At 37.8% G+C, this 60,948-nt stretch overlaps 1 long non-coding RNA gene across 1 annotated transcript; it reads right to left on the bottom strand.

The window, feature by feature from the left end:
• Positions 1 to 313: 313 nt before the first annotated feature.
• LOC144382773 (uncharacterized) lies at positions 314 to 47,818 on the bottom strand. The gene is made up of 3 exons (XR_013450168.1): positions 47,489 to 47,818; positions 45,916 to 46,023; positions 314 to 482 (listed from the first exon to the last, which is right to left on the bottom strand). It is a non-coding gene; the product is annotated as an uncharacterized LOC144382773 (long non-coding RNA).
• Positions 47,819 to 60,948: the final 13,130 nt, after the last annotated feature.

The raw sequence follows: 60,948 nt of genomic DNA, 5'->3' as shown, positions 1-60,948 counted from the left end.
CATACAATGAATCATTCAACAATGATTATTGAGTGCCAGGTACTGTTCTAAACCCTGAAGACAGAAGAGTAAATAAAATCTTTATTCTCATGGAGCTCATAGTCTAGTGGAAAAAGACATAAAATAAACAAGTAAACTATATATATATATATGTAATATGTCAGATGATGGTAAGTACTGTGAAGAAAAATATAATAGAGCATAGTAATAGAAAGGATGGAGGTTTTAAAGTGAGAGATCATTGAAGTTCTTTCTGATGAAATGACATTGAATAGCTATGAATAAGATCAGAGAATGAGGGGCACCTGTGTGGCTCAGTCATTAAGCGTCTGCCTTCGGCTCAGGTCATGATCCCAGGGTCCTGGGATTGAGCCCCTGCATCGGGCTCTCTTCTCTGCAGGAAGCTTGCTTCTTCCTCTCCCACTCCCCTTGCTTGTGTTCCCTCTCTTGCAGTGTGTCTCTCTCAGTCAAATAAATAAAATCTTAAAAAAAAAAAAGATCAGAGAATGAGACCCTGAGACAGAAATGTGCTTGACATGTACTAGGAATAGGAAGGGTGTCAACTGGTTGAAAAGAGTGAATGAGACAGAATTGGAGGAGATGAGGTAATTGGGGAGACCAGATTATGTACACTTTTGGGCTATAATAATGACTCACATTTTACTCTGTGTGAGATGGAAAGCTACTGAAGGGTTTGTGGCAGGAAAGGGACACTATATGACTAGTGTTTTAAATGTGTAACTTCGGCCATTCTGTTGAGAATAGAGTGAAGGCACGTTGAGAGAAGAAGCAGGAAGATGTGTTACAAAGATAAATAACATGACATAGAAAAGCTTTAGATCAACTCTATGCACCTTGTGCTCTGATGATAATACAGTCCAAGTGTCAATTTAAGGAGCAACTGAACCAGTGCTACTTTGGAGCTTTCTAGGTTTGCAGCTCTGTAAAATGGCCTTTGTGTCCATTTGGCAGCTACTCTGAGGAACTGTTCTAAGCATTTGGGTTGCAGTTCATTTTGGTGGTGTTCCAGTTATCTATTGCTACCTAATAAATATCCTTAAAACTTAGAGGCTTAAAATAATGACATTTGTTTTGTTCACAAATCTGTCATTTTGGCAGGACTTGTCAATTCAGATCTCTGTTCCACTTGGCAACAGCTGAAAGGGCTGGAATCATCTGAAGGCTGGGTCACTCACATCTGGCATTCGATGCTGTCAGCTGGGTCCTTGGCTGTGGTTGTGGTCAGAATACTTACATATAATCCTCCCATGTAGCTCCATGGCGTCCTCACAGCATGGTGGCTTTGTTTTAAGAGCCAGTATCCCAATGGTGGCTGGGTTCCAAAGTGAGCCACATGGAAGCAATATCACCTTTTCTAACCCTGCCTTGAAAGTCATGCAACAATCCTTCTGCTGCCTTCTAGTCATTAGAAGCAAGTTTGTAAGGCCAGCCCATATTCAGGAGGCAGGGAATTAGTTGCCACCTTTATGATAAGAACATCAAACCCCACTCTGAGGCAAGTTGAGTTGACAGAATGGATGGCCTTAGTAATATCTCTAGGCCTTGATAAAAAAAACTTTCTTTGCCTAGCTTTAAGAGGACACAGAGTTTTGGAAGAAAAACATGTGAAATACAAGGTTAAAAAGAGAGAACGCATCAGAACCAAACTTGATAATTTATTTTCCCAACAAACAGCTGAATCCTTGTCACATTTTAGGAACCCCAAAATGCAAATGCAAGTCTTTGAAGAGCTCATGATCTAATGAAGAGAAAACACACAAACAGATCATGAGGTCGTCAATAGAAGGGCCCATTTCTCACTTATGTATCCTCAGTGCCTAGCACTGTTGCTGCAACATATTAGACACTTAACAAATGTTGGGTAGTTGAATATTCTATTGTAACAAGTGTATATACAATTATTTAAGAGAGTACAGAGGAGGGGGGAATATACCATAAGGGGATCATAGATTTTGCAGAGGATGTGGCATCTAAATTAGGTCCTGGGGCTGCCTGGGTGGTTCAGTCAATTAAGCTCTGACTCTTGGTTTCTGCTCATGATCTCAGGGTTGTAGGATCAAGCCCAGAATTGGGCTCTGCACTCAGTGTTGAGTTTGATTGAGACTCTTCCTTTCCCTCTCCTTCCCCCCCCCCCACCGCCCCTCTGCCCTTCTCCTGGCTCACACATATACTCTCTCTCTCTCAAAAAGATACATAAAAAATCTTTTTAAAAAATTAGATCCCAAATAATAAAGAGGCATCAGAAATATGTGCAAAGACTTAGAAGCATGAAAGACCATGACTGATTAAGAGAACAGCAAGTTCAGATGACTATGTGGCTAAAATATGTCCTTGATACAGAGTAGGCACTCAGAAAATAAATTGTTGAATAAATGAATGGATGAAGAGCGTTGGATGGTCAGCCTAGAAAAGTGAGGTTTATGTTGGGATGTGAATCTTTATGTCATGTAAAGAATGTTGGAATATATCCTACATGCAATATGGAGCTATATAATGTTTTTACACAGGAAAATGATGTAATTAGAGATGTGTTTAAGAGAAAGAACTCTTGTAACAACAAGAATGGTTTGAGAGGAGGGAAGATTGAACCTTGGTAGACCAGACTAGTTTGGAAGCTACTGCAAGAGTAAGACAGTAAAGTAAGAGGAAGAGAGAATAGACAAAAGAGATAGTTTTGATGGTGGAATTGATAGGATTCAATAAGTTGATTAAATCTTGGGGAGTAAAAGTGAAGGAGAGGATACTTCTTAGTTTTCTAGTTGGGTGACTAGATGATGATTATGCCATCAAATGAGATAGAAAATATGGGGATCAGGATATGCTTTGTATGTTTTGTTTTGTGTGGATGTGTGATATAATCTGTTCAGTTCTATGTATTGTATACTAGATCCTCAAGTGGGACATACAGAGGGAATGACTGGTTTACATTTAGAATGATGTACGTAGTCTTGGTTTTTCTAGGGCCCACAGGCTGGGAAATAAAATAATATTCGAACAAGAGACTTAAAATTGCATCTCATCTAACTAACTGGAAATCTAGCTTCATATTGTTTCTTCCTGATTCAACGATATTTCTGAGCTGTTTAATGTGTCCTAGCAGGTGGTGGTAATAACCTACTTCTTACTTCCCTGAAACATTTTCTCAGTTTTCCCCAGTTACTATCAGTATCAGGAAACTAGTACTGTGGTTGAGCACAGATTCTTTTAAAATTTTTTTAAGGATTTTACTTATTTACTTTTAGAGAAAGAGGGAGGGAGAGAGAGAGAGAGAAAAGGAGTAAGAGAGAAGAAGGGTAGAGGGAGAGAGAAAAATCTCAAACAAACTGCACACTGAGCAGGGAGCCCGACATGGGGCTTGATCTCATGACCTGAACTGAAATCAAGAGTCAGACGCTCATTCGACTGAGCCATTCCAGCGCCCCTTTAAGATTTTATTTTTAAGCAGTCTCTGCACCCAACATGGGGCTCGAACCCACGACCCCGAGATCAAGAGTCACATGCTCCACTGACTGAGCCAGCCAGGTGCCCGTCACTGATTCTTCAAGACAGTTCTTATTTCTGTTTCATTCCTTGCTTTTTCACATCCATTGTCGGGACCTCATGGAACTGAGATGACAATTCGGAAATTTCTGAAGGTGGCATGGCTGTTCTTCCATTCTAAATCAGGAGACACCATCATGATGAAATAAGAAAAAAGACTCTCCCCAGCAATTGTGTGCTGGCCATGGAGGTGTGCCTTCTACATGTCCCTTCAAGATAATCTCTTGTTACTTGCTTATTGACTGATAGCCTCCAGCTGCTGCACCTTGGGATCCGCTGTGGTACTTATGCCAAAGTTATGTTTCTTAAGGGCTGCTCCCAGTCAATGACTGAGCATGGCTGGGGTACTAGAACTGAGCTACCTCAGCCCAACATGGGACGCCTCTAAGGGCAACCTTTGCTCTGAGACACCCCACTGGTTTGGCCAAGGCTTTCTCAAAATGACACTGTCATTTGAAAATCTTCCTGCCTTGTGATCCGAAGGCTCTTCTCATCTATTCCTGTTCTTTCCCCCTTTATCTTTCACAGGTGTTTTCTTCCCAGGAAGTTTCTTATATGTCTAGTCCTGTTTGGGCATTTGATTTTTGGAAGACCTGAACTGACAAGAGTGGTCCCGAGAGTGGGGTTGTGAAGCAGGAATTCCTACTATCTATGTGTTCCCTTCCCCCAGATCAAAGGTGAGATTTTTTTTTTTTTAAGTGGTTCCAAGTTGGTAGTTCCAATGGGCACTTTTTAGATGCAAACCCAAATCTTTCTGAAGAAACTCACTTTAAATTCGGTCCTCAAATAAATTTCATATACGAAGTTCCAATAAGTGTGAGTTCACAATAAAAAAATCACAAAACACATGAAATATATGCCTTTCAAGAATTAAGCTCATACCTGTAAATGGGAACAAATGGAGCAATAATGTCCTATACAAAGATTCATCACAACTGAAAGATTGATAATGCATAGAAATGGAATAAAAGCAAGAATTACAGACAATTTTATCATAAAATAAGGTAAAATTTCTTGGATATTTTAGTTTATAACAACTGAACACAAAGATAGGATTCTTGAATTCTGGTTTTGTCAAGAGAAAGAACATGGGCTGATAATGAGAAGCAATAAATAATAAAATTAGTAAATTCTTCAATGCCTAGAATTGTTCAGAAAATATACCCCCTATGAGTACTTATGCTCTCCAAATGGTATTTTTTAAATCGCTCAATAAAACTTCTCTTCTTTTAAAAATGAGCTATCATTTTATATTTGCAGAAGTTTTGACACTGCTGTCTTTAAAAAAATCCAATACCCTTGAGACTGGTGTATCTAATTAATAAAATGCTCTTTGCAAACAAAATAAATTCGGCAAAATTCATGCCACAATTATAACATTGAGATAAACATTTGCATCAAAGCAATTTGATTTCAGATGTTGCATCAAATAACAAGCTGAACACTTCACACTGTATTTATAGACATTCCAAGAGACTGAATTATGCATAATTTATTGTAACTTTGAGCTTGCCACTCACTATGTAGTGTTAACAGCAAATACTGTGGGATACATATAAGTATCAAAATAAATTATGGAAGGTGGGAGAATATGTATTTAAAGCTAAAAGCCTCATCAGCTCTTTTTGCATTTTCTACAAAACAAGAATTAAAGCCCTGTCCGTTAAGTTACCGAGTAATGGTAAATATACTTGCGATCAATTCCTTCTAGAGTTTCTCACCACAAAGATGCTTATTTTTCCAGGTTAATTTGACAAATACTTTGGTAAGCTTGAAAGTATGCGTCTTTTCTTATGTTTCTCTCTTCCATGTTTTGGATCTATCTGCTTTCTCCAGATGATTTCTGCTATGGACTATCAGCTGAAAACAGGCCTAGATTGTATGATAAGCACATGGAGATTATACATCATTAGACCCTTACGCTGCATTACCACCAGCAAGTCCAGTTCAGGAAACTGTTGAGTCATTCTTTCCAGCTGCGGCAAATGTGGGACCAGGGGCTTCTTTTGCTATGAAGAGGGAAGGACTGGCCTGAGGAATTTCAGAGAAGGCGGGGGCAGCAGCCTCTTGCAGCCCGACGCCATCAACATGGTGGGATCTCTTTGGGGATGAAGAAACACAGGAGGAAGTGCAGGAGATTAGGAGTGTGTGAACTGCCTGATATAAATGTGGTGTTCTTTGCTCACAAGAAGGCACGGAACCTGTTTTCAAGAGAGACTGCTGTCAATTCAGACTCTGGTGCCAGGAATGCAGGGACCAGAGAGAGATGGAAAGAGAACACTTGGGGTTTTAAATATATGCAATATATGGTAGGTGGAGAATGTGGCTTCGGAAAAAACTGTATGAGTAGACAGACCTAGGGACAAATCCTGGCTTTAACAACTGCTAGCTGTATCACCTTGGGCAAAGTGTTATAAACTCTTTGAACCATAGTTTCTTTGTGGCAAGAGGATTAAATGAGCTAATGTGTATGAATATATATAAAGGACTCAATGGAGTGTCTAGCATGATAAATGCTCAATAAATACTAGTTTTCTCTCTCTAAAAAGATTATTATTTACAAAAGAACTGTAAATACAATTATATGTCATTTTATAATTAGTCCCACTTGAAAGCGTCTAAGCTTTAACTGTTTATATACATATATATATATACAGATATATATAATATTATAATAACAACAATAGCTAGCTTTCGTTAAATTATTTAATTTATGCCCAACATTGTGCTGAGCACTATATATGCATGATATCATTTAGTCCTCCCATCTGCCATATGAGATACATGTTTTCTTTTTTTAATTATTATGTTATGTTAATCACCATACATTACACCATTAGTTTTTGATGTAGTGTTCCATGATTCATTGTTTGCATATAACACCCAGTGCTCCATTCAGTACGTGCCCTCTTTAATACCCATCACCAGGCTAACCCATCCCCCCACCCCCCTCCCCTCTAAAACCCTCAGTTTGTTTCTCAGTGTCCATAGTCTCTCATGGTTCGTCTCCCTCTCTGATTTCCCTGCCTTCATTTTTCCCTTCCTGCTATCTTCTTCTTCTTCTTTTTTTTTTTAACATATAATGTATTATTTGTTTCAGAGGTACAGGTCTGTGATTCAACAGTCTTACACAATTCACAGCGCTCACCATAGCACATACCCTTCCCAATGTCTATCACCCAGCCACCCCATCCCTCCCACCCCCCACCACTCCAGCAACCCTCAGTTTGTTCCTGAGATTAAGAATTCCTCATATCAGTGAGATCATATGATACATGTCTTTCTCTGATTGACTTATTTCGCTCAGCATAATACCCTCCAGTTCCATCCACGTCATTGCAAATGGCAAGATTTCATTCCTTTTGATGGCTGCATAATATTCCATTGTATATATATCTCCCCACGATTTCCTTGCCCTAATCCATTCTTATCTCCAGCTGCAAGAAAAAACTTTCTGAAGTTCAGCTTCATGCATTCCTCCTCTTCCCACTACTGACTGAATTAAGTCCAAATATCTCTGACTTTCTTTCAATATTCTCAATAACCAAGTGTAAATCCTTCTTTTCACCCTAATTCTCAGTTTAGTGCTGCATTTTGGATGCCCCAGTTAACCTGGATTACCCATGGTATCTTGGATAATGCCCAGCTACCCTGGACAACCTTAACTACCTTGCTTTGCTGCCTTTAACAGCTCCCTGTTCACCTCAGTCCCTAAAGCCTCCCCTCCCCTAGCCCCATCAGAATTTTACTCATATTCTGGAGTTTAGAGCCAATATTCCTTCATTAATCAAGACTTTGCTAATCTTTTACCTCTCTTTGTGATCAATCCCTCATTTCAATATACACAGCTCTTTATTTTTGCCTCCATTATGGTAGCTTTCTTTTTCTGCCATATTACTATTTTAGGTTAACATATTCTTAAAAGTAGAAACTGAGTCTTATTTATTAAACATCCCAGTTATTTGAATATAGTAAGTCATAGTCAACACATATATCTCTTAATTCTGTTCCAGGCATTGTTCTAAGATCTTCTACATATATTAACTCAACCCATGCAATGAACCTGCTAGGTAGGTGTGGTAGGTAGCCTTTAACATGGCCTGTGATATCCTGGACTCCTAATGTTCATACCCATCTGTAATCAACTCTTTTTGAATATGAGCTGGACATAGCAACTTGTTTCTAATGAATACATATGGCCAAAGTGATGGGATGTCACTTCTGAGGTTAGGTTACAGAAAAATCTCTGGCTTCCATCTTGGGCTTCCTCTTTGTTCATTTGCTTGAGGGAAGCCAGTTGCCATACCAGGAGCTGTGTCACAAAAAGGCTCACATAGCAGGGAAATTCAAGAAGCTGCTGGCCAACAGCCAGAGTGAACCTGAGGACCTCAGTCTGATAGTCCATGAAGAACTGAATCCTGCTAAGAATCAAGTGAGCATGGAAGTAGATCATCACCCAGTCAAGCCTTCAAGTGAGACCACAGCCCTTGCTGACATTCTAAATACAGCCTTTAAGAGAGACCTTGAAGCAAAGGTACCCAGCTAAGCCATACCTGGATTCCTGACTCACTTTTGTGGTAATTTGTTATACAGCAAAGGATGATGAATACAGTATTATTATTATTATTATTCCTTCTTTCCAGATGAGAATGCTGAGGCTCATGTACTTAGTAAGTGACAGGGACAGGATTCAAACCAGGGCAGTATAGCTCCAGAGTTCACATTCTTAATCACAAAGTTAACTTGTCTCATAAATGATGAATAAAAGTTCTTTCCTTAAACTGGACCATTGACTATAACATAGCAAAGTGATTAGCTCAAACAAACAATTAAGAGTTGACTGCAAAAGAGTTTATAGTATCCTAATTCACAATTATACCAATGGATCTCTGATTATATCAAACAGGCTTATATTAAATATGCTTATTTAAAAAAAAAACAAAAAAACCCCAAAACTTTATGAGTAGAGGTGCCCAAAATGCAATTTCTAAAATGTGAAAGAAAACAGGAGTGTTTCAAGTATGTATTCTCTGAGAGAGGGAGTGCTGCAGTATGCATAAATGATGGATTTCCCATTGGCTCCCCCCATCCCTTCCAAATATGGAATTATAGGGTCACACCTCCTCATGGGCTCTTTCTCCTAAGTGAAATTTAAGTTCACAGATGGGAACTGGCATGGATTGACTAGCATCCCAGTGAAACTGAAGCCATTAAGTTTTTTTTTCTTCTTTTCTCTTCTCTTCTCTTCTCTTCTCTTCTCTTCTCTTCTCTTCTCTTCTCTTCTCTTCTTCTCTTCTCTTCTCTTCTCTTCTCTTCTCTTCTCTTCTCTTCTCTTCTCTTCCCTTGTGTGTGTGTGTGTGTTTTGTTTGCTATAGTTTTGGCTGGTAAAAATCATGTGGGTTCTGATTTTAGTATTTCCTGATTTGGCTGCATTGGTTTTGTTGGGGAAATGATATTTAACAAATAATTTATGCTTGTGTTGTAAATTGCTGAAGCAGTGGTCATATTTGTTCTGGAAGTTAATTGTGTTTTGTAATTTTTTTGTTGAGTGTGAGGTTAGCAAACATATTGTTCATTCCACCATGCTGTACCTCCAGCATTTAAAAAAAGGAGACATGATATGTTTGTGGTCAGAGAAACTCAATTTTGTAGACACTGATGGAGCTACATTAATTTCAGTGGAAGAGTGGAGGGGGTCTATTTTTAGTATTGTAGCTTGCTTAAGCCTATCATTGTGATAACCAATTTTTCCCAAACTTGGGAAACTATTCTGCAGTGTCTTTAGTAGGAGTGTTATGGTAAGAGAGTTCGTGGCCAAACAAGTTTGAGAAAAACTTTCTCGAGCAGACTTATCTCATTTTTTTTTCCTGCAGAACTTCTCAGTTTTTAATTCATTAGTATGCATTTTTATTTTTAAAGATTTATTTATTTATTTTAGAAGGAGTGGGGGAGGGGCAGAATCTTTAAGCAGACTTCCCGCTGAACAGGGCCCTGGACACAGGGCTTGACATGGGGTTCCATCTCAGGACGCATGAGATCATGACCTGAGCTGAAATCATGAATTGGGCGCTTAGCCAACTGAGCCACCCAGGCACCCCTAATATGCACTTTTAAGTGCCAAGAGGGAAATACACAATGCAGTATTTCCATGATATTTTTGGTCATAGAATACTTTAATATGCATACTAATTAACATCTTTTAAATAGTTTCTTAGGAAAAGAGTTGAAGAAACATCAAGCTATGGAAAAGGACTTAGCTACTTGTTCCTGCTTAGTTCATACTCTGGGGCTTTGGACAAAAGTTTCATAGTAATAAGGAAGGGATATTTACCTGGCTTTAGGCTCTGCCTAAATTCCTTAGGCATCTTGCAAAGGGCCTAGGGAGGTAAGAGTAGTTTGGACAGAGGCAAGGGAAGGGAAAGAAGAGGTATGGTTATGGCAGGACAAAATACAGGCATTCAGAAATCTTGCATCCTGGCCAAATAACTGTTTCACTTCCACCTTTGACCACTTCTTATTAAATCAGAGAGATCTGGGTTGAAATCAAAGCTATACTAGCTATCAACAAGGTGACCAAGGGAATGTTACTTAACCCCTTTAAACTTTAGTTTCCTCATCTATAAAATTGAGGGACTATAACTAGCTCATTGAATTAGCGTAAGAATTACTAACAACCTACCTGGCACACAATAAGCATTCAGTAAGTATTCATTGAACAAGTGTACCTAGTCTAGTGTCTGGCATATAATCCTCAATGAATAGAAGTTTTTGTGCTTACTGCTATCATTATGATGTCTGAATCCCAAATATAAATGCAGTCATAATGGACATCAGTGTTGAGAAAGATGTATTCACCAAACCTAATTTTAGACATGCTTATGGATACTTTTTGAAGGGATCATATATGGGTCTATAAATAATCATAGAGCTAATTCTAGACTTACAACATATCATAAGGAAGTATTAAGTGCCCAGATCAGGGAGGAACAATATACCATGTAACCAGGGCAGCAGACATCTCATCATTGCTTGTGCTAGGGAAAAAATGGGCCCAAATGTGAATAATAAGTTCTCTGCTCGTATCAAACTATCCTACACACCAGAGCCAGAAGAATCCTCCCAAATCTCAATATGTCAGTTTGCAGCTCAAAATCTTTAATATTTGTCTATTAACAGAGCAATGAGCCCCAGTTAGAATCTGATGACACTTATGGATATCCTTCCTAGAGAAATGCATGTATGCTTATGCACAGAATAACTTCCCTATTCCAAGAAATTCTTGGACACACCCAAAACCCATATGAACCATGTATGGTCCATGGATGCCACCATCATAATTCCTAGGATTGAATCTAACAAGATGTAGTCCAGCATTTTAATCTTGACAGTAAGACCCCATACAACAGATCTACAATAATTTTATTTTCTATCCTTCCCACCCCTGTTGACCACACACATAAACTCATTTTTGCAGGGAAAGGATTTATCTACTGTCTTTCAAAAATGCCAGAGCCAGAAAATTCTTGTCTCCCAATCCTGTTTGTAACTATTCCTCCAGCCTGAAATACTGTTCTCAGTCTTCTTTGGTTATGTAATTCCCACCCTCTCTTTAAAGACTATTTTATTTTATTTTAATGAATTAATTAATTTTTAGAGGGGGGGAGGGACAGAGGGAGAGGGAGAGAGAGAATCTTAAGCAGGAGCCTGACATGGGGCTTGATCTCACAATCCTGAGATGAAATCAAGAGTCGGATGCTTAATTGACTGAGCCACCCAGGCACCCCTAAGACCATTTTAATCCCATGTATTCCTTGAAGACTTTTTCAAGCAAAGGTGACCATCGAAAGCAAAGGTGACCACACCTTCCTCAGAGTTCTTATAGTATCTGCCTTTATCATTTGATAATACATGTTCTCTTTTATCACCTTTTCGTACACATATGTCAAGTCTCTCTGATTTGTAACCAGGGACTGTGTTTTATTTCTGGGCTCAAGGGTGAAATACTACAGATAGTAGTGCCATGTTTCTACAAACTGTAATAAATTCTTTCAGAAAACATACAAAATTTAGCCTAATTCTTCATAAATACAATTATCTGATACAAGCATGGATATAAAAATAAAATGACATTTAAAAAAAGGTGAAATGTATTTTAGAATTTGGGAGAATTACAATCATTTACCACTAGATGGAGGAAGTGATTTTCTTAGTCTCTGAAATTGAAGTTTTTCCTTTGAAGAATTACAAATGCTTGCTTAGGCCTCAGATTGTTATGGATAGGAATTTATCAGATTATCAATATCTTTAAGAAACTTAGTTTTCTTCATAGTTTTATAAAGAGTATTTTCTATCTTCCTTTCTCAAACCCCCACCGCTAACAAAGGCAAAACAAAAAAAGCAAACAGGTAAAATTTGTATGAAATGAAATCCACTAAATAAGTGGTTTAAAATATACCTTTAGACTCAGGAAGAAATTTTATTATGATTTCATCACATGTTAGCATAATTAATGTCTTTTTATAATAAGATAAAATAAATGTGCCGATGTTTATAGACATTCATAGACTTCAGTGTCTTTCAGGGTAACATGCTGTTTGACTGTATTTATTGCTAGTGTTGTATTTTAGACATCAAACATGCCAACTTTTGCTTCAATTTACTTTTATTTGAAAAGCCCTTTGTGTTCCTTCAAAAAGGTAAACTTGCAACTTGGAAAAAAATGAAATCTGTATAATGGTGAAAATCACTTTTCACTAAGAGCAAAATTGGTATCATTGCAATTGGTTAGAAAGTGAAACCCTTCACCTTTCTTTCTTTCTTTCTTTTTTTTTTGTAAATGTTGTTACTTTTCTATAACTCTAGCAGAAATGTTAGAATTATCATAAATGAGCTTTTGCGCATGCTGTTATTTCATCTTCTGTAAAAAATTTCAATCATATTCTTAATGTTTCTGTTTCCAAGCCAACTGTTTAATGCTCAAGGCTTTATTTCGGATTGCAGCTCAGACTATTCATTTATGCTAACAGTAGAGCTTGAACAATACTCTAAATTAAAGAAAATGTAATTTTGGGATTTGTCTTATAATTTACCATTTTCAAAAAGCACTCTCTGGAGAAATTAATAGCTTAAATATTACTGGAATAATGAGGATCAAGTTTGAGGAAAATATAGCTTGAAAGTCTATTACTGAAAATGATGGAAATAGGCATTTTTGTATTGCTATCTGAGCAAATATAATACCATACCATTTATCTCTAATTATCCCTAAGAAAAAGAACAAGAAGCACTGAAAAAACAAAGAATAAAGATTTAAATGGATCTGTTATTCTCCTGCTTTCCCTCACCTACTATTTCTGTTATTATAAATATTAACAAAAATCAGCAAATAGAGCTAGAGAGTAAAAACAGAAGGCCGATATAGTCTCTGGGCCAACAAAGAGCTTCTACCTAGCACATTGAAAAATCTTGAGCCTATTATTCTGGGAAAATATCCTCACATATAATCCAAATGTTCATTTTCAAATCCATTCATGTTCAATGAAGTGTGTGATTTTTCTATTCAAGTTAAAGAAAGCCAGATTGAGAATTTATCTAAATTCAGCTAATTACATTTGGTCAAGCATTGTCCTTGGCACGATTAATCTCCAGATCTAAATTTTTGTACTTTCAATCAGCTATGGCTGAAGGGGCCATTGGCTGCAAAAATAGGAATTTTAATTACCTCAGGATACAGTGCTACCACTAGACCTCTATATTTTTGTGTTGCTTCTTCCTGTCCAAATAAATGGTTAGGTTTATGCAACAAATGTGTCCTAAAGAGGTAAAAGAGGGACAGACAGCATGGAACAGTTCAGAGAGATTAATTTGTATCTTAGTTCAGCTTTGTCAAGTTTAGAACTTAATTTCTGAATGGTAGGTAGCTTCTGACAGCCATTTACGTTGTTGTATCTCTTATAGCAGAGTCATCATATGGGCCGGGCAGTTTCACCACCACCCAATTAATTTTTAAATTATACCACAAGGAGTTGACACATTGTCCTGATGCATTTGTACCTGTGATCTTGAAGCTTTGATGCTTCACTTACTGCTGCCCTCCCCAAGCTGTGAGAAAGACTTCTCTCCTTTGTAAAGGCGGGGATGTGAAACAGAAAAGAAGCAGGCAGCGTTTTTGCCCCTCCTGTCAGTCTGGATGATTCACTAAGCTTGGTAGGCTCATGCCCTGTATCAATACAATTACATAATCATTACCTGTAAGTTAAATCACTTCACACACCCACTGGCAAAAATATAACAATAAAGCTATTCTTACGATTTTTCCCTTTCAAAGTAATTATATATAGTTGAAAAACGAAACTGCCTTCAAACTAATGTAACTTCAAACATTACCTTTTCCCTTATAAAACTTTTTGCTCTTCTTATCTTGTACTATACTGAATTAAAAACCCAACTAGTTAGTGTGAAGAGATAAAATGAATTTCTCAGCTATTCAGCAGATATATTCAGAAAAAAAAAAAAAAAGAAACTGGTAGCATTTTCACATTGCCTAACAGGTAATAGGTGCTCAAAAAGCCTTCATCAAAGCAATGTTAAATACATAAATTTCTTTCAAAATGACTTGAGAAAATGCCAAGATTTCCAAGAATAAAAATGTGTTTCGGGGATTATTTTTCTGTAATAAATGTGAGCATTAATACCATTTCCATGAATTAAGGGAAATAAGGATGACTTTCTGATTTTATAATTAGTTAGCTTTGAAAATTAGTGTGCCTAAGTTCTGAGTATTTAAAGGATTTAGTGATAGGAGAGGAAGCCATGTAATTTCCAGGGGCATGCTTTTGAATCCAACGAAGGTTGTCACAGAAAGTTGATACCATTTGACAACTATTTTGTGAAATGAGCTGGTCTCAGTCCAGTGGACAGATGTCCATACCACAAAATGCTCTAATTGGCAGTCTTAGTGGCTGAGCCAAGAATGGAACGGGCCTGGAATCTGAACCCTCTTCTCAATCTCTAGAGGGGCAGCCAGAGGTTCATTCATAAAGGGAGCTTAGAATTGCTGATGGCAATCATATATATGTTTTATGGATAAACAGAAGACATTGTGTTAAAAACCTGTCAGTCTAATTTTTCAATATACTGAAGTACTTTTAATAAGGCTCCCCCAAGTTGAAGCAAGTGTTCATTACTTTCTGCTGCAAAGTAATATTGCAAGCTTGCATTTTGTTAAAGAAAAACCAGAGCCGGACAGTATTTAAAGCAGTAGAAACAGATTTTTTATTCAGGAACTGTTGCAGTTTGGGAAAAGGACCTCGACAGAGAACTGGGCTCAATTCTAAATACAGCATGGGTAAGTGAGGATCTATAGCCAAGGAACAGGGTAGGGGGCAGCAAATGGAAAATTACTAAGAGGAAACATCAGCCGTAAGGAAAGATTCTGGCTAAAACGACTTGATAGGATTCTTGCTGAAGGCAGGCCTGGGTCATCAAATATCACCTGGAGGATGAGGAATTTGATCAGATATCAAGGGTGATCAGACATTGAGGGTGGGAATTCTTGCTAAACTGACTTACCAGGGTGTTTGCGAAAATTGGGTGATATAAAGTTCGACAGGGAAGTCTGAAGGTTGAGGCTTAGTTGAGAAGGTAGTTCAGAGAAGCCTGACTAAAGTTTGGTCAAGGAGAGAGTCTTTGTCAAAACACTAGTGCGTTTCTCATATAACATGTGCACTATTGTTGGGTTTAATGACTATCAGTAGTCAGCTAAAAATATCACACATGCCATGAAAACTGGCAAGTAAAATTCAGTAAGTACTTGAACTTAGAATATTTGCCTGTGGCTCAAAATATACCCAATCTGCTGTAGCTTTTCTGTGTGCCACACTGAAGCAGATATCCCCAAGGCCTGGGAAATCAGATGGACTGAATTACTGACCATATCCTTTTAGAATTAATGACAGAGCAGTAGGCTTGATCAGGGTCTTTACACGGAAAAATAACAAATGACTGCCTGTTGATATGATTTTAGCAGCTATGAGAATGCCTATTGTCTCCATATGCCTAAAATTCCAACCTGAAGGGTCATTCTTGTAGCTTTGGTTTTGTGCCTTTGGGAGAGGTCATTTTCCACAGTCCACAGAACACTGCTAGCTCTATGGCTGTTCCCCTAACCTCCCCCTCCCCCCCCCAGAAATGGGGGATGTGTCTGTGTTTGTGATTCTGTGGTCATATAAATTTGGGGAAAACTTAGTTAAATAATGTTAAATAGGTTTATTTATGCAACATTTACAAAGCCTTTAACATACAAATATGTCTTTTGATTCTCAAAGAAGAGAGACATATCTAACTCAACTGAAGCCCAAGGTGGCCCCAGACTGGCCCATTAACAAAACAGGGACCAAACTCTGCCTACAACAGGCAGAGAGCACCACTGTGACTGAATGCAAATGCAGCTTAGTTGCAACGGTAGGGAGCATGCAGCCCACACAGGAGACCCCCCTGAAGTGCCAGGTTCTGGTGAACAGGGCACATCACACTGCCAGGCACAACAGGACCTCGCCTTCATAAGGCCACTACTTTTAAGAGCAGGAGGCGTAGCTGACTTCCCTAACACATAGAAACAGATGCAGAGAACTAGGCGACATGAGGAGACAGAGGAATGGGCTCAAATGAAAGAACAGGACAAAATCCTAACAAGAGAGCTAAATGAAACAGAGATAAGTAATATGCCTGATAGAGAATTTAAAGTAATGGTCGTAAAGACACTCACCGGACTTGAGAAAAGAGTGGAGGACCCCAGTGAGACCCTCAATGAAGAGATGGAAAACATAAACAAGAATCAATCGGAGACTGAGAACTCAGTAACTAAAACATAGAATAGCCATTAACATTGCTGGAGACTAGTGTCCCAAGGACCACAGATGGAGATATGCTCTTCTCAGTCATTTAGAGGATGGTGTGTGCTAATTCCTAATTATTACCTGACAGCAGAATTTCCAAAGGAAAGGCGGAAATAGGCAAAATTTATTACCTGGAATTACTAGGGACTGTTTTTCCGCAATTCTGCTGACATCAAAACATTGTTAAAAGAAATAAAACTTTCCCCAGAATGAAAACCGTTTCCCTCTCTGAGACGTTCAGTCGATTCTCAGTAGTGCGTTGCTGCAGTACTATTCTCAGTAAATCCTCGGGACAGGTCAATTCTCAGTAAATCCTCGGGACAGGTCAATTTCTTGTTATCAATTTTCTTTGAAATGTTAGATGAGTAAAGTACTATTTGGAGTCCTTCAGTGCCCTTTCTCTTTCAGCCTGCAGTCCTCCTCTGCATGGGATTGTCACGGCAGGCTACCACCAGTAACATCTGCGACGTAAAGGAAAAATACACTGGACACGTATTGAGGAGAACCATCTGTGGAAAATTCTTTCATCATCATATGTGGAAAATTATAGGATTTGATTCTCACCGACTCTAATCAATTTTTCTCCTGTCAGAAATGTATTTGATAATGGAGCAGAGACAATTACAATTACAAATGGGCCACTCATTTTTTCTTTATTAATAGAATTGCATAAGGTAGAACTTATTTCATGTTCCTATTTGTAGGGCACAAACTTGTAGCAATACTATTATTCCTTCTATAGAGAGTATTGTAAAATCATTGCCATATGAAGAAGGATTCAAAGAATATGAATCCAAAAGATGTGGGGGAAAAGTGTCATAGAGGTGTGTTAGGTAGTTAATTCGCAAAAATATTATATTATTTTTCTGGCATTTGAGATATACATAGCATTGGTAAACTTTTATTATTTTTTAATTGCTTTGGTTATTCTCATTAAGAACAAATATTTACTTTAATACTTAATTTTGTACTATTTAGCTGTAGGCACCACAAAACCTGGCTCTCTCCCTGATATACTGATCCTAAAATGAATTAAAGTAGTATTCTTTTATATGTTTCCATTATATTGATCAACCATGCTTTAGATTAAAAGAGAAAACAATTCTCTCTCTCTTTCTCTCTCTCTGTCTCTGTCTCTCTCCAACTTTGAAGGAAATCCTTAGTGGATGAAAGTTAATTGTTAAAAAATTGCGATAGCTCCTCAAAAAGATGTGTTTGATTGGGTGAAGAAGTGGAGCTCAAAAGAAGACTAGAAATAAGAAGATGAGGGAAAATGAAAAGAGGGGTAGTGCAATTTGAAAAGGAGAAGAAAGAAAGTTAAGGCGGAAGAGACATAAGAAAAGAAAGGAATTAGTGAGAACAGAAAAAAAAAGAAAAAGGCAAGAGAAGAAGAGAGGATGGATAAAATACTAACTGGCTTTATAAATAGTTACTGACAGCTGACTTCCATAAATTATAATCTCTGAGTGGGATACATAGTGTGATGATCAATTTTCTGTGGCTTTACTTCTTTCTTAGTTTCATCTTCTGTGTTTCATACCATACACACTCCCACCTCACATGATCTAATGCTCATTCATATGAAAGTGCTAGAGATCAATTGTATTACATAAGAACTTAGGAATTACCACATTTGGGTGAGATTTATGGTCTCTCAACTCAGCATTTTGTTTAAACAGGGTCTCCAAGATGTGGGAGAAAGTGTTCTCAAACTGTGTTTATATGGATTTGAAACTGCTGGAAGTACTGTTTATTTCAAGCAGTCCTAAGGAAAAGCTAGACCAAGAGAGTCTGAAGTATTCTGTTTATCAAGAGAACCTAAGTAATACAGGACCAGTGAGTTTGTTCATGTGTAGCTTAAATGAGCAGATTTAATTTCTCATAACAACTCTACAGATTAAATGGAAAAATACAATTTTATATTAAAAATGTTTATTACATACTTTGTGATTAAAAATAGTTAATGTATTTAAACAACTAGAAAAAAACTATAATTCATGACCTGGTGAAATCTTTGCATCGCTGACCTCCTGATCCTCTATTGATGGAAGCATGATCTCTCCGGTCATTTAAACTATAAATTTTGGAGTTCTCCCAAGTTTCTGCCCCCTCAGCCACAATATCCAATTGGTCACCAGGTCCTGCCATTTCTACCTTCTTAATGTTTCTGGAATTGTCTCCTCTGTAATTTCACGTCCACTGCTCTAATTCAAGCTCTCATTATCACTCATATGGATTATTGCAGTCACTTCCTGACTGATCTTGTTGATGTGGGATAAATCATCTAATCCAGGGGTTGGCAAACTATATAGCTCACGGGCCAAATCCAGCCTGTTGCCTGTTTTTTCTTTTCTTGAAAATAAAGTTTTTACTGGAACACAGTCATGTCTATTCATTTACCTATTGTCCATGGTTGTTTTCATGCCACAGCAGCAGAGTAGAGTAGTTGTGACAGAGACTGGCCCATAGGCTCCAAATATTTACTATCTGGCCCTTTATAGACATTTGGCAACCTCTGATACAATCCATTCTCCACTCTGCAGCCAAGGTGATATTTCAAAAACTCAAATCTGGTAATCACTCCCGCTTAATATCTTGTACAACTTCCCATAATCCATAGACGAAAATTCATATACTTGTATACCAAGTATAATTCAAGGCCATTATTTTTTTTGACCCATGCCTACTTCTCTAGTCTCATCTTCTATGATTTTTCCACTTGCTTACTGTATTCTATTATGAAAAAGTACTTGCAGTGCCCTGGAGTGCAATGTTTTTCCTCAAGTTCTTGCTTTTGGTAAACTCAGTCATTTTTCAAGCATATGCACACTGTTGATCCTTAACTAGACTTTCTAGATCTCTCCATGCAGAATTAGATTCTCCTTGTGAATTTATCATTTTAAAAATACTTGTCACTAATTTTAATTTGTTGTCATTTTTAATTACTTCTCTCACTTTCCTAATAGATTATGAGCCTTTGAAGGATCTGGAGGGTTTCTCATTTATTCTAGTATCCGCTGTGTCTAACACAGTGCATTATATATAATGAACACGTATGAAACATTTGCTGAATAAATGAATGAAGAAGCTTTAGCTGAATTTCTCTTGCATAAACTTGAATGTGATATGTGGAAAAGTGAACTTTTTGCCTCAAAGACAGTAAAACACTACTGAATGTTTTTATACCAAAATTTGCTGAGGACTGTAAACATAAAACAGAAAAATAGCACTTCTCTATAAATTTATGTAGAAGAACAAAAATCATTGTTTTAAAGTCAGAGGAATGAAAAAAATTTTTAATGAGAAAAACAAGAAAATGTTTTTATTATTGATTGTGACTATAAATATACTATTATTTAAATTAAATTATGTTGTAAGTTGAATTCATGAAGAGATTCAATTTGCATTCATAATATAAGATGATTTTTTACCTTCTAATAATGCTTTACCAGGTTTAATAGACTGAGCTGATTTACACAGACTAATGTTAGGACTTGAAAGGCTTCACATTTTTTTTTTTAAGATTATGTATTTATTTATTCATGAGAGAGAGATGCAGAGGAAGAGGGAGAAGCAGGTTCCCCGCAGAGCAGGGAGACTGATGTGGGACTCGATCCCAGGACCCTGGGGTCATGACCCAGGCTGAAGGCAGACGCTTAACTGACTGAGCCACCCAGGCACTCCTGAAAGGCTTCGCATTTCTTATGTGAAGGTCAAATTAAAGGCTCTGAATCCAGATAACCAACAGATGTAATGAATATACCTATCAGAGCACACAAAACACATCACATGGTAAATATCCATGTAAAAAGCCAGATAATATAACAATAATTGGAAAAAACCAGAATATGAAAATATATATTAGATTTAAGCTTTTAGAAATAGCAGAGCAACTTAGCCAGAATAATCTTGCAGATAACAATTATAATATATATATGAACAAGATATATTCAACACCCTCCCCCATGCCATATTTAAGAAAGACAGAACTGCAGCTAGTGAGATTTGGGAATCTGTACTTTTTGCCTGAGGGTACATCCCAATCCGTACCAGGCTGTTGGTAACAGAGAGTTGCAACTTTATGGCTTGAGATAAAGAAGACAGAGTTCTAGGCTGGCAGAGAAGCTAGAAAAACTAGGGGGGGGAAATCCTGGAAGAAAGGAGGCTGCAAAAGGAGTGAACCTCAGGATCTGTATATAAATTCCTCTCAAACCCTTGATTGACCACTAAGCTATACATGCCCCAGAGATACTCCAGTATGCCCGGTGAAAAAGCAGCAGCTGGAAGAGGAAGGACTTGGGCAGAGATTCTAGCTGCTGCCCACTATAGGGAGATACATTTTGGGATTCTAAGCAGAGCCAAGTTAATTACCTGCTGGAATAAAAATCAATACTCTTCAAAGAAATGTAACTGGAGCCAGAGTCTTTAAAATATAGTTTTCTTTTTTGTAATAAAGATTTTATTCATTTATTTGAACAGAGAGAGAGAGAGAGAGCACAAGCAGGGGGAGCCGCAGGCAGAGGGAGAAGCAGGCTCCCCGAGAAGCAGGGAGCGCAAGGTGGGGCTCGATCCCAGGACCCTGGGATCATGACCTGAGCAGAAGGCAGATGCTTAACTGACTGAGCCACCCAGGCACCCCAAAATATAGCTTTCAGTATATGATGGGGAAAAACCCACCAGATATACAAAGATATAGGAAAATGTGATCCAGAGTCAGGAGAAAAAGCAGTTAGTAAAATCCAGGTCCATAAAGCCAAAGCAAGCTTGAGGAAGAAGAACAAAACTGGAGGTATCACAATCTCAGGTTTCAAACTACACTACAAAGCTACAGTAATCCAAATAGTATGATTCTGGTACAAAAATAGAAACATAGATCAATGGAACAAAATAGAGAACCCATAAATAATTCCATGCTCATATGGTCAATTAATCCATAAAAAAAAAGGAAATAATATATAATGGGGAAAAGATAGCCTGTTCAATAAATTGCATTGGGAAAACTGGACAGTTACATGCAAAAGAATGAGACTGGACAGCTACATGCAAAGGAATAAGACTGGACCACTTTCTTACACCAAACACAAAAATAAACTAAAAATGGATTAAAGACCTAAATGTAGACCTGAAACCATAAAACTCCTAAAAGAAAACACAGGCAGTAAACTCTTGGACATCAGCCTTGGCAATATGTTTCTGGATATATCTCCCCAGGCAAGGGAAACAAAAGCAAAAAATGAACAATTGGGATTATACCTATTTTGGATATTAACCCTTTATTGGATATATCATTTGCAACTATCTTCTCCCATTCAGTAGGTTGCCTTTTCATTTTGTTGATGGTTTCCTTTGCTGGGCAAACTTTTAGTTTGATGTAGTCCCAATTATTTGTGTATTTTTAGAAGTTTTAGGTCTTACATGTAGGTTTTGGGTCTTACACTTAGTTTTTCAATCCATTTTTATTTTATTTTATATTTTATTTAAATTCAGATTAGTTGACATATTGTGTATTATTAATTTCAGGGGTAGAATTTAGTGATTCATTAGTTGCATATAACATCCAGTGCTCATTACATCAAGTGCCCTCCTTAAAGCCCATCACCCAATTACCCCATCCCCCCACCCATCTCCCCTCCAGCACCCCTCAGTTTGTTCCCTACAGTTAAGAGTCTCTTATGGTTTACATCCCTCTCTGTTTTTTTTTTTTTTTTTTTAAGATTTTATTTATTTGAGAGAGAGAAGGAGAACATGCACAAGCAGGGGGAACTGCAGAAGGAGAGGGAGAAGCAGGCACCCCACTGAGCAGGGAGCCTACTGCGGGGCTCTATCCCAGGACCGTGGGATCATGACCCGAGCTGAAGGCAGACACTTAACCAACTGAGTGGCTCAGGCGCCCCTCCCTCTCTGTTTTTATTTTATTTTTCCTTCCCTTCTTCTATGTTCATCTGTTTTGTTTCTTAAATTCCATATATGAGTGAAATCATATGATATTTGTCTTTCTCTGACTGACTTATTTTGCTTAGCATAATACACTCTAGTTCTATCCACGTCATTGCAAATGGCAAGATTTCATTCTTTTTGATGGCTGAGTAATATTTTATTGTGTATATAGACCACATATCCTTTATCCATTCATCAGTTGATGGACATCTGGGCTCTTTCCATAGTTTGGTATTGTGGACATTGCTGCTATAAACACTGGGGTGCATGTGGCCCTTCGAATCACTATTTTGTTTCTTTTGGATAAATACCTAGTAGTGCAATTGCTGGGTCAAAGGTAGTTCTATTTTTAACTTTTTGAGGAACCTCCATACTGTTTTCCACAGTGGCTGCACCAGTTTGCATTCCCACCAACAGTGTAAGAAGGTTCTCCTTTCTCTGCATCCTCACCAACATCTGTTGTTTCCTGAGTTGTTAATTTTAGCCATTCTGACTGGTGTGAGGTGGTATCTCATTGTGGTTTTGATTTGTATTTCCCTGATGTTAAGTGTTGTTGAGCACTTTTTCATGTGTCTGTTAGCCATTTGTATGTCTTCTTTGGAGCGATGTCTGTTCATGTCTTCTGCCCATTTCTTGACTGGATTTTTTTGTTCTTTCGGTGTTGAGTTTGATAAATTCTTTGTAGGTTTTGGATACTAGCCCTTTATTTGATATGTCATTTGCAAATATCTTCTCCCATTCTGCAGGTTGCCTTTTAGTTTTATAGATTCTTTCCTTTGCTATGCAGAAGTTTTTATTTCGATGAAGTCCCAATAGTTCATTTTTGCGTTTGTTTCCCTTGCCTCTGGAAATGTGTCTAGTAAGAAGTTGCTGCAGCTGAGGTCAAAGAGCTTGCTGCCTGTATTCTTTTCTAGGATTTTGATGGATTCCTGTCTCACATATAGGCCTTTCATCCATTTTGAATATATTTTTGTGTATGGTGTAAGAAAGTGGTCCAGTTTCATTCTTTTGCATGTGGCTGTCCAGTTTTCCCAGCACCATTTGTTGAAGAGACTGTCTTTTTTCCATTAGATATTCTTTCCTGCTTTCTCAAAGATTAGTTGACCATATAGTTGAGGGTCCATTTATGGGTTCTCTATTCTGTTCCATTGATCTATGATACAGGAATTTAGGAAAGTTGCAGGATATAAAATCAATGCACAGAAGTCTGTTGCATTTCTATACACCAATTACGAAGCAGCAGAAAGAGAAATCAAGGAATCGATCCCACTTACAAGCGCACCAAAAACCATAAGCTACCTAGGAATAAACCTACCCAATGAGATAAAAGATCTGTACTCCAAAAACTATAGAACACTTATGAAAGAAATTGAGGAAGACACAAGAAATGGAAAAAGATTCCATGCTCATGGATTGGAAGAACAAATATTGTGAAAATGTCTATGCTACCCAAAGCAATCTACACATTCAATGCAATCCAGCGAAATACCATCAGCATTTTTCACAGAGCTGGAATAAACAGTTCAAAAATTTGTATGGAACCGGAAAAGACCCTATTCAGCCAAAGTAATGTTTGGAAATGAAAACCAAAGCTGGAGGCATCACAATTCCAGACTTCAAGCTGTATTATAAAGCTGTAATCATCAAGACAGTATGGTACTGGCATTTTTAGTTTATTTTTCTGCATGGTGTAAGAAAGTTTAATTCTTTTGCATGTAGCTGTTCAGTTTTCCCAAGATCATTTATTGACTGAATGAAATTCTTATTTATTGATCTGGGTGCTGTATATATGGATATGTTTACTTTGTGATAATTCATGAACTGGACATTTATGATTTGTATACTCTTCTTTATGCATGTTATACTTAAATAAAAATGTTTACTTACAAAAATGGGCTAAGATCAGGCTGTGTAAATCTAGAAAGACACTATACAATTAATCATTTCCCTAATAAAAGCATATCAGTGCAAAGAAATAGTCTATTTTAAGTCAAATATGTAAAAGCAATGTTCAAGTATAAAAATTAAATTTTAAAAAATCTCCATAGTTCAGAGCTATGGGTAGTGAAACCCAATCATGGGTGACTCTATAGAATCCTCTGTAAATGTTTTTTTCAAAGTTCACTAAAAAAAAAAACAAAAACAAAAACAAAAACTAGAAAACCGGTACCATAAATAAGGAGAGTATCGATGTCATTTTGTAAATCTTGAATTTGTAATAATGTTTTTATTACCATCTTTGCTCTTCAAGATCGCCTTCCTTCTACATTCTTTTACAAAATACTTGCAAATTTGTTGTTATGTTGCAGATAATATTCATAATAAGAGCATTGTATTTTTCTTTGTGGTATTATGACTCAGAACTGTCAACTCCCATGACTAGGGTCATGTTTTTGGTGTCAGAAATCTGTAGTTATTTGGATGTTTGAGATGGAAAAATCTTTGAATTATCATTATTTAATTAACTCAGCCTAGCTGGGCTCATATTTTTCAAACCTGCTCCTCGATATACGAGGTTATCTGATGTTTCACTTAATAGTATCTTGCCAAAGCACATGTCTTCCACTCCTTCATCTTCAGTTCCCTTGAGTTAATAGATTCAGGAATACAATTCTAATTTCGGAGTTTATTTTCTTCCAGCTCTAGCTATCTAAGAATTCATTGCTAGATCCTTTACTAATTCTTAGCTAGTTTCTTTACCCTTCCTTTTGAGTTTCAAGTCCTTCTTTTTCTGATATTCCCATTAGGAGTGACTCCAGTTTGAACATATGTTGAAACTTCTGTGGTTTCCAGAAAGGTATACTGAAATAAATCCAGATATTTCGTAAGGGTTACTTGTAGTAGGCACTAGTACCATATATCATATTAACAATGACTATCTCTGGCTTTTAGAACTATAGGCTATTTTCTTTTCTTTTTAGTATTAATCATTTTCAATTTTGTATGCCAATTACCTTTATAACAGAAAAAAAATCCCTAAAACAGAGTAAGTAATCACTTGTGGACTGCTGGAACTGACTCTTATTGGATCAGGGGAGCAGGCTATGGACATTTCTTCCCAACTTCCTGCTCAGTGATCTCATGTTGGTAGCTTGAAATCAGCCATGGTGGGAACATTTATACCATGAAAATTGCCAACATGAAACATCGGGGCTCTAGTTTTAGAAAGTCTGCTCACCAGTGCACCATAGACAACCAGTATCTCTGTATGAACCACAAGAGGAATCAGTTGGCTCTACAAACAGCAGCTAGAAAGTCCACAGACACACGAGAGTTGGGGCAGGGCTGCCCTTATACATCACGCACTTTGATAAAACCCAACCACAAGCAATCTTGGTGAAGGGCTCACTAGAAATGAAAACATTAAACTGCTGGCTGGTTGGGTAGTGAATTCTGGGATGAGAAAAGTAATTGCAGCTCTCAATTCTTTGGTTCACTGTAAACAAAGCCACAGAAGGCCTGAGAATTATCTTATTCCTCATATTAAAAAAAAAAAAACTACTAGTTTAATTGAAGGTTAAATCAGAAAAGGTAAGTTCACATTTGGGTGTATGTGCAGTTTGGATTATATATAAATCTTGTGAACTGCTAGAACCCGTGACAAAATTAATCATCTAAATCTCGTCTTTGGTGACTTTTCAGACAATAGAATGCTGTTTTGGGGGGTTTGGGTTTTTTTTCCCCTGAAGACAAGGGAAATTACATGGTATTTTCATGTTTCTTTTGGACTTTGTGCTTATAAAAATTATTTTGGTGGACACATTTTTATAAGAATTATATTCACTTAAAAATAGTGGGAGAAATGCTATTTTCTTCTCAGTCAGAGTTACTGGGTCTTAGTATAGTGCTTTTCTCACCATGGAAGTGTCAGGGAAAAAGACTACTGCTGAGGATGCATTATTACTATTCATAGCAATATTTAAAGACACAAAAATAGAAATGTTGATACTCAGCTTTAATGCACTAATCAAAGCGATTGGAAATTGCTTAAGTGGACCAATTTTAAATCTTCTAAATGCAGAAGACTTCTAACCCAATACCAAGCAAGAAATGTGTTAGAACCTAATGATTAGAATGTTGTGCTTAAAAATGATTTTACTTGGAATTTAATTTGGTTAGATTAAACAGACATTTGTGAGTTATTTTTTATGTGGTGGTCACTGTTTTAGAAATAGGAGAACATTGGGGAGACACACAGTGTTGGTTCTTAAGGAGTTCAAAGACTAATTGCAGGGGCTGTCATGTAAAAAAAAAAAAAAAAAGCCACCATTGTTAGAGACCTACGCAAATCCCCAAAACCCTAGATTCATGATATTTGATAAAGTATTTCAGCTCTCAGAACCCTGAAAAAACAGGTTGCCTGGTCATATAATAATTACTACACTGGAAAGTCCTTTTATATGCCAAAATAACCAGTCAATTCAGGAAAAACAATTCAGTTATATTGTACAATAAAAAATGTTACTGAAATTGGTTGTTTTATGAAATTCAAAAAATAAATTGATTTATTTTAATAAAATGTTTGCTAGATTATCCACATAATTGCTTTTCTGATTCTGTCCTGGCTGTTTGACATAATGAGTAGAGTGAACCTCAGGATCCTGAAAATACTGCCATTGTGACAGAGAAGACAGCAAAATAGACATGCCTGCCACCCAGTGCTGGCAAAGGCAAAATGAGGGGCTTGTGGATGTTATGAGCACAACCTACTTGAAATTATCTAGACAGGTGAAGTCAATGGCTAAGTTTTCTGGTTTTTTTTTTTTTTTTGAAGATTTTATTTATTTATTTGTCAGAGAGAGAGAGAGCAAGCAGAGCCAGGGGGAGCAGCAGAAGGAGAGGGAGAAGCAGACTCCATGCTGAGCAAGGAGCCCGATGCGGGGCTCGATCCTAGGACCTTGGGATCACGACCTGAGCCAAAGGCAGACGCTTAACCAACTGAGCCACCCAGGCATCCAAGGTTAGGTTTTGCTTCCACATTATTTAATTTAAAGAAGCTGGGACTAGGGTGGCCTTTTTAGTTGTTTTCTTAGATAGGGGTTATTATATGCAAAATATTTTTGCCAAATATACTAAGAGTTTTATGTGGTCTATACAATAATTAATAATACCTTGGTTTGCTAAGTAAGTAGGTAAAAGAGTAAAGAAACCATTTGAAAAAGGAGCCAGAGACATGAAAGGAGAAGTAATTTTCATAAGAAAACAAAGCATCATCTAAAAAATAAATTGTGATTTATCTTGGACAATTTTCAATGGTCTGCGTATTGTATCAAGTTCTCTGATTTCCAAGATATTTCTCTTCTTTTTTTTTAAAGATTTTATTTATTTATTTTACTCGAGAGAGAGAGAGCGCAGGCAGAGGGGGAGAGGGAGAGAATCTAAAGCAGACTCCATCCCGAGCACAGAGCCCAATGTGGGGCTTGATCCCACAACCCTGAGATCATGACCTAAGCCCAAACCAAGAGTCGGGTGCTTAACCCACTGAGTCAACCCAGTCATCCCTAAGATCTTTCTCTTCTGTTGTTCCTTGGATTTATACAGAAGCCACCTTAGACCGACAAGTTAAAAAAAAAGTAAGGTTCTATGCAATAAACCCATTCTGTTCCTCTCCAAAAATGAAATATGGATAAACCAAATCAACAGAGACTTTCAAATTCATTTTAGATATTATTTTTATCTTCTACCTCGGCACCTGTATGTAAAGGGGGCAGGGAAAACCACCCCCTGAAAGTTTCAAGTTTTCTCTTCCAATTCTTCCTGATCTATTCTTGATTGCAAAAAACTAATAAGGACCAAAAGAAACAAAAACTATCTCTCAAAGGAGATATCAGGAACAAGAACAATTAACAAACCTGTCAGTCTTACCCTAAAAATGAGAGAATTGTTCTTAACAACTAAGAGAATAAACAGAAAATCCTAAACCTGTAGTGGCGTATTTTTCCCCATGGTAGAACATCAGCAACAACTAGGTCTAAAGTGAATTACCTACTCACCACAGGAAAGTATTACTGAGACAACACCCAAGAGGGTTTTGGGGGTAGTCTCCATAGCATTTCACATTGAAGAAGGGATCGGTTTCAACACCTATTTCAGAAAATCTTTTGGTTGGCTTATTATGTAGGTGTGCTTTAGATGTAAAGATATAAATTAGGTTCTTTCTCAGTTCAGTTAATTAGTTTTACAGGGAGAAAGAGTTATTTAAAAGGAAGGTGTTTTTTTTTTTTTTTTGGTGTTCAGTGCAGGTGATATTTATTAACAAGTAGACTGTGTGCATAAAGAATATGTTTGTATGCATGCAAAGTGGTATTTCATTGAATAACGCAAGGTAGGTTGTCATGGAGATTAAAAGCCTTGAAGTGCTATTCACTGGTGCTAGTTATGGTTGCTGGGCACTAGGATATTAGGTTCTGGCACCCTGAATCTCTCATTGTTGTAAAAATAATTACACTTTTATCTTCACTGTAAGCGCTCTTCAAGTAGGATAAATAAATACAGACGCAAGAACAGACCTAACTTAAAGGTAAATATAGCAACCCTATGACCCATCCTAGTGTAAAATTATGTAGCTGTAGTTACCATACCATCAAAATGCTTGATTTTCATTGCAGGGTCATTGAAGCTGTTTATAAGATGAAATTACAAAATGCACAAAATCTGCACTTACATTAAAAGGCAAAAGAAGAATGAAAGCTATTGACCGTTAGTATGGTCACTGGTAAATATAAAGGTTTCCTTCAGAAGCAGAGGAAACAAATGAAAAGCTTGTAATATGTTTTGCTAGCGTTTTCTTGAAATACTATATTTATATGAGATTTCCAACCTCACTTTGAGCTCTATGTAAAGCACAGTGATTTTTCTGGTGTTCTTTTCTCTTCGATGATTAGATGAAATGATCTTGACAAGTTTACCTCAGTGAGAAACTATGTATTTTCTCTATAAAGAGAACACTTATGTCTGGCAGAATCAGTATGGACATTTTCTTAACCAATAAATCAATAGAGAGAGTTGGAATATAGCAAACTACGCAACATACACAATATAACACTGAAATTTGCAGCAGTAAGTAATGTGGTTTTCAAAACTGCCTTAAGTGATGATTAACTAGAATTATATATATTTATATTTAAACTGACACCATGGAATTCTTTTAAGTCTTGACAGATATGTGGAATATTTAAATGTAGTAATTGCAGTTGCTAAACCTCCTGGGATTAACCTGCTGGAGAGATAGTGATATCTTAGGCAGAGAAAAATGATTTATACTGTGGGGGGAAAAACTAAAAATGAAGTAATTCCATGTGTGTTTTATATAACTCTTCAGAAAAAAAGTTTATTGTAGCTAATGAATTGGTAATATTCTGTAATAATCCACCATGTGAATAATTACATAATTTATATAAATGTAGGCATATAATTTAGTTTTTTCAACATTGATTTTTAGGTTTCACGATATAGCACAGTTCACAAAAAGTAAAACAGAATGAGAAGTAGCTTAGCACTGTATTCATGTTAATGGTAGGAATCTCAGATTTTTGTTTAAAGGTGGGCTCCATATTACTTTATCTTCCATCGGTGGGGAAGGATGTAACACAGTACTTCTCAGATCATTTTAAGAAACAATTGTTGTGTGCATATACAAGCTTATATATGCTTCAAGCATATGTTTCAGTGAATTAAATTGAAGTCAAGGAACAAAATCATTAGTAGAGGGAGATACTATTGATATGTTTTCATCAGATTAAATTATATAAAATAAGTTTATAGTATTGCCGTATTATCTGTAAATAGCAGATGTGTTAGTCATAAAGATTTTTGTCCCTGGTATTTAGAACTTCTGACAAAGTTCCTTGAGTTGTATCTACATAACATAATCAAATAGTCTGCAACTTGAACTTCTGAAGCATTTTAATGATCTTGACAAGATATAAATCCTTGTGCATCAGTATAGCGGGAGAAGATATTAGCAAATCTCTATTTGGGTAGATACTTTCTAAGTTTAAGTCTGTCTAGGATTCTAAATATCAAATTGTATCTCAAAGCTTTAACATACTTTCAAAATTGGCAAGTTTATATCCATAATATACCTGAGATAGTGGGATAATCTATTTTACATTATGGTAGATTGAGGTAGGTATTTTTTTTTTTTTCAGGGTAACGGGTTTGTGGCTGACACCATGCGTTTATTTATTTTTTTCTTTTTGAAGATTTTTTTTTGTTATGTTAATCCCCATACATTACATCATTAGTTTTAGATGTAGTGTTCCATGATTCATTGTTTGTGCATAACACCCAGTGCTCCATGCAGAACGTGCCCTTGAGGTAGGTATTTAGTAGAAGTATATGTTGCAGTTGTACACAGAGAGAGGGGCTATTGGATTGAGAACCATAAATCTTAATTACAACTGTGCTACTAACCAATTGTGTGATTTAAAATAATTTGTTTATTGCATTGGTGGAAAATGCTGGGCCACTGTGTTATGGAAATTTCTCTAGCATAGCTGCCATTACTGCCATTGGAAAAAGGGATGTTTTTCCATTCAACAGCCTGAAGGCTGGCTTTCCTGACTACCTGTTCCCAGAATCCCTACACTGTAGGGAGTCTAATGGTTCCCTTTCTAAGGATAGAACAATACTGTCCTCATGAAACTTACAACTGAGTAGGGAAAGACCAGCACTGAACAAGGTATTACAAGTGTGAGATGATTTACAAAAGCTAAGTCCAGGATGCACCGAGAGTATATATCTGTTTGAAAGAGCTGTAGATGGAATATCTGACCCTACTAAAATGACTCCAAAATGGCTTTAACTCTAATCTCAGCCTCTTTTCTGGTTATAGACCTATGTTTCCAATTACATTCTTGCAGTTTCAACCTAAATGGAATTAGCTCTTCTAACTCAACGTGTCTAAACCCAAATTCACCATCTCCTTTCCACACACTTTCTAACTTTCCTACTTATTTTAGTGGCCCTGTCCTTTTCCCAGTCACTTAGGTCTGAATCATCAGCAGACCTAAGATCCATCTTTCATTCTTTTTTTATTTTGTCTTTCACATCCATTCTGTTGCCATGTGTTAGATTCAATTTTGATAACGGTCCTCCTATCTCATTATTTTTTCCATTCCTATACCCACCAGCATTGGGCTTTTAAGTAAATTAAAATCATTATTTATTCAACCAATAAATATTCACTTGTTTATTCAACAAATATTTGAGTGCCCATCATAGACTGTGCTTTGTGCTAGGGATATAATAGCAAAGCAAAACATCTATTGTCTTGCTTTCATGGAGTTCACAGGGTCATAGATGAGGTAGATATTAAATGAATTATCTCTCCTATAGTATATATATTATCTACAAAATATAAATGCTATGAAGGGAAAGTATGGGCTACCATGCAAAATGATAAGAGGGGCATTTTGTTGGGGGAAATCCTCTCTGAGACCTAAGGGATGAGTAGGAGTTTGCCAGAGGAGGAGTGGAAGGAAAAGCACTCTAGGTGGAGGGAAAAAGTCTTGCAAAGTTTCTGTTTCTAGAGAGTGTAGGGTATTTGAAGCTGGAAAGAAAGGCAGAAGTCACACTGTGCAGGATATCAGCAGTCTTTTTAAGGAGTTTGGATTTTATTCTAAGGGAGATGGGAAGCCACTGACGTGTTTTCAGTAAGGGAGTAAAAATAGAGATTTGAGATATACATAAAAAGTAGAATGAGCAGAATTTTTTGAAAGATTGTATATGACAAAGTAGAGGAGAGGCTAGATTTCTGACCGAGGTAACTGGGTAGCTGAAATGCTGTTTGGTGAGACAGGGAATCCAGGTTTGGAAGGCAGGATGATGAGCTCAGTTTTGGACATGCTAAGTCTGAGGAAAATAGGGGTATCTAAATGTTTGTTTAGGAAGTAACTGGATATTTGGATAGGTACCGCTGTCAGGGAGAGCATTTATCTAACGGGTATTAAAACATGTAGAATAACTGCATGAGAAGGTAGGTTATATTTAATGCCACACTAAATTGATGGCTCAGGGAAAAACTTATGGAGAAAGTGATGTTTGAGAGGACCTTGAAAGGGAGAGAGAATTTTGACAAACACTACTTGGTTGTCCACATTTGAGAATGATGTACTCTAATGCTGACAGGATGTTCTAAATTTTTTAAAATTAATTAATTTATTCGTCAGAGAGAGAGAGAGCACAAGCAGGGGGCGCGGCAGGCAGAGAGAGAAGCAGTCTCCCCACTGAGCAGAGAGCCTGATGCGGGGCTCAATTCCAGGACCCTGGGATTATGACCTGAGCCGAAAGGCAGCCGCTTAACCGACTGAGCCACCCAGGTGTCCCAGGATGTTCTAAATTTTGAAGTTGTTTACTGAATGGTGTAGAATGGTAGGGGGTGCATTGATCTTTTCTTTGAAGGGTCCTCAAGTGACAGTTTCTATAGATTATTTCTTTTGGCTGATCACTTTCTTCCAGTTTCTGGCCCTGGACGTTATAAAGTTGGCTGCCAGTATTCTAGAAGTCAAATGGGGAAGAGACTTCTGGGTATTACCATTTCATAGATGAACTTTTAGTCAATTTCTCTGTTTTAATTATGACGCCTCTGCCCTTGGCAGTATCTGATGACCCAAGACCAGAGTTCTTTAGGTTTAACTTCCCCAGAGAGTAATCTCTGCCAGGGTGGGAAAGAGGAACCCACCTTTTTCCTTGGGGAGGAGATCTGGAAATCTCACTGCTATTTACCTTTCAACAAATTCTTCAGTCCGTAGCCTTCCAAAGTTCCAGGTGCTTCTAATTCGCAAGGCTTTCTGCCTGAGGGGAGAGTAAGAAACCTCTTGCTGCTTATCTTCCTCCTCCAAGCTTAAGTTTATACTTCCTTTAGCCTGCTAACTCAGTACCATCATTTATTTCCTTTCCAGCTTCCCAACTTTTGTCCAGTTCTTCTGTTCTCTTTGCCTTTGTGTGCTATCTTCCTTTACTGTCTGCTGTGGTCTGAACGTTTGTGTTCCCCCAAAATTTATATGTTGAAATCATAGTGCCCAATATGATGGTATTTGGAGGTGGGGACTTTGGGAGATGGTTAGGTCATAAGGGTAGAGCCTTCATAAAATGAAATCAGTGCTTTTATTTTTTTAAGAAGAAAACATTTATTTATTTATTTGTTTGTTTGTTTGTTTATTTATGGGGGCGGGGGGAGAGGGGCAGAGAGCAAGGGAGAGAGAATCTTAAGCAGGCTCCACACCGAGTGGAGCTGACGCAGGGCTCAATCTCACCACCCTGAGATCATGACCTGAGCTGAAATCAAGAGTCAGATGCTTAACCGACTGAGCCACCCAGGCCTTGGGATTAGTGCTTTTTTTTTTTTTTAAAGATTTTATTTATTTATTTGACAGAGAGAGACACAGCAAGAGAGGGAACACAAGCAGGGGGAGTGGGAGAGGGGGAAGCAGGCTCCCCACCGAGCAGGGAGCCCGATGTGGGGCTCAATCCCAGGACCCTGGGATCATGACCTGAGCCGAAGGCAGACGCTTGATGACTGAGCCACCCAGGTGCCTCAGGGATTAGTGCTTTTATAAAAGAGACCCCACAGAGGTTCCCTAGCCCCTTCAGCCATGCAAGGAAACAAAGAGTTCTCTGCAAGAGGAAGAGGACCCTCACCTGACCAGGCTGGCACCCTGATCTCAGACTTCCATCCTCTAGAATTGTGAGAAATAAAATTCTGTTGTTTAGAAGCTACCCAGTGTGGTATTTTATTATAGCAGCCCAAATGGACTAAGACACTGCCATTCAGAGAGAGTTGGAATAAACTTGGGTTTAATCTGCCATGTGTACCAGTAATGCAATTTCTAAAATGTGTCTAACTATAATGATAGTAAATATTGGAAGATGATAGATTAATAAAGTATATATTCTAATTTTCTCCTATAATAACATACTTTTTTAAAAAAAGATTTTATTTATTTTGAGAGAGAGAAAGAGCATGTGCGTGAGCAGTGGCGGGGGGGGGGGTTGGGGAGGGTGGGACAGAGGCAGAAGAAGAGCGAGAATCTCAAGCAGATTCCACGCTGAGTCTGGAGACCAACTGGGGGCTAGATCTCAGGACTCTGAGATCATGACCTGAGCTGAAATCATGACTTAGATGCTTAAATGACTGAGCCACCCAGTGCCCCAATAATATACTTCTTTAAGGGAAATATTTCATAAATTCAGACAACATTTCGAGCTTCAATTATTTTACAGTTCATTTAGTGCCATTAGTGCCTTATATAACTTCAGGCATCCTTTTTCTCTCTTAAGTCCAACTGCATCAGATAATCACTAAATTAATGAAAGCATATTTATACCAAACTGTTTTTAGACAATGAGCTTTGGTTAAAAAAAAAAAGCTAAAGCTATTAGAAACAAAAGGCACAAGGACAAAAACAGCTACATTTAATTAACACTACAGTTGTGAAATAGACTGACAACAAATAATGAAATTGGGAATTTAGGCTGGTACTATAGACTGAAGTATAATCACTCTGTGCCTGAGGATGGGACTTAGAATGATGGCATCAGGTAATATAGGTGGTGGGATGGTCCAAGAATGATTTCTCAAGATCCTAAGATAATGTCAGCTTTAAGGAAATAATTGAAGGTTCTGTGCCTTGTCTTTTTTTTTTCTCTCTCCATGTCTTTTCCCATCTTACCAAATGCTTTATTTAAACTACAGATTAAGGGGCATCAGTTGGGAGTCTGCCTTCAGTTCAGGTCATAGTCCCAGGGTCCTGGGATCAAGCCCTGCATCGGGCTCCCTACTCTGCGGGAAGCCTGCTTCTCCCTCTCCCACTCCTCCTGCTTGTGTTCCCTCTCTCGCTGTCTCTTTTTCTGTCAAAAAAATAAAAATTAAAAATCTTTAAAAAAAAATAAACTACAGATTAAATTTCTTCAAATCTTCATAATTAAACCTTATGAACATCAGAACAAGCTAAGATGTTCATAAAATTTTCCTTACTTCTGTTAGCTTAATAGTCCCAAACTCCAACTAGTAAAGATAGATTCATTTGTCACTCCATCAGCTCCTTCACTCATTTACTCATTCAAGAAATAATGAGCACCAATTTTTTTAAGCACCAATTCTGTTGGGCATATTCGAAGATACTGGTGGACACAGTGGTGAACAAAAGGAAGTGTAATCCCTGTTGTCAGGTAGCTTTTAGTCTAGGAGAGGAGACAGATATTAATGAACTAAACCCAAGAATCAAATAAACTGAGATAAGTGCCCTGAGGAACAAAAAACAAGTTTTGTTGGTAGGTGTATAACCAAAGGGTCTTACCTACACCGGAGGGCCAGGGAAAACTGGAAGAAAATGATAGTTGAGCTGAGATCTTAAGAATGCCAACTTAAATAAACTAAATGGGTAGTGGCATGATGGGATCAGTATTTACCAGCACAGTAAAGGAGTACAAGGTATTTGAAGGAGGAGACAAGCCTAGTGTAGGGAAGGCTTAAAGAGGACCACGATTGGGCTGGGGAAGTAAAATGATCAGATCATAGAATAATGAGAAGTCTGCAATATTGGGAGCGGGAATGAAGGAGTAATATTAAAGGAAAATTTCCTTCAAATAGCAGTACCTGCGTAGGTGATGGGTTAAAGAATGAATCAATGGATTCCTGGAGCCAAGTTAGATGATTGCAGTAGTCCAGGCCAGAGATGGTAACAGCCTGCTCTAGAATGGTGCAGTGGAGACAGACAGTAATGGATAGATTTGAGAGATATCCTGGAGGCAAACCCGCAAGACTTGGGGATGGATTGGATATGGGAGTGGAGAGAAGAGTCATAGATGACTTCTAGCCTTGAAGGGATGGTGATGTCAGTCATTAAGGTAGGGAACCCTGAAAGACACCCAAATTGGAGGGTGGAAAGAGATGATTAGGAGTTCAGTGTTGCTGTTTGTCATCATCCAAATTATTTACATGGGTTTCAGAAGCTTTTTAAAGGAAGAATCTTGAACAGAATTAGGTTTTTATGTGTATTGTATTTCAGAGTCATTAGACCTACAGTTTTTCCTATGTAATACTCTTGATTTATTTGTTACATATCTCTAGATTTTCCTTGGGCAATCCTACTGGTATTTTCCACTAATAATGACCATAGTCCTTTCAAATCACATTTTAAAGGAAGTTACATATAAAGGTATTGTGTGGTTTTGCTATGGATCATTTATGCAGAGTGGAGCACATACTGAGAGTTCAATTCAAAAAATAAAACAAAAAAAGCAAAGGCTTTCTTACATTAGTGCATTGTAATGTGTGAATATTGGTTTGGATGGAAGTAATTGTAGAAATCAAATATGGGCCTGGGGAAACATTACCTATTGCTCACTTAGCATTGATCGTAGTGGCAGCAGGTTTAGATTAAATCTGGGATCAATGGACTGTCACAACTAAATGATCTCTCTCATTTCCAAAGGAGGAGAAGAAACCCCGACTCTTTTCTTAAAATAAAATTTTCTTTTCTTACAAAAGCAATATGTTTTCAATATAGAAAATATGGAAAACAAAAGTTTTTATTCTAGAGCCTTTTTTCTTTTTCCAGATAGATGTCATTTAAGAGGTTCAGAACAGGGCACCTGGGTGGCTCAGTTGGTTGTCTGCCTTCATCTCAGGTCACGAACCTGGGGTCCTGGGATGGAGAGTCCCTTGTTTAGCTCCCTGCTAGGCGGCGAGTCTGCTTCTCCCTCTGCACCCCCACCTTGTGCTCTTGCTCTCTCTCTCATATTCTCTCTCCCTCAAATAAATAAATACAATCTTAAAAAAAGAAGAGGTTCAGAACAAGTCTCCCCAAAATGTTCCACTTTGGCATGTAGGCTATTTTGAGCTGAAGGTAGTTGAGACCCTGCAGCCTCAAGAGAAACTTTTGCCCCTCTCTTAGCTACCTAGAAGAATTTAAATTGGGGGTCTTTCTCAGAATAAGAGTTATTACCAGAGATAATCTGAATGACCCATCTGTATGGCAGGGCAAACATCTAATTGCCAAACATCTGTATTTCATATCACCCTGTGTATCGCTCTCCTGCCCTCTGAAGCCCCAGGCCCCTACCCCATTCCTTAGCTCAGGATGGCAGATGTATCTCATTTAACCTGTTTGTCTTTAAATCCCTCATGTATGTGGGCTTCCCATACATATGAGGTTCAATTTGATTCTTTTCCTGTTAATCTGTCTCATATCAATTTAATTCTTAGAGTAGCTGGAAAAACCTTTGAATTGTAGAGGAAAATCCCTGTCCCCCCCCCCCCCCATTAGTGAGGCTTTTGGGTTTTCTTTTCTTCTTTTTCTTTTTTTTTTAAAAGATATACAGGGAGTGGGAAACAAACAAACAAAAAAACTAAACAGAATCTCTCAATTCTATTTGTGACCCACAATTCTAGTTGTTCCAAAATTTTAATTCACAACTAGATTATCCTTAACACCATAATGTGACTAGATACGAAGTAAAATAACATGCTTATGTCTGTTATCCCCCCTAATATAGAATTGATCTTTAAGGAGCTAATGTTGGTCATATTTTTGGTAAACCTCTAATGTTCACTTTTAAGGTATTGGTGCAACTTTTCTTCCTTCCTTCCTTCCTCCCTCCCTCCCTCCCTCCCTCCTTCTCTTTCTCTCTTTCTCTCTTTCTTGTAGGTCCCCAGACCAGTACGGAGCCCACCGTGGGGCTTGAACTCACAACCCTGAGATCAAGACCTGAGCTGAGATCAAGAGTCAGACGCTCAACCCACTGAGGCACCCAGGCATCCCTGGTGCTTCTCTTTTTAAAAAATAATGTATTGTTCCTGTTTTATATTATTTATCACCTTATCTCTTTAAGTTTATTTATTATATTTATATTCTTTTTATGTGTGTTCCAATATTTCTACTTTAACTATATTGTAGAGACTGCTTTTAGGCAACAGGCTTGAACAATGGTAACCTGAGTAAGGTAAAAGGGCCCACAGTGACCACTGGGCTGAATGCAAACAGGCTCAGCAGGCGACCCACCTCAAAGTATCCATAGGCCCTAGCTGACCAGTGGGCCTATGTACTGAAAGGGGAAAATTCCATAGTTCCCATACCTCACTCCCCCGCTTAATTATTGTCCCCCACCATTGCCTCCTGGCAGACAGTTTGCCCTTTGCTGTACTCCCTGCTGCTCCCTTACAGTGTATTCGATAAACTTCTATTTTGTTTGTTTTGCATTGGGTACATTTTTTCACTGCCAGAGCCACAGGCCTCCACCTGAGCTGGTCGCCCAACATGTATTATGTTGGTTGACCTCCTTAGCTATTTCAATATTCTGGCCTTTGAGCTGAAAGGGAGCAGAAAATGATACCCCAAAATATGCTTTTGTGGCATAAGGATTATTTTGAGAAACTGGGGCCGGATGCTTGGTTCCTGGGACCTATTTTGAAAGCATAAGCAGCACTATAGTTGTATTAGTTATATTCTTAACTTAGCTGCATGTTCTGTTTTGTTCCTTACTTGTGTTTTTTATGTTAATTAAGCCCTATGCACTACTAATCATTACCTTTGCCCTTTTGACTCTACCCCTTGGTTGCACATTGATTATAAGAATCTAATGGGAAACAGATGATAACATTTGTCTTAAAATTATTTAATGTGCCATGTCCCAATGGCACCTCACTGTCTGGAAGAATGCATACCTCCAGATTTTGTCAAGGACCCACCCCCCACAGGCTTACAAGGTTTCACTCCTCACTCTCCTCATATATTTACCTACTTCCCCAAACAATAGGCTATGCCTAGGCTCAACAGGGCAAGGCAGATTTAGGAATGATCCCCCATGGGGGCGCCTGGGTGGTTCAGTCGTTAAGCGTCTGCCTTTGGCTCGGGTGGTGATCCCAGGGTCCTGGGATCAAGCCCCGCATGGAGCCCCGCACCCGCATGGAGCCCCGCATGGAGCCCCGCATGGAGCCCCGCATGGAGCCCCGCATCGGGCTGCCTGCTCAGCGGGAAGCCTGCTTCTCCCTCTCCCACTCCCTCTGCTTGTGTTCCCTCTCTCACTGTGTCTCTCTCTGTCAAATAAATAAATAAAATCTTTAAAAAAAAAAAAAAAGGAATGATCCCCCATCTCCTCATTGGACTGCCCTTCTGATACAAAAGTTTTCCTTGCTTCAAGACCTGTGTCTCAGACACTAGCTTACTGCGCATCGGGGGCACAGAGTTTGAGTTTGGTAATAAAACTGCAGACAATGGAGTCTCTGAAAATAGAGAACTTACTCTTTTGCAAGGGAAATTTAATTAGAAAGAGGGCCTATACAGGGAAGAGAGCCAATACCGGACGGAGATAACACTGGTAACTACTGAGAGACTCACCTGCATGGCAGGGCAAATTTTCTTTACCACATAATTCCTCTTCTCATCTTCCTGTGATTTGCTTTCCTCCCTTTTGAAGCCCCAGACCCCTACCCCTTTCCTTAGCTCAGGATGGTATATAAGGCTCAATTGCTTGGCTGTCTTTTTGGAGTCTCATACCTTTGTGGGGTTCCCGTACGTAATTAAAATGGCTTTTCTCCTGTTAACTTGACTGACTATTGTGTTTCATTGTGACTGGTTCTAACTACCTGAAGCTGATAAAAGACCATGCAGATTGGAGATGACCCCCGCTGTCTCTGCCTCCTGCCTGTAATAACTAGACCTGGCTGAGGACTCCCTCCTGACTAATAAACAAAGGAGCTTGTTTTAACCAATTATATTGAAGAGGAGCAGAATATGCCATTCCAAAATACTCTTCTTTGACATAAGGATTATTTTGAGCTGATTGTTTTTAAGAAACAGCAGACACAGGAATATTTCTGAAAACAGAGTAGAAGTTGCCTTTTTGTGAGGGAAATTTACATTTATAAGGGAAATCTCCATTTGTACAGGGTGTCTCCCTCTCTGTACCAGCAAGAGGAGGATACTAAATTTCTAGAAACTCTTACCAATGAGAAGGCAGAGATTTAGTCTATATACCAAACATTTACTTGTTTACTGTGCTTTTCATGGTAATCTCCCATAACTGGCCTCCCCTTTTCCCCCCAACATCTTTTGTCTTTAGATGAAGAAGGTGTTCAAGGTGATGGCTCAGGCCATTTCAGAGAGTTACTCAGTTTTCCTGGGTGTCTCCCATGAATATAGGAGGTATCCATGTTATTAAACTTCTCTTTGTTTCTCTTCTGTTAATCTGTCTTTTATTACAGGGAGGTCTCAGCCAAGAACTCGGAAGGATAGAGTTCCCTCTACCTTTTATTATTTTTTTTCCCCCTACAGTTTATAAATTCAAAGACTCTTTTCAATTCTTAATTAACTCAACCACCATAAACTGTCTTCCCTCTCTGCTTCCTAGCATTTAAAACCCCTGACTTTTCTCCCTCAATAGAGTACTCAATGAGTTTCTTGTAAGATGCGCGTTCCTTTGCCTGGCTGAGTTTGTTTGACACTTATTTCTGAACTTGCCTTTCTAAGACTCCTCTCTGCTCTCTGCCCCAGGCTGCAATCACCCTTCCCCACCTAGTTCACACCGGCCTTCCATCTGCCCTAGCATTTCTCAGGGCTTCCTCATCTTCCTCTTATTTTTACTAGTTTTCCTATCCTTGCTTCTTTAATTTTCTCCAGGGTTGATTGGTGGCTAGTTCACTTTTTTAAAGGAAATGAAAACTCGTGTTCCAGTTATCAAAGAAAATATTTCTTTTTTTATCCTCCAAGAAAACTTTTATAAATAAGCATCTTCTAAAGAAAATGGGCACCGGAAAAGGAAATGCCTATTTTCATAAACTCTCTCCTTTAGGACCTTGAAGCACTATCTTTTTGCCACCTGTAGTGTTTGGCTCGTTGTGACTGTTTACGTATTCATCCATTTACTTTCCTGTAATAATTATGTGGGCTGGCTTATGAGGAGCCTTTACATCCCATGTAAAGATAATTTTGCTCAGCATCTAAAATTACTACTTCTAGAATATGATATTTATATCATTTGGGGGCTACCTGGCAAACATGTTGATTCAACTCTACTGATTTCTTTTTTTAGTTAACAAATTTTCAATTCTAGCTATATATTTAAGTTAGGTCTATCTTATTGATGCATGAACATTAGAAATCTAATGGCTAGGCTTGGCTCAGGGTCTTTTGCTGTGTCATTATACGATCCTATTTTGCTAAAACAAGTTGTAACTGAACTAACATGAGTCCACTCCTTGGTGAGTTACAGGTGGAGACTGCACCAGGTGTTGTCATACAAAGGAAACTTTATTTGCAGCAAATAAGGAGATCACCAGAAAAACTTCCAAAGCTGTGACTCCTCTAGTGGGAGTGAGTGGATTTCTTTTATTTAGGTTTAGTATGAATATTCAGAAAGGGTAGTTTTATCATTGCAGGCAAAGGGGGGCATAAGGTCAGACAGGCATACTTAGAAAACATGCCTGAATGTGCATCCTGTGTTACGTTAATGAAGCTTGTGTTCCTCCTCCAGTGGAGATTTTAACATTATAATGAGGTAGAGGTAACTGTTGGATACTCCATTGTCCATCTGTGTAGGGGTGTGAGTTGGTGGTGGTGGAGCTCAAACTGGAGTAGGCCACTGGAGCTCTTCCTGTTGTTTGCCTCTAAAAGGTAAGGTTAACATTCCTGTGAAAAAAAGGGGGGTCACCGGGGGTCTTGCTGGTGACAGTTTTAACCTCATTAACCCTATGGGGTACAGTTTCAAAGTTACCAAGCTTTAAGGTATTTGAATGTTGTCCCTCCTGCCCCAATACCACCAAAACAGCCTGTTAATAAAACACAGCTGACTTTATTGTAGGAAGGGAAACCACTACATTGACAGAGTCTAAGGGTCTTGAAAGGTAGAAAGAAAAGTTGAGCAGTTGTCCTATTGGGGAGAAAGAATTCCTGTCCCTTTCAAGGTCCTTCTAGCTAGACTAAGAATCAAATTGGCATGAGACAGATTAACAGGAGAAAATAAAATTTAATAGCCTATGTACTGGGAATCCACACAGATGTGGATGTTCAAAGATAGGCAAAATGAGATACAAATATTATCCTGAAGGCAAGAGAGGAGGTAGGGGTCTGGGACTTCAGAGGAAAGTAATACAATTTACAGGAAGATAAAAAAGATTAAATGTTTGGTAAACAAATTTTGCTGGGCCACTCAGAAAAAATGGGACAGAGAGAGGACTTGATCAAAGTGGCCTTGCTAGGTTCCTCATTGACTACTATACCTAGTTTATGTCATAATGTACTTATCCGTGGTGATAACTCTCTTCCTGGAGCAGGTTTTCTATCTAAAGTCTTTTAAGCAGTTGAGGGGGAGGTAAAGAACTTTTCCTTAATTTTTCAGGGTTTTGATTGCTTTTTAAGTCAAAATAATCTTCATGCTAAAGTGGCCATTCTTGAAGTGGTCTGCTCTTGGTCCCTATTGTCCCTAGGTACCCTTCTAGTGAGTGGCCAACATGGAAGTCAAACCTCCATCTGGCTGACTCTACAGCTCCCATCATTAACCACAAGATTACATGGTGAATTTTGTCTTAACCGTAGGGGGTAATTTCACGTAAAAACTTGTAAAGTTCAAATTGAGAACCTCTGGTGCCACCACGGGACCTTCCCCTTCAAAAGATTATTTTCTCTTTGCTTATAGGACTGAATTAGAGTCCCATCTATTTCTACATGAAACGCTTTTGTGAGAGTCTCCAAAAAAATCTTCTCCAACATCTATAGATTTTCCAAACTTCTTGGATTACCCATGAAATTTAGGGTCCTGAAGTTATCCTCAGGGTCTTTCTATTTTACCTTTTTTTTCTCTTGTTTTTTTGCATCTGTTCTCACAAATAAATAAATCAATTGTTACAGATCTGGGAGCTCTGAAGTTTATGTTCCTAAAACTATACTACTAGAGTGTTCTGTAAATTTCTCTTCATCTTGTCTAGGCTTTGGGAAGTCTTTGACAATGATTCATCACTTAAAATGGTACCAGGCCATATAGTCAACCATGAGGGATTTTTCTGTGGAAAGATTAATTTTAAGAGGTAATTGAGTCTTGGGTGTTACTGGCTGGCCAGAAAGGAAGGGAAGTAGGTCAGAAGGAGAGAGAGAATGATATGTAGGAGCATAGAATGGGGGGAAGAACAGTAGGATAAGAATCTTTCACTTCAAGTTGAGATTTGAAGTATCTTAAAGAAAGCTAGTTTTAAGTTTTTCAAATTTTGCTTTGGCCAAGGAATCTCTTAATAAAGCAATTCTGGACTCTGAATTTCTTTGGCATGCTTCCTCAGACCAATAAAAACATGCTGACCATTGGCACTTAGTATTTTGTTCCCTTTTCATTCTATAATGCCTATCAAATGAGCAATTTTGTTGATATCTAAAGCTCACCAAAGTGGCCACTATAAATTCTATATTGGTGAAATTATATTACTTGAAAACCTATGTAGAAGAATTTGAGATGTAGCATAAATACACATGAGAAGGAAGAGTCCAGCCCAGAGTAGCTGACCTGGATTTAGAATGAGACTAATCCATGAGCATCTGGGAACAGTCAAAATTGCTGCTCATGTACTTTGTGAATTTATTCACCAGCCTAATGGCCATACCATCTCCTACTGTGATACTATAGAAAATATATATTGGTTTCTGCCCCCAGTTGCTGGCACAAAGCTCCTGAAACCTTTGTGATTTCCGAAGTGATAAGAACACTAGGAGTATCTCTTGTTCTAATATTAGTCTCTGACCTCTGTTCCTGACACACAGCTTCTGCAACACCTGTAATTTCCTGGGGATAGGAATGTCTTTTGTTCTAATGAGGTGACTCTGGGTGGGCTCCAGAATGGGGGTGGTCATCAGAAAGACCAACCCATAATTAGAAGCTTGGAATTTTCAGCCCCGTTCCCCCCATTCTTTAGAGAAGAGAATAGGGCTGAAAATGGAATTCACGATTGATAATGCCTATGTGATGAAGCCTTCATAAATCCTACAAGTATGGGGCTTGGGGAGTTTCCAGGTTGGTAAACACATCCATACCTGGAGAATGATACACCCCAAGTCCACAGGGACAGAAGCTCTTGGACTCAGGACCCTCCTAGAGCTTGCCCTGTGTATCTCTTCATCTGTATCTTTTATCATATCCTTTAATAAACTGGTAAACGTACAGTTGGGGAGCAAGAATTTCTGTCCCCCTCAAGCTTCCTTCTAGCTGTACTAAGAATCAAATCAACATGAGGCAGATTAAAAGGAGAAAGTCAAATTTAATAGTGTACATATGGGAAATCTATACAGACATGGAAAGATAGGCAAAATGAGGTATATATGTCATTTTGAATTAAGTGGTCTGGGACTTCGGAGGGTGATAAGAAAAGTAGATGTTTGGTTAATTAGATGTTTCCCCTGCCATATAAATGCGTCAGTCAGATAAAATATATCTCTGCTAGTAACTCTTATTCTGAAATTTAGATCCTTCCATATAGTTAAAGGAGAAGCAAACATTTTTCTTGAGCCCATAGGGTCTCAACTGTTTTTGGCTCAGAATAATTTTCATGCCAAAGTGGCCCATCTTGGGGCTGCCTGCCTTCCACTCCTATAGTAGGTAGGTGTTTCTCTGAGTTCTGCGAGCCACTGTAGCAAATTAATTGAACCCAAGGAGGGGGTTTTTGGAAGCTCTGATCTATAGCTGATTGGTCAAAAGCACAGGGAGAACTTGGGCTTGCAACTGGCATCTGAAGTGTGTGTGTGTTGGGTGGGGGGGATGGTCTTATGGGACTGAGCCCTTAACCTGTGAAATCTTTGTGTTGATAATGTCAGAATTCAGTTACATTGTAAAACACCTAGCTGGTACTGCAGTGAATTGCTTGGTGTGGGGAAAAACCTCCACACATTTGGTGACCATAAGTGTCAGAAGTGTTCTATGTGAGTAGTAAAGGAGACACACAGGAAAGAAACATAGTAGGGAAGAACTGTTTTTTTCCTCAACACAGAAAAGTGGAAAAAGCTGTTTTTTCTTTACACCAACGGAAAACTCAACTTACTTATAGTTCTTGGTGGAAGGAAAGGTTAAGAGGAAATCTGACCCAGAACCAGAATCTCAGGGACATCTCAGGACTGAAGGAAGTTCCCATGATGTTTTGATAATTGACCAAGGGTAGAGTCTGTCCAAAGGATACCAGTCTGAGAAGAAATCTTCAGAAATTCTCCATTCCCAGGGCAGCTCAATGAATGGTCTTAAAATGGACCTATGCCCTTTCTCTTCCCTATTACTTTTCTTTCACAGATACACAACAAAAAAGGAAGAACAGACAAAGATAAATAGTAATTATTGTTAGTAATTAGTCAGGTTTCCACTAGGGGCAAAGGTTTTGTAAATCTGATTCAATAATCAAAGAATTCCTAAAAAGGGTTTCATATTCCAAGTGAGTCAAAATAAACTCACCATGTGGGGAAATTAAAAAGAAAGAAAGCAATTGAAGCTTAAACCCACTGTGGACTTACCTCAACACTATCATCTAGGAGACTTTTGAAGAGAAGAGACTCACCCAGCCTTTGAGGAATACTCCTTGTGGATGGTTGAGCCACTGTGGTGAACAGATTTCTACTGTATCTTGATGGGACTGTGAAGATTGTTGAAATACCATCAAAATAGCCTGTTGATAAAGCAAAGCCACATTTATGTTTACTGCAGTATGGGAGATCACTACCTTAACAGAGTCTTAGCACTATGTCTCAGAGGGGATAGTAAGAGTGGCAGATTTATGAAGTTTTATGGGTTTGATTTAAGATAGATTTTTTTTTTAAAGATTTTATTTATTTATTTGACAGAGAGCGAGACAGTGAGAAAGGGAACACAAGAAGAGGGAGTGGGAGAGGGAGAAGCAGGCTTCCCGCTGAGCAGGGAGCCCGATGTGGGGCTCGATCCCAGGACCCTGGGATCATGACCTGAGCTGAAGGCAGACGCTTAACGACTGAGCCACCCAGGCGCCCCTAAGATAGATGTTTAATGCTTCATCAGGACTGGGCAAAACTCATGATATAATAGTTTCAAATTAGTAAATACAGCCAGGTACTGTTTTCAAGGCAAATCTTTAAGAGTAAACAGTCATTTGAGGAGCTTAATTAAACTATCCATTGTCTTGAGAAGGGGATATTTATTCTAATGACAGTAAGTGGAGCAATCTAGTGGTCAGATAAATGGAATTTTGGCAAGTTTCCTGAAACAAGCTATAGTTATTGCAATTTTCATCTTCTTGGGCAAGAACTTCCTACAATAGTAAATTTATGTTAATGCACACAGTTGAATAGTAATGTCATGTTGTAGACAGTAAGTTGCGGAGATGGTCTCATTTGTCAATACTTACCCCCCAACACACACACACACACTTTTTTTTCTTGTTGAAACTTTGGAAATTTAGGTTCAGGAGCCATATGAAATGTTGCTTCAGTTTGCAAAGTTCTTTCTGTTTGCAGTGACACTTTTTCGCTTAGTTGACTTAGAATTTGCTTTATTCTGTTGTCAGTTGGGATTTATTTTGTAAAATGAAATTAAAATGCCAACAGTGAATTTAAAGCACATAATGGCCTATAAAAATGAGAACATTTAGCCACAATCAACATAACTTTTTCCATTTTAAATCATGGTCAAATTTGGAAAGGAAAATTTAAAAGTATGATTTCTTTTTTTTTTTCTCCCAGCAGGCATTATTAAATATAGAAAGCTTAAAATTTCAGAAACAGTCTATGTTAACATGATTTAAATAAAATATTCTGTTAAGATCATTTAAAAAATAGAAATCTGGGGTAATCTTGGTGCTATATTTTCATTGTACACTTTAAAAAATGTTCTTTTGCCAAATTCAAAATCAGTTAAAAATTTGCAGAGCATACTTACTTTTTGTTTCCAGATGATTTGTTGAAAATAACATCTTTTGATTTTAAAAGCAATGAAATTTTTATTATAACATTTTAGAAAATGTAGCAAAGTACAAATGAGAAAGGAAAATTTGTAAAAAAAAAAAAAAGGCTACTTTCTAGAGACAGCCACTGTATTAGTTTTTTATGCTGAATTGTAAATTGCCACAAAAGCAGCTTAGAACAACACATTTATTACCTCACCGTTTCTGTAGGTTCGAAGACCTGGCACAGCATAGCTGGGTTCTCTGCTCAGGGGCTCAGCAGGCTGTAATCCAAGTGCTGGCTGGGTTGTGTTCTCATCTGGAAGTCCATCTAGAGAAAATCTGCTTCCAGGCTCATTCAGATTGTCGGCAGAATTCACTTCTTTGCAGCTGTATGACTGAAGGCCCTGGCTTCTTACTGATTGTAGGCTGGAGGCTCCCTTCAGGCCCTAGAAACTGCTTGTAGTTCTTAAAGGCTGTTCACAGTTCCTTGCCACATGGCAGCTTGAATTTTCAAAGCCAGCAGGATAATCTTTCTCTCTCCAGTCTGCTAAAATGGAGTCTTATACAATGTAACATAATCACGAGAGTGATATTGCATCCATTGCCTTTGCCATATTCTATTGGTTAGAAGCAAGTCATCAGTTCTGTAAGCACTCAAGGATAAGGGGATTATATAAGGGCAGGACTCACTGGGGATCAATTTAGGATGTCCACCACAGCCACTTTATTTTGGGGGGGATATACTTTCTGTGCCTTTTTCTATGATTGCCTGCATATAGTATATTACAAATATACTGTAAATTGACATTCACTTTTTGTCCATATTCTTCAAGAAACTGTTTTTTATTTAATATACATACATAAAGTACATAAATGTTCCTATGTACTATAGTATATAATAGTGCCATAATTTGTAATAAAAATACATCAGTAGTATATATCAGTTGTAAAGTGTGTAATATAAAAACAATGCATCATATCTAAATGCCTGATAAGAGAATGCTTACATAATTTTTACTTTTAAATCTCCTCTTATTGTATATTAAGATGACTTCTAATTTTTATATATTACAAAAAATTCTTCTACAGAGATCTTTGTGTATTAAAAAAAAAAAAAGCCATTAGGATAGACCAGCAGCAGGGAAATTCCCAGGTCAAATGTCAAGAACATCTTAAAGGCTTTGGATTTATAATCCCAAATTACCTACCGGAATGGCAGTACCATTTTAAACTTGTCCTATTCCTCCAATTTGATAAGTGGAAAAATAGTATCTAGTTTTAAATTTCCTTCCTTTCCCTGTAAGTGAGCAAGACATTTTCCATATGATTTATTCTCTATTTACATTTTTTCTTTTATGATTACCTGTTCTTTCGCTTATATTTCAACTAGTTTGTAGTTCCTTTTTATTCTTTATGTAGAAAGGGTATTAAGGGATATGGGAAGCATTAAAAGTTTGTTTTTTGCAAGTGAAAAATGCTTTAAGATAGGCTTCAAAATATATAGATAATAATGAATACTAGCACCTTATAGCATTGCCCACTGAAACACTAAAAAGTACAAGAAGTTCACAACATATTGTAAGGAAAATTCATCAAGAATCTGCTCTGTTATCTTGGAGGTACCAGACATACCATATGCTGTGTCTAGGAGTTGCTATGGCAACTACTTTTAAAATTTAAGAACAGGGTAAATTGTTGCCTAAAATCTCCATAACTTAGTGAGTCAATTAAGATCTTGTCAGAGCACTGCATTCCTTTTACCTGGTAATGCTTTATTTCTTGTAGTTTTCTCGCATGTAAAGTCTCCGGGTCAGAGAAGAATGTGTTTATTTCTGGCTATTTAAGATCCTGGAAAAGGAGCTGTTCACTTGGGATTTTTTTTTTTTCTGATTAGCCAATGAATCATTGTAAAGGAGACACAAGAAATAGCCTCACTGAAGATGGGCAGATTTGAGCATGTAAGTGTAAAATTGAGAGAAATATTTAAAGCCCTGGCTTTAAATAAGGAAACTAAAGTGAAGAGACTTGGCCACAGTTTTTTGGATTTGGCAGAGCTGGGACTAGACCTCAGTTTCTTGCCTCCCATTGTATCACCACATGAGACGATTGCCACAGTTTAGTCACTTTTTAGAAAATTAAATTATGTTTTTATTAAGCTAATGCATTAACCCACCTGCCAAAGCCCTCAATGTGAACTCAAAGTTTTATAAGAAAATGATCAGTTTCTGACCCTCCCCTACCTCCTGCTAATTTCAGGTTTTCAAATTTTGATATTATCTACAGATTTTTATGATGGTAATGGAGGTTTTAACTCTTTTATACTTTCCTCTGTCCCTTTCCTTCTCCTTCATACTCCCCAAATAATTATAAAATACTGTTAATTCAGTAATCAAATTTACGAAAATCATGATCTTATAAAATCATTGTTGACTACAGAAACAAGTAGATTTTTTTTCTCATACAACTTTTTATTTTCCCTGGAGTTAATAATTGTCCCCTTTAAAATTTTCTATGTATCCATCACTATTTTTTTGGTCATACACCTTTCAATTATAAAACAATATATTGAAACACAATTCTAAACACTAGGACAGTTCAAGCTCCCACCCTGAGATATACTTCCGAAGCCATCTTTCCTCTTGTTTCCATTTTGACTAGTTGCTTTCTAGGCTGCTGCATAGCTGTCAACCTGGATTTCCCTTCATTGTCCTCATGTGTTGGAGCTATTGCTTTCTGAAATCCATGTCTTCCTCTTTCTCCCATGTTGCTGAATATTCTCCACAAGGTTCCTAGAAGACAGTGTATAGGAGGAAAAATTTTAAATTCCTGAATGTTTGAATTGACTTTAATTTAATCTTGCAGTTAACTGATAGATTAGGTACACAAGTTTTAGTTGAAAATAATTGTCTCTGAGAATTTTGAAGGCATTGCTACACAACTGTGTAGCATTCATATTGCCACTGAACAGCCATTTTTTAATCCCGGTGTTTTGAAATTTCACAATGATGAACCTTGGTTCATCATAATGCACATTCATTATGTAGACCTTTTTTTCCCTAGAGATTCATGAGCTTCAGTTCTGAGAAAGTTTCTGGTACTATATCTTTGAGAATTTCCTCCCCTTGGTTTTCTCTGTTCCCTCTGGAATATCCTCTGGGAGATTTAGCCAATTTTACTTGCCTATCCTACTACTGAAATTTTAAAATGTGGCGGGGTGCCTGACTGGCTCAGTTGGTAGGACATGCAACTCTTGATCTTGGTGTCATGAGTTTGAGCCCCATGTTGGGCATTAGAGAGTACTTAAAAAAAATTAAAGGGTTTTCTTTCTTTTCTTTTGTTGTATATTGTATGCATTATCTCTATTTGCTTAAAATTCCTAAGTTTTCATTAGAGACTCCAAATATGCCTTTTGAAAATTAAAAAATATATAGAATTATGAGATTTTAGTTCATATAAATGATCTTATTTAACATTTTTGGTAAAATATTTTATTTTTTTAAGTAATCTATACATCCAATGTGTGTCTCAAACTTATAACCCTGGAAAAAACCAAACAAACACAACACTGAGATCAAGAGTTGCATGCTCTACTGACTGAGCCAGCCAGGTGTCCCTGACCTTATTCAACACCATGACAGAAAAATACTTAACTACTGAAATATGTTCAAGGAACTTCTTTATAAAGAAAGTTACTAAATAGCAGTGATTATGCATTTTACTTTTTTAATTTCCTACAATACATACAGTAGGAAAACTTTTATACCTATGGTGTATACATACAGTATATATAAAATACATACTGTAAATAAAATTTTTAAAGTGCTGATTCTGCACATTTTGGCAGGAGTCTTACAGGAGTGGAAAAAATAGTACTCTCTACTCACCATGTAGTTTCTCTTTATGTATTTATATATTTGTAATTTTTAAAAAAGGTTTTACTTATTTATTTGACACAGAGAGACACAGGGAGAGAGGGAACACAAGCAGGGGGAGTGGGAGAGGGAGACGCAGGCTCCCCGCCGAGCAGGGAGCCCGATGCGGGGCTCGATCCCAGGACCCTGGGATCATGACCTGAGCCGAAGGCAGATACTTAACAACTGAGCCACCCAGGTGCCCTATTTGTAATTTTTTAAGTAAGCTTTATGCCCAATGTAGGCAATGTGGGTCAAATTCATGACTCCGAGATCAAGAGCTGTATGCTCTACTGCCTGAGCCAGCCAGGCACCCCTCACTATGTAGTTTTTTTTTTTTTTTAAAGATTTTATTTATTTATTAGAGAGATACAGAGAGAGAGCTAGAGAGCACAAGTGAGGGAGAAGGAGAAGCAGGGTCCCCACAGAGCAGGGAGCCTGATGTGGGACTCGATCCCAGGACCCTGGGATCATGACCTGAGCCGAGGCAGACGCTCAACGACTGAGCCACCCAGGCGCCCCCCTCACTATGTAGTTTTTAAAAATTTTTATTTCTTTTTTTTTCTTTCAAGGTTTTAATTAAATTTTAGTTAGTTAATATATAGGGTAGTATTAGTTTCAGGGGTAGAATTCAGTGATTCATCACTTGCATATAACACCTAATGCACATTACAACAAGTGCCCTCCTTAATGCTCATCACCCATTTACCTCATCTCTCCATCCAGCAACCCTCCAGCAACCCTCAGTTTGTTCCCTAATGGTTGTCCCCCTCCCCCAACCCAGTCTTTTTCTAAAGCTTCCTGCTCTAAGTCTGTGCTGAGAATTTATTACTGTTTCTCATTTCTAAAGGTAATTTCCTGGCCAACCTCTCTTTCTAACATATTATATAATACCTAATGAAAAGGTCAGGGCAACCCAGTTATAAATCTTTGTATAATTGAATATGAAAAAATTGTTCTTATAGGAATCATCATAATAAAACATTATTAAGGTACTCTTAAATATAAAAATACCTGCTTCCAGTAAGCTGAGGAATAAAAAGATTAATTGTGACTTACATCACAGAAAAAGGGAGAAAATATACTCTATACTACAAATTTTATTTTTGGAGCAGTAAAATTTTGGCAAAAAAGTATTTTAAAATGATATGTGCTAGGGGCGCCTGGGTGGCTCAGTCGTTAAGCGTCTGCCTTCGGCTCAGGTCATGATCCCAGGGATTGAGCCCCGCATTGGGCTTCCTGCTTGGCGGGAAGCCTGCTTCTCCTTCTCCCACTCCCCCTGCTTGTGTTCCCTCTCTCACTCTGTCTCTCTCTGTCAAAAAAAAAAAAAAAAAATGATATGTGCTATAATGGTAATCAAAGAAAGAATAGATTTATAGTAGTGGCAATCACTTTCAATTTTTTTTTTTTCTAGTACCTGGACTTTGTTTGAATCCCATCTTTAAAAGGATTAAATTTAACAACAAATATTTTGAAACTATTTACACTTTTGATCTTCATTTTAAAACTTTCTAGATAGTAGAGATCAATTTCCCTCTTCCTTAATTTGTTGTTTTGGTAGGACTACAATTGGCTCCTTTGTAAATATGTGATGTTAAGGTGTGATATTGTAGTATAATAAGAAACATATATTTTGGTCTTCATCTCTGGCTTCTGGCCAGGGCTCCTAAAACCTTTGTAATTTCCTAAGCAGTAAAGGTGCAGAAGCATCTTTTGTTCTAATATTTGTTCTTTGACCTTGGTTCCAATAGAGAAATCTTTAATCTCCTGGAATTTCCTAGATGATAGGGACATCTTCTCTAATGAGGTGATGTGTGGTGGGCTCCTGGATAGCTCCTAGATGAGGGATGGTCACCAGAAAAACCAAGCCATGATTAGAATCTTGGAACTTTCTGCCCCACCTCCCATGCTCCAGGGAGAGGAAAGGGGCTAGACATTGGGTTACCAATTGATGACACCTAGATGATGAAGTCTCCATAAAAGTTCCTGAGTATGGGATTTGGAGACTTCTGGGTTGGTGAGCACATGGAGGTGCTGAGAGGGTGGCATGCCTGGAGAGGGCATGAAAGCTCTGTCTGTGCCCCTTTCCACATACCTTGCCCCATGCATCTCTTCCATCTGGCTGTTCTTGAGTTGTATTATATTAATAAACTAATAACCTAGTAAGTAACCTGTTTTTTTAAGTTCTGTGAGCCATTCTAGCAAATTATCAAACCCAAGGAGAGTGTTGTAGAACCCCAATTTATAGCCAGCCAGTCAGAAGTACAGGTGACAAACTGGGGTTTATGATCGGTGTCTGAAGCATGGGTAATCCTGTGGGACAGAGCCTTTAACTTGTGGGATCCGATGCTAATTCCAGAGTGATAGTGTCAGAACAAAATCGAACTGCAAGTCATCTAGTTGGTGTTGGCAGAGAATTGGAGAATTGCTTGGTGTGAAAAACCAGACTTAGTGTCACATAAGTGAGTAGAGTAGTAGAGGAAAACAGTGCATTTTCCTTTTGTAAGGGTTTTGTTAAAAAACAAAATTCAACTGAGTAAATTTTTGAAGGTCTTATTGGCTTTTTGCAATGATTCATGAATGGGGCAGCAACTAGTCTGGCCGGTAGAAAGGAGTTCTGAGGAGCTGTACAAAATGAAAGACTTTCATAGGCAGAAGGGAGCAGGAACAAGAAAGTTATACTAGGCAAAAAAGCAGGTTGCTTGTTGCAATGTTACTTTCTTTTAGGGGAAGGCAGGGGAATAACAGGCAGATGACCTAACTAGTGTTGATCAAGTGATTCTTTTTTTTTTTTTAAGTGATTTTTTTTTTTTAATCAGGTGATTCGTGATTGACTGGCTTAAGATTCCATCCTGGGACAGCCAAACTGTAATTAAGTCTCAGTTTGGTGATGTAGGGCTTAGCATGAGAGACTCCATTTTGGGCCTGTTGTCTTATTTTTAACAGTTCGCTCATATTTTGAACTCTATTTAAAAACTGAGTCAACTAGGGGCACTTGGCTGGCTCAGTCGGAAGAGCATGTGACTCTTGGTCTTGGGGTCATGAGTTCAAGCTCCATGTGGGGCTGGAGTTTACTTAAAAAAAAAAAAATAAAAGCACTGTTTAAAAAAAAATTGAATCAAGTTAGTCATTTTATCAACACAAAAGATGCGTCTTCTCCAATTGCAGCTGATCTCTTTGGTTCATGGGAGGACTCTTCCCAGGAAGTACCTTTCTGGCTTTTCTGTTAAACATTCCCCACAGAGAGTTTCAGCATCTTTTGGTCATGATGAGTAAATGAAAAGCAACAGAGGATAGACAAATAGGAAGTGGTAAGGCTGAAATAGAAAGTAGCTGCAGCAGAGGCTAAAGGTGGGTAAGTATGTATTCAGTGTATACTCAGAGACACTGTGGCCCTTTGGTCCTTGGAAAATCCCGAACAGATCCTATTTACAACAGGGTCAGAGAATATTTGCTTTTCTGAGCAAGCAATCTAAGGCTATGGACTATTCATAGTGTAGTTAGTTATTTTAAGCAAATGTTTTCCCTTTCTCCATGCACTCTGCACTTGTCATTTGTCAAATGGGGGTAATGTCTACCTTAGTGCACTGTTTTGAAGATTGCAATTAGCTAATGGATTTGAAAGTACTGTAGCAAGTTAAAAATGTTCCACAAAGGCAAGGCATTTAACATATTCTTCAAGGGTCTGTGCTCTTCTAATTTGATGTTGGAAGGAGAGTCTCCTTGTCCCCCTGCTGGGCCCAGATCAGTGGCAATTTCCCAGACTCCCACATCACTCCATGTGGCTAGCCAGGTAATATGAAATTACATATGCCTCAACCCAGGGCCTGGGACCTCTATGGCTATAGGCAAGTTTACTATTTCTGTTTTGTTTTCTCTTAATTTCAGAGCATCTGTTGATATAGTTCTTATTCTTGAAAAAAGTAGGGGAAAAAAGGGTATCAGATGATTAAATAGAAAGTCAATGCTTATGAGAACGAACACTATTAAAATATGATATCTGTTTAGAGGCAAATAAAAAAGAAATAAAATTAAAAAAAAAAAGAAAGTCATCTTTTATCCTGAACCAACTTTTTCTATTTCTCTTCCCTTTTACTATTACCACCTTCTTTTGAAATGATATTTCTTCCATATAATCAAACCTATAAAAACAATCTAGTCTAGGATGGAATGCCCAGGTTCAATCATCACAAAGCATTTGTTAAGATACTTTTAGCAGGATGTTACAAAAACTAAATAAAAAATGAAACCAAAACCAAACAACAACAACAACAAACCTCAAACAAACAAAAACAAAAACCCCTGACTCAAATGTGTTATTGTATGATGAGCAGCTCACAAATATCATAGAGGACCCAAGTCCCTTTTACCTCACTGCTCTGCTATCCTCACTGCTGGCTTCCTGAGGAGACTGGTATCAAAGAAAAGCAGTGCTGGACAGCAGTAAAAGCAGATTTGAATTAGGAACTATTGCAATAGGGGAAAAGAGACCTCAGTCTAGAACCGGGCTCAATTTTGTATATAACAAGGAAAAATGAGGATTTATAGCGAAGGAGCAGGGTTGGTGGGGAGGAGTTCGTAAAAAATTACTAAGAAGTGAGAATAATTCTTTGCTAATTGACCTAATAGGATTCTTGCTGAAGGCAGGTTAAGGTGATCAGATCTTACCTGGGAGATAAGAAATTTGGTCAGATATCGAGGGTGATGAGATATGGAGTATGGGGAATTCCAGATAAACCAACTTAGTAGAATTCTTGCTGAAACTGGTCTCTATAAATATGGTGATGGAAGTCCAAGTTTGGGCCTGGTCCAAGTTGGTGACAGAATATAGGTAGAACCACTGGGGATTTAGAAGACATAGCCAGATTTCTAAGAACTTCTGATTGCCTAGGCAGGCAGTAGCCACCCCAGTCATTGCAATGATCTCACAATAATGCAAAATGCATTTTACATGATTAATTTTTTTAGGTTTCACTTATTGTAAGTTTTACTGCATTTGGTTTCTAGTTATCATATTGGTAGTGTGGTGTAGTGGAAAGAAAACTGCTAAAGCATAATTGTTTCCATTAACCTGGGGACATTATTGATTCTTCCTATATGTCTCAGAAATTCTGAATCAGGTGAAAAGGGAAATAGTAGGGCAGAAGAAAGAGTACAAAGAGCAAGGCACAAAAGTACAGAGGCTATGGGACATTGCACCAGGGAGATTATCACAGAGGAAGAAAACTTAGACATTCTTTCCAAATAATTATAATTAGTAAGGAAGAAAGCTTAATTAACCATGGCTAAAATTTTAAAGCAAGAAAAATTTCAACCAAATGATAAAAAGCTGTTTAGGTATGGGCATGAATAATTTAGCTTGTATAAGGTGTTAAATAGAAAAGAAACTTGGTAATAATATGCCATCATTGGTTGATTTATAACCAAATGTTCTTAATTTTCTCCATATTTATTTTCAATCTTGATGAAATATGTGATTTTTACACTGTTGCAGAATAAATAGAACAGAACTTATGGCACATAATTTATGTAGCTGATTTCGTGTGTGTGTGTGTGTGAGTTTTAAAAATAATTCTTTTAAAAATAACTTCATTGAGATATAACTTATGCCATAAAATTCACCCATTTAAGTGGACCATTCAATAATTTTTAGCAAATTTATAAAATTCAGGGTAAATTTTACTGTGACTCAGTTCTAGAACATTTTTCTTACCCACTAAAAGTTTCCTCAATGTCATTTGCAGTCAGTCCTTCCCCTCCTTCCCAGCCTTAGGCAGCCATTTTTTTGCTTTCTGTAAATTTGCCTTTTCTGGAAATCTCATATGAATGAAACCATATAATATGTAATCTTTTATGTTTGGCTTCTTTCATTTATCATACTGTTTTGGGGGTTCATTCAAGTTGTAGTATGTATCAGAAGTTTATCCTTCTTTATTGCTCAGTAGTATTTCATGGTATGAATATACCTACCACATTTGGTTTTTTTTTTTTTTTTTTTAAAGATTTTATTTATTTATTTGACAGAGAGAGACACAGCGAGAGAGGGAACACAAGCAGGGGGGGTGGGGGAGGGAGAAGCAGGCTTCCCACCGAGCAGGGAGCCCGATGCGGGGCTCGATCCCAGGACCCTGGGATCATGACCTGAGCCGGAGGCAGACGCTTAACGACTGAGCCACCCAGGCGCCCCCCTACCACATTTGGTTTTACCATTTACCAATTAAAGAACATTTGTATCATTTCTACTGTTTGGTTTTTATGAATAATGCTGCTATGAACATTTGTGTACAAGTTTTTGTGTGGACTTATGCTTTCATTTCGTTTAGGTATATTCTAGGAGTGGCATTGCTAGGTCATAGGGTAACTCTAAGCTTAACCTTTTAAGCAACTGCTAAACTGTTTTCCAAGTTGCTATATACCATTTCATATTCTTTAAACATTTTATTTTATTTATTCATTTGAGAGAGAGTGAGAGAGAGAAGGAGCATAGAGGAAGATGGAGAAGCAGACTCCCTGCTGAGCAGAGACCCTCCTCCTCCCCCACCCCCAGTGCAGGGCTCAATCCCAGGACCCTGAGATCATGACCTCGGCAGAAGGCAGATGCTTAACTGACTGAGCCACCCAGGCACCCCACGATTTCACATTCTTACCAGCAGTGTATGAGAGTTCCAATTTCTCAATATCCTTGCCAACATCATCTATTGTCACTTTTTTTGCTTAAGGTCATTTTAATGTGTAGATATGGTATTTTACTATCGTTTTACTTTGTATTTCCCTAATGACTAATGACATTGAAAATGTTTTTATTTGCTTATTAGCCATTTGGGTATTTTCTTTGGTAAAATGTTTATTCAAATCTTTCGACTACTTTTAATTGGGTTATTTTACTTCTTATTAAGTTGTAAAAGTTCTTTATATATCTTAAATATCTTTCAGACATATGATCTACATATACTTTCTCCCAGTCTTTTCATTTTTCTTATTGGTAACTTTTGAAAGCCAGTTTTAATTTTGATGAAGTCCAATCTGTCATTTTTTCCTTTTATATCATGCTTTTTGATATCAGATCAAGAAATCTTTTCCTAATCCAAGTTTTCTCCTTTGTTTTCTTCTAGAAGTTTTATAACTTTAGCTCTTACAATTATGTCTAGGTTTTTTTGTTTGTTTGTTTGTTTGTTTTAGTAACATCTATGCCCAACGTAGGGCTCAAACTCATGACCCCAAGACCAAGAGTCACATGCTCCACTGACTAAGCCAGCCAGGTGCCCCTCTATGATTTGTTTTGAGTTAATTTTTGTGTAAAGTCTAAAGTAAGGATCTAAATTAATTTTGTTGCAGATGTGTACCCGCTTGTCCCAGCAATATGTATGTGTTAAAAACCCATCATGTTCCCACTGAGTCAATCAACTAGAATAGTAAGGGTTTATTTCTGGACTCTGAATTCTTTTTCATTGATTTATAGATCTATCTTTACACTTATCACACTGTCTTCATTATTGTTGTTTTATGGTAAGTTTTAAAATTGGATAGTATGAATTCTCCAAATTTGTGTTTTTTAAAAAATGTTTTGGCTATTCTATGTCCTTTGCATTTCCATATAAATTTTAGGATCAGCCTATTTCTACAAAATAACTTGTGGGACTTTGATTGGGATTGCATTGAATCTATGGACCAATTTGGGAAAAATTGCCATCTTAACAGTCCATGAACATGGAATATAACTTCATTTATTTAGATCTTTAATTTCTCTCAGTTTTTTTTAAATTTAAATTTTAGGTAGTGAATATACAGTGCAATATTGGTTTCTGGAGTAGAATTCAGTGATTCATCACTTACATACTACACACAGTGCTCATCACAACAAATACCCTCTTTAATACCCATCACCCATTTAGCCCATCCCCCCTCCCTCCATCAACCCTCAGTTTTGTTTATCATCTCTTATGGTTTGTTTCCCTCTCTCCTTTTTTTTATTTTCCCCCTTCCCATAAGCTCATCTGTTTTCTTTCTTAAATTCCACATATAAGTGAGATCATATTGTATTTGTCTTTCTCTGACTCACTTATTTCATTTAGCATAATAAACTCTAGTTCCATCCACATTGTTGCAAATAGAAAGATTTCATTTTTTGGAATAGCTGAATAATATTCCATTGTATATATATATATACCACATCTTCTTTTTTTCTTTTTCTTTTTTTAAAGATTTTATTTATTTATTTGACAGAGAGAGACACAGCGAGAGAGGGAACACAAGCAGGGGGAGTGGGAGAAGGAGAAGCAGGCTTCCTGCCGAGCAGGGAGCCCGATGTGGGGTTCGATCCCAGGGCCCTGGGATCAAGACCTGAGCCGAAGGCAGACGCTTAACGACTGCAGCCACCCAGGTGCCCCTATACCACATCTTCTTTACCAATTCATCAGTTAATGGACATTTGGGCTCTCTCCATAGTTTGGTTATTGTTGATACTGCCTCTCAGTAATGTTTTATAGTTTTCAGAGTACAAGCCTTCCAGTTCTTTTGTTAAATTTATTCCCAAGTATTTATTTATATTGATTTTATTGAGAATGAAATTGTTTCTTAATTTCCTTTTTGGATTTTCTTTTTCTAAGAAAACAATCAGAATGGGTGCCTGGGTGACTCAGTCAGTTAAGCATCTTCCTTCAGCTCAGGTCATGATTCCAGGGTCCTGGGATCAAGCCCTGCATTGGGTTCCCTGCTCTGTGGGGGGCCATCTTCTCCCTCTCCCTCTGCCTGCCACTCCCCTTGCTTGTGCTCGCTCTCTCTGTCAAATAAATAAACAAAATCTTAAAAAAAAACCCACGAAGTAGTTAAATTTTATATATTGATCTTAAATCATGTGACCTTCTTAAACTTATATATTAGTTCTAATGGAAATTTCTTTCTTTCTTTCTTTCTTTCTTCCTATCTTTTCTTTTCTTTTCTTTTCTTTCAGATACCTTAGGATCATGTTCTCTGTGAATAAAGAGTTTTACTTTATTTTCTATCTGTATTCCTTTAATTGCTTTTTCTTGCCTGGCTGTACGGGATACAGCCTATTGCATAATGTTGAATTGGAGTGGTAAGAGTGAGTATCTTGCCTAGTTCTTGATCTTGGGGGGAAAGCATTCACTCTTTTACCATTAAGTATGATGTTAGCTGTAAGTTCTTCATAGATGCACTTCATCAAGATGAGTAAGTTCCTTTCTATTCCTAACTTGAGAGTTTTTATTGTAAATGGGTATTGGGTTGTCAAATACTCTTCTGAACCTATTGAGATAATCATGTGTTTTATTTTATTAATATTTTATTAATTGATTTCTGGATATTCAACTGACCTTGCATTTCTGGGATAAATCCCACTTGGTCATGGTCATTGGTAGTCCAAGACGACAGAATTCAAATCCAGCATGTTGTTGGATTTGGTTTGCTAATATTTTGGTGATGACTTTTGCATCAGTGTTCATGAGGGAAATTAGTCTGTAGTTTTCCTTCTTTAGATGTCAATGAAAATCTTTTTCTTACCACTAGCCCTGCCCTGGTAGAACTACCTCACTGGCAGAGTTGGGAATGGTGGAGAAGATACAAGAAGCTTTAGGCAAGAACACCACTGTCTCCCATGGTTCTTACAAAGTTCAGTATTTTCTTTTTTCTGAATATATACTTCTCTTTTATTTGGTCAATTTCCAGAGTCTTGAAATGATTGTTTTTGACAATGTTGTCCAGTTTAATAGTTGCTCTGGGGGAGAGGATTTGTTGCTCTCTTCACTCC

Source organism: Halichoerus grypus, chromosome 8 (assembly GCF_964656455.1).
Source record: "Halichoerus grypus chromosome 8, mHalGry1.hap1.1, whole genome shotgun sequence".
NCBI lineage: Eukaryota > Metazoa > Chordata > Mammalia > Carnivora > Phocidae > Halichoerus > Halichoerus grypus.
Note: the sequence above shows the minus strand (reverse complement) of the source record. Positions and strands in the feature narration are given on the sequence as shown.